At 48.0% G+C, this 70938-nt stretch overlaps 2 protein-coding genes and 1 non-coding gene across 4 annotated transcripts; 1 reads left to right on the forward strand and 2 right to left on the reverse strand.

Moving 5' to 3' along the window:
* Positions 1-5206: 5206 nt before the first annotated feature.
* Positions 5207-9412, forward strand: RAX (retina and anterior neural fold homeobox). Its single transcript, XM_032422689.1, has 3 exons — positions 5207-5495; positions 5803-6053; positions 8918-9412. Exons 1-3 carry the CDS (start codon positions 5207-5209, stop codon positions 9410-9412), a joined length of 1035 nt encoding a protein of 344 aa, XP_032278580.1.
* A 7477-nt stretch (positions 9413-16889) lies between these two features.
* On the reverse strand, positions 16890-17080 carry LOC116643859. Its single transcript, XR_004301643.1, has one exon. It is a non-coding gene; the product is annotated as a U2 spliceosomal RNA (small nuclear RNA).
* A 16515-nt stretch (positions 17081-33595) lies between these two features.
* On the reverse strand, positions 33596-45631 carry GRP (gastrin releasing peptide). Of its 2 annotated transcripts, none has more exons than XM_032422814.1 (3): positions 45415-45631; positions 40115-40336; positions 33596-33949 (listed from the first exon to the last, which is right to left on the reverse strand). In XM_032422814.1, the coding sequence occupies exons 1-3, from the start codon at positions 45551-45553 to the stop codon at positions 33891-33893; spliced, it is 420 nt and encodes a 139-aa protein (XP_032278705.1). In that variant the 5' UTR covers positions 45554-45631; the 3' UTR covers positions 33596-33890. The 2 variants fall into 2 exon arrangements, with proteins under 2 accessions (XP_032278705.1, XP_032278704.1); XM_032422813.1 differs by having other exon boundaries at positions 40101-40336.
* Positions 45632-70938: the final 25307 nt, after the last annotated feature.

Below are 70938 nucleotides of genomic sequence, written 5' to 3' on the forward strand. Positions count from 1 at the left end.
TGGGGTAAATAATAATTCACTGCAGTATCTTTTTATCAACATTTACCCCACCTCAGTCTGAAAATACTAGAAGATATTTAGATTGCCATAGGGAGTGGTAAACTGATGTATAGGAAGTGTTTTATCTCTTGTGCCAATCTGATGAAAGTGGCCAACAATATTCATTATTGGTTGTCTACTTGTAAAAATGGGTTTTCTAATAAGCATTTCTAAGAACATTTTCCTGATTTTCCTTCTGCTGTGCTTCAACTAGGAAAATATTTTATTGGTTAGGAAGATTTGGTAGTGAGAGACAAACAAGCACTGTGTGTTTTATCTCTGAACTCACTGTGTCCGAATTAAAGAGAGTTTAGTGATTTTTCTTTTTTTACAACGGTTAGCATCTTGTATATCGTGCCCATGACGTGACATGCAATGTACAGTATAGTATAGGGGAGAATTCATAGCATCAAAGGAAGACAAAATAAATGACACAGGGCTGATGCTTAAAAATATACTGGGTGGCTCAGTCAGTTAAGCCTCGGACTCTTGATCTCCATAGTATTCCTATATCCTTTGACTCCCAAATGTTCTTATTTCATCTGCTAGTTCTCTTAGAGTCACGGGAAGATTCACAGTGCCTATCATGTAAACACGCCGTATTGGGAGGCAGTGCACATAGTGGTTAGATGGACACATTACTGAAAAACACCTAGGTCCAGATTCCACCCCAAACCCTGAAACCTTGGCATGTGATTCAATCTGTGTTTCAGATTCCTCGTCTATAAGAGGAGATAATATTGACTATCTCACAGGGTTATTGTGAGGACTAATTAGGTAATCCACGTAAATTCACTCTCAGAAGAATGCCCACTGGCATAGCATTAGTATTCGATAAATTTATTTATATATTTCCCTGAAAGAACATGTATGAGCTAATAGGAGGAGTGTGAGACAAGAGGAGTTATTCCAGGATAAAAATACATCTACTGAAGGAAGAATCTACATGCAGATGATAGAGTTGGTTTTACACACATGAAGTGATATCATATAAGCCCTTAAATAAACATTTTTCGCCAAAACCTCAAACACCGCTTCAAGGTGAAATTACTAGACGCCACAGTCAGACGCCATTAGCTCAGTTTGTGAACGTGTCACCTGCTCACCCGGCGCACAGGGAAATCACCGTACAAAGGCCCATTTCCCGCAAGAGTGTTCTGGGGGAAGCAGTCCACCTAGAATGCTTCCAGAAATGGGACCTCCCGCATCCATCCAAGACAAAAGAGCCACTTTACGCTACAACTTCCCATAATTGCTGGTTACATTTAGATTTCATTTTCTTCATGCTAGCCTGTCCTTATTCCCTTTCTCCTCAAAATCTCCCCCTCTCATCCCACCCCACTTCAATTATTGTTCCATATTGTCCTTCCCACATCACACGGAACCTCCCACTCTAAAGACCTTCCCAAGCCCCGACCACCCCCACTCTCCTCACTTCTGGAAAGGTTTCTCTGAGCCATGCCAAGTTTAAAGGGGCTTTAGCTATGTCTAGGTTCAGCCCACATGTGAGGGCTGGCAGGACGGATTTTTCTTTGATCCACCTAATGAATTAATGAATTAAATAGAGGTGGAGTTCAGAAGGCAGGCTCCTTACTTTTGCTGAAGTTCGGCTGATTATGAGCTGGCGTAACTGCTGGAAAAATGCAGCGAGCTCCATGCTAGAATTAGGGACATGGCCGAGTCCATTCATCTTCCCTAATCGAGTTCTTGGGAAATACACATGTAGATTAGCCCCTAACAATGACCCCCGGCTGATTGCTTGGAGTACCCTCCACCGCGCCCACAATGCCATTGACTAGCTCTTTATGTCGCGCACAAAGAAAGCCCCAACCTCCCCTTGTCCTGCTTTGCCCTGTTTCCCCCGAAGTCCCTCGCCAGTGGCTGTTGAAGCCTTTTCTGCTTTTCTCTCAAGACTCTGAAATAAACAGTAAATAAAAGCTAACCTCACCTGGACCTATTAGGGAGAGCTGGGCAATCCCAGAGGGAATTAACTTTGGAAAACAAGGCTCTAAGCCCCTTAGCGTGTGGGCAGAAGCTTAAGAAAACACTGCCAATCTTTGTTGAGCAGTGATTATAGAGATCAATTTAATATTGGGGAAGTTTACATAAAAAGCATTCTTGGTCATAGGGGAAACAGCAAACACCAGTCAGCCACTCGGGCAGCCACCAGGTCTATGTAACTGGCATTTGGGACATTGTGGGGGTGCCACCAGACCCTTTGCAGGGACAGTTGCCTTCGACAGCCTAGAAAGCCCGAGGGCCCCAGGGACAGGCTTTGCCTGGACTGAGATGGGAAACTCCCAAGGATTTGTTCACTAGTGTGGGACACCAGCGCCCCAAAGGCCTCTGTCTACAGGCTCTGGCTTCACTTCTCCAGGAAGCTAAGCTGCCATTACTTCAGCCTCTTAGATTCGGTGGCCAGTCTCCGGGAAGGATTAAGGATGGACTGCGGGGTAAGATGGGCTTTTATTCTTTTCAAAAACATCCCACTCTACAACCTTTATTACAAATGAGCCATAGGCAGAAAACGCTGGACAGGAGTCCCGTGGTCTGAGTTCTAGTCCTGACCTCTCCCCTTAACAGCCTCAGTGTCCTCTTCTATAAAATGGGGACAAAGGCATTTGTCCTGCTCACCGCACAGGATTGTGAGCATCCTCTGATGGGAAGAGTGTGAAAGGATTCTGAAAGCTATAAGGTGCATATTGATTATCATTAACGTAGCTTTTTCTTAAAATAAAACGTCACTTCTGGGGCGCCTGGGTGGCTCAGTCGGTTAAGCATTTGACTCTTGATTTCGGCTCAGGTCATGATCTCAGGGTCCTGGGATGGAGCCTGCAACCAGCTCCTTGCTCAGCAAGGAGTCTGCTTGAGATTCTCTCTCTCCCCCTGACCCTCCTCCACTCTCTCTCTCTCAAATAAAAATAAATAAATCTTTAAAATAAAACATAATTTTTACTTGAACTAGTAGCTCAATATCTATCTACTGCAAACTCACCTGCTTGCTATTTTAATTTACCTTTTTATAGGTCTACTAAAAAATAGAGTGATTTGTGTAATGACCACTTGCATATGCCCATCATAGAGAATTAATCATTTCGTGATCCTTAATGTGGTCACATGTCCTTTTGAGTGCCCTTCTAACACCAATTTAAAGGATTGGGGGTGCCTGGCTGGCTCAGTCAGAAGAGCGTGCAGCTCTTGATCTCATGAGGTCCTGAATTCTAGCCCCGCGTTACGTATAGAGATTACTTAAATAAATAAACTTTTAAAAAATAAAATAGAAGTGAGGGTTGGAAGATAATGTGTTTTTCTCTTGTTTCTTCTGTTGTCTTGTCTCCCAGGCTGGCCGTTAAACTTCTGAAGGCCAGCACCCAGCCTTTCTTTTCTTCTGTGGTGCTGGCATGGCCCACCTGAGTGTGTGACCCTCAGAAGGGAGGCAGTAAACCCTTGTCTGAATCCAAGCAGAGAGAAACTAATGGTGGAGGTGCGGGAGACGTCCCTGTGTGGGGATCAGAGCTCCTACTGCAGAGGACATTTTAAGAATCTCTATTTTGTATCTGTATGAGATCATGAGGTGTTAACTTATCTTGGTAATCATTTCACTATACAGGTAAACCAAATCATTATACTGTACACCTTCAACTCACACAGCGCTGTATGTCAATTATATCGCAATAAAAGTGGGGAAAAGGAAAGGAATCTCTAGGTCCTCAGACCTTTAGGAAAGCATTTTGGTTCACGTTTCCCGCTAATAGTTTAGAGAAGAGGGACGGGGGGGGGGGGGGGGGGCTCGGGTCGGGCATCAAAGTTGAGAAGTGTCAGCCTTCAGAGCGCGGACCACAGCACCGGCACACGTGAAAAAACACTTGTCGGCAGTTAACCATCATTCCACCTGGCCTGCGACTCTCATTCTGGGCCAAGGAAGCCTCGTGGGGCTCCCAAAGTGCAAAGAAATGCAAGCAGATTACGCCTATAACCCCCCAGAGAAGTGCGAAGCCTTCACCCCAGACGAAGGTCCTTGCCCCGTCAGCCTGAGGCTGGGACATCTCCTGGGTCTGGAGACTGTTGGCGGGGAGAGGGGTCCCGCGGGACAGTCTACGAGAGTGAAGGCGGGTTCCCCCTACCCCACCCGCCCCGGGCCTGAGCCCGGCAGCAGGTCCGTCTCGGGGCCTCCCAGCCTCCTGCTGGGCGGTCGGGCACTCGAGGTCACCGGGCGCGCAGGGACAGATGGCCCTACCGCCTCCTGGGGCTGGCGCTGGGATGAGCGAGCCTACCGAGGGGACAGGAAGGAGCGGGTAAACATATATAGACAAATAAAATAAACCCGAAGGCTTCGGACTACGGAGCCGAAAGAGGAGTGCCCTTGGGGGTAAAAAGAGGGAGAGAGAAGGGAAATTTCAAAACTGGGAAGAAGCGTGCGTGGCCCGACGTCCTACGCTGTAGAGCAGGGCAGCCGCCCGTCCGCTCTGTCTTTCCAAAGGTCGCCCCGGGCGCTCAGCCCGGCCGAGGAAGTGAGCCCGAGGGCGGAGGCGACTCTGGGGTCGCGGGAGTGATGGTGGGGGCGGGGGGAGGGAAGCCCAAGAAGGGAGGCAAACCCACGGGGTACTGGGGGAAGGTGAGACCAAGGGCGTCGGCCCCATTGAGGCCAGACGGGGGAAGCGGGTCCCAGAGCGGGGTCCCCAGGTCTGTCACACATCCCACCGCCGGTTCCCCCCGAGACGTGCTTGGAGCGTTTGGAGCGGATCGAGAGGTGGAAGGTGGAAAGTTCGCAGTGCCGGCCCCGCCCGGAGTGGCAGCACTGGGACCCCGAGGGAAAGACCCGCCCCGCTGCCGAGGGAGGGGCCGAGGGAAGAGGCTGGGTCCGGGGCAGGAGGGGAGGAGCCGGGGCGAACGGGCTCGCAGCCTTTAGCCCCCGGAGCCCCAGCTACCCCGAGTCCGAACTTCAGACTCCTGCAGAGACCCAGGCCGCCGTGGGCCGAGCGCTCGCCCACCTCCGGCGCGCGCAGCCCGGGCCCGCGTCACCCGCCAAGCTTGACCTTGGTTCCGGACCCCGCGGGTGGGACGGCGGTACCCGGGCAGCGCCGACTTCGAGCCTCTTCTCTCGGTCTCCAAGGCAGGCGGCGCTGCGAGAGCGCGGGCCGCGCCCTCCGGCCTCCTGGCGCTCCCCATGCACCTGCCCGGCTGCGCCCCCGCCATGGCCGACGGCAGCTTCTCGCTTGCCGGCCACCTGCTCCGCAGCCCGGGAGGAAGCACCTCGCGGCTGCACAGCATCGAGGCTATCCTGGGATTTACCAAGGACGACGCGATCCTCGGTTCCTTCTCCGCGGAGCCGGGCGCCCGGGGCGCGAAGGAGCGGGATAGGAGGCCGGGAGCGCGGGCCGCCTGCCCCAAGGCGCCCGGGGGAGGCGGCGAGCCCTCCCCGCAGCCTGCCCCGGCGCCTGCTCCGGAGTACGAAGGTGAGTGTGCACCCCTGGCTGCTGCGGGGCCCTGAGGGGGTGCCCAAACTTAGGAGCTCCGCAAGACGAATAAGCCCCTGCCTTAACCTTTATTAAGGCATTTGGGCGCGGAGTCGGGCTGTGTAGAGCAGGGGGCTCCAATTTGCGTTCCGAGAAATCTTAGGGGCCCCTCACAGCCTTTCCCCGACCTCCTGGTCCCGCGCCCGGGGGGAGCCCGCGTCCCGCTGCCGGCGCGCAAGGGTAGGTGGAGTGGGCCCAGAGATAACTCCCGGAGTGTCTCTGACCGTCTGGGGCCTCTTCGTCCCAGCCCCTCGACCCTATTGCCCCAAGGAGCCTGGGGAGGCACGGCCGAGCCCAGGGCTGCCGGTCGGTCCCGCCACCGGGGACGCGAAGCTGGCGGAGGAGGAGCCCAAGAAGAAGCACCGGCGGAACCGCACGACCTTCACCACATACCAGCTGCACGAGCTGGAACGCGCGTTCGAGAAGTCGCACTACCCCGACGTGTACAGCCGCGAGGAGCTGGCCGGCAAAGTCAACCTACCCGAAGTCCGGGTCCAGGTAAAGCGCCCAGATCGGTCCCCGGGAGGGCCCCAGGCCCAGGCTGCAGCTAGTGCTCACCGAACCCCCGGGCGTCCACGCATGTATTGCGGCGCTCTTCCCATTGGTCCTCCTCGACGGGGCTCGCCCAGAGCCTCAGAGGCGCGTCACCGACCTTGTGGGTGACCCACCACCGCCCCTTGGACAGTCTGTTCCAGTTTGTAGTAGCATCTCCCTTTTGGGGGGTCTCCCTCTCCGAACCTAAAGAGAGCACTAAGACAGGGCTGGCAAGACGAAGAGCGACAGCTCGTTAGACGCAGCCAGGACTGGGGCGGGAGGCGGTGAGTAGAGAGGGGATGTAGGCAGCCTCCCGCACTGGGGCCCCAAATGCCACCCTCGTCGCTAGCGCTCACCCTGTCGAGAAACCCAAACCCAGTCTTCTTGCAAGGGCCCTGGCGCCCGCAGTTGAAACTTTTGGTGGATTTGTTTAAGAAACGGACTTTTGCTTCTTTGGTGCACATCCAACCAAACTTCCCGCTGCTGCAGAGGCCTTTTCTTTTCTTTTCTTTCTTTTTTCTCTCTTTCTTTTTCTTTTCTTTCTTTTTTTTTTTTTTTTGTAAAAGGGTTTTTGCTTTAATTAAAGCTGAATTATCTTTAATCCCTGATCATTAAAATATTTGAAAGCCTTAAATATTTGCTAGTCATCTGTGAAAAATCTGGGAGGATTTCCAAATTAGGAGAGTTTACAGAGGCCTGAAAGGGAGTCATTGGGAACAAATTTCACTACCTCTGAAAGGCAGTGGAACTAAGGTGGGATTTTTGTGTATGTCTAATGAATTAGATTTCCAGGAAGTGAAGATATTCAGATGTTAGGGGGCTTTTAGCCTTACCTTAAAGGTAAAAGGGGACAAGCTTTTGCCTTTTGTCTCTTCTGCTTATTATATTAGGAGTTTAAAGTAATGAGTAAATGCCGTGGTTTTAAAAAAATAGTTCCCTAATGTAATTTAGGATTAACTTGCAAGGACAGTTCAATTTCTCTTAATTTGGGGCGGTGGAACTGCAATGGTGTCGTTGAAGGTGTGGACATTTTAGTACCTGCTTTTCGGGGAGAGAGGCTGCCGTAGGGGGAAAGAAAGGAACACAAGTGAAAGACGGAGGAAGAGGAGAGACAAAGCCTCCCAGTGCCCCCACAGACCACAGACACAACCAGCGCAGGGCTGCCTTCCCACTTGATGCCCCCTCTGTCCTACCTTCCTTCCTCCCTCTTTATTTGTTCAGGGATTTTGGCTCCTCCTCTAAGTTGTCAGCTTCTTGAGAACAGTGTCTGTGACTTCTCTGTGACCACAGGGCCAGCACAGTGCCCAGCATATGGCGGGTTCTTAACACATGGCTCTGATGTAATCAGACAGAGGGGGAGGTCTACTGTGGGCCTCCAGCTGCGCGGAGGGCAACAGTACAGCCCTCTAAGGGTAGACTATCCCAGTCTTCAGCTCTCTGACTTTGAATACTGGGTGGAAGGCAGTAGCCGATATTTTGGGGGGCCAGAGTGGGACATGCATGGAATTGGAGGAAGCAGTGGGATGGGAGCCCTCCCCAAGCTGATGTTTCTCTTTTCTCTATTATCGGCAAATATCTAATGTTTCTGGGGGAAATTAGGGCCCCAGCTATGGAGATGAATCTTTTGTGGGAAGGGGACAAGGGTACTTAACTTTTCTGTTCTTTTTCTTCCTCCCCCTCCCCCCAAATCCTAGCATTACATACATTACCCTTCTAAGGTCTCAGCTATTCCCCTATTTCCTTCCATTAAAGGAAGCCACCACTTTGGCCAAAGTTCTTTCAGATTCTCTACCAAACTAGACCAGTTCTCTCTGTTCTGTTTCCAGGGGTAGGAACTAGGTAGTGAAACCCTAATTACACCTTTTCTTGGGCTTTTACCAAATCAGTAATGGACGTTTTATCATTAAGAAACCAGACTTCATTCTTGGTGCAGACTTTCTATATGTAAAGGGAAAAAGAAAGGAAGAAAGAAAAGTTGAATTCATTGAACTTATCTTAATGTCAAAATTGACTCAAAAAATTCAAGGTAAATCTAATAAACAAACGATTGTAATCATTGAAAGCCATTTATAAGAAATATCAGAAATACTAAAGGGATATCAGTTAAAGAAGAATGAAGATCTTATTAAAGCAGCAACTCAAATAAGCTTGGGATAAAATAAACCCACTTTTTTTCTACTAGTTATCATAACCAGTAATTCCTGGAAATAGCTGTATTTTAACATCCAGTGCTGCCAGTTAGGGTACTTGGAGTATTTGTTTATATATATGTTTATAATAGAGACAAAAGGTAGGCAAAGCAAAGAAACTGGGGGCGCCTGCCTTCCGCTCAGGTTATGATCCCGGGGTCCTGGGATGGAGCCCCGCGTTGGGCTCCCTGCTCAGCGGGGAGCCTGCTTCTCCCTCTGCCTCTGCCCGCCGCTCCCCCTGCTTGTGCTCTCTCTCTCCCAAATAAATGAATAAAATATTTTTTTTTAATTAAAAAAAAAAGAGAGAGAGTCCGAGCCCAAACACAGTCAGTGAGAGCAGGACCATAGAGAGAGGAAGCAACTGCTAAACCGAGGTGCCAGGAGGAGCTGACAATCAGCAGGTCCCCGAAATTTGGTGACATCTGCTTTCCAAAAACGAGAGGAGGGAAGAGGCAAAAAGGAGACAACGGGGTGGAAAAGAAAGGAGAAAGTAGGGGTGGGGAGGTGGTGCGAAACAGCCCAGCCCCCGTTTTCTCTGGGGGTGAGAGAGCCGTCCCGGCCGGGCTGCCCCGGGAGCAGGGCGGGGAAGCGGCCCGAGCCTCCGCCGCAGCCCGACGGCCGCTGTGCTGCCCTCCGCAGGTGTGGTTCCAGAACCGACGGGCCAAGTGGCGGCGGCAGGAGAAGCTCGAAGTGTCGTCCATGAAGCTGCAAGACTCGCCCCTCCTCTCCTTCAGCCGCTCCCCGCCCTCCGCGGCTCTGGCGCCCCTCGGGGCGGGCCCGGGCGGCGGCGGCGGGCCGGCGGGGGGCGCCCTGCCGCTCGAGTCGTGGCTGGGGTCGCCGCTGCCGGGCGGGGGCGCCACGGCGCTGCAGAGCCTGCCGGGCTTCGGGCCGCCGCCGCAGAGCCTGCCCGCCAGCTACACGCCGCCGCCGCCGCCGCCCTTCCTGAACTCTCCGCCGCTGGGCCCGGGCCTGCAGCCCCTCGGGCCGCCGCCGTCTGCCTACCCCTGCGCGCCGGGCTTCGGGGACAAGTTCCCCCTGGACGAGGCGGACCCGCGCAACAGCAGCATCGCGGCTCTGCGCCTGAAGGCCAAGGAGCACATCCAGGCCATCGGGAAGCCGTGGCAGGCCCTCTAGGGGCACCCGCGACCCGATCGGGCCGGACGGCCGTCCTGGGAACCGACCCGGACCCGCGGGCGCGCGCCCTTTCCCCCCGGGGTCCCCACACGGCCACCCTCCCGAGCCGCCTGATGCTGCAGCCAGGCTTGGGTCTCGGACGCGCGTCTGCTCCTGGCTCGGCCGGGAGGACTGACCTTCCGGCCCGCCGAGGCCCTTTGGCCTCTGGCCACCCCTCCACCCCCACGGACCCCCGGCCCTGCTGCTGGAGGCGGAGAGGCGGCCCGGCCCCCCGGAGTTCAGGGGACCCAAAGCGCCTGACCTCGGCTGTTCCCGGGCGGCGTGGCTACCCCGGAAAACGACAACTGGGAGGAAGGGGAGGCCGAGAAATAGAGTTTGATGGACTGTTTGTACGCGTAGTTTGAAATATTGGGGAGGAGAATTAAAGATTGCCTTGTTTTGGTTTGACTCCGGTTAAGGGCGCCCAGGACTGCGGTGGCGGGGAGGAAGGCGGATGGGGGTACGAGAGGGGCTGCGGTGACGGATGGGGTGGGTCAGGGAAAGCAGAGGACCGCGCAGGACCTGGGGCTCCCTCCTGCGTACCCTCCTGGGGGTGCTTTGCTGCTGCGGAGACTCCGAGCTCCCCACCACCCCCCCCCCCGAGCGCTCCTCTCCTGGCGCTTGCGGGAGCCGCGAGTGTGTGGGGTTCGGGGTGTTTGGAGCCCAAGGCTCAGCTGCCTGCGCGTTCCCAGGCCCTCTATACCCCAATAGCCAAGCTGCGGCTGCTACTTCGAAGGATTGACCCCAATAGGAAACGTCTACACCACCTTCCCCAGGGGGAGAGCTGAATGTCCGGAACCCCTGAGGGCCCCGCCTCCCTGCTTGCAGCGCGTCGCTGCCCAAGGGCCCTCTTGGATCACTGTCCGGGTCCTGGGCTCGGTGCCAGCCCCTGCTACCCAGGACTGATGACATTAGTCCTCCGGAGACTCGGGCAGAACAATTTTTCCTCTTCTGATCCCCACGCCTCTCTCTCGCTTCCCCAACTCGCTCCTCAACCCCCAACCCCGCGGTTCTGTTCAGTGTCCGTCAGGTTAGCTGCCGTGCTCTGGGACAGTGTTCTGGAGCGCTCTGCGCCGCGACCCCGGAGCGCACGTCCTTGCGGGCGCGTCGTGGACAGTATCCGCTGTTCTCTGGGGCGGGAGGGAATCCAGAGGTCTCCGCCGGCTTCCGAAGCTCCCGCGGCACTTGGGGAGTCACCCGAGAAGGAGAGCCCGGAACTCCCAGCCTGGGCAGCCGCGGTATCCGCCGTGGATCCTGGAAGCTGGGCAGACTGGGGAATAACCCGCTTTCCCACCGCGCAGGTCCTCTGGCCTCGTTGCTTTGAGTGCACTGGAAAAGATGCGGCCGGAGCCTTAGCATCATCCACCCACTACTGTTTTGTCGTTCGTTAGCACGTTAGTGAGCCACCCCAGCCCTCTTCCCTTGTCTAAATGAACCCTATGTCCCTGGGAGGTGGAAAAGATGCAGTAAGATCAACTGTGAGGGCTTTGTGTGAACTACCAAGCACCAAGCAAGGCAATACGTACTGTGATCCTGCTTCTCTGATCCCACGCTATCCCAGTCCTACTCTTGGGCTCCTGAAACCGACCTGGGCAAAGGATGACTGTCCTGAGGCTGGGGGTAGAGAAAGTCTCATCACAGGACTCAGGTCTTGCCATGAGGGTCCTGAGAGGCCACAGCATAATCAGGGGTGTGTACCCCTAGACCCTCATGTGGTGCCTTGCATATAGCAGGCTGGTCAGTAAGGATTTATTGGATCTGTTATTTCCCTCAAGAGGTAGGAAGTAATACCTGTACTTTCTCTCACAAGGATGTTCGTTGGGAAATGGATGGATTGGCCAAGTGATCCCAGCCATTGGCATGGAAAAAAAAAAAAAATAGGTAAACAGGATGAATGTGTAAGTAAATTTCTTTCAGTTTGGACTATCCTCTTTCATCCATCCTTTCATCCTTTAATGCCCTCCTTTTACTAGGAATGGTTTATTCAGAGAACTCCCAAGGTCACTGGTGAGTACCTGCTCAGCCTTCCCTCTCCTTCCTGCAGTCCTGGGCACCTCTGACCTTGCCCATCCTACCACCAGCGTCTTCTTTGCTTCCTTTAGATCATTTCCATGACTATTCATTTTGCCTCCTTGCACCACTTTTCTTCCTATGCTTTGTCACCTGCAGCTTTTCATCACTTCTTTCTCCTCTTTTACTACTTCGTCTGAGAATGAATATTCTAAACCGTCTCTTTAGACACCAGCAGAGTGAGTCATACCTGGATTTCAGGGACAAAGCCTTGGAAAATGATCAAAATACTAACAGCTAATGATCACTGAGAGGTTATTATGTGCCAGCACTCTTACAAGCAGCTTACATCTACTGATTCATTTAAGCCTCACAAGGTCCATGCCAGGAAGACACAGTTAGCCTCATTTTATAAATGAGGAAACTGAGGCACAGGGAGGTTGCCTCAAATAACACCTCTTACAAGCATTGGAGCTGGAGTAACCAGAAGCTCTGGTCAGTTCACAAGCATACTGCAGTGTTCCAGAAGCACTTGCTGAGTAAGTGCTCCTATTTCAACTCCCGGGAACAACTCATTAGGCCACATGGGAATTAAGATCCTGAGGGGTGGGTGCTAGCTTCCAACAGCCCCAGAGCCCCTCTCCCCCCACTCCTAGGGGCTGCCTAACAGAGCAGCTCTAAGGGCTCCAGGAGTAGAGGTGCAGGACAGGCCGGAAGCCAGGACTTAACTCAGGCTGGAGGTTAGAATGACTTGCGTTAAAGAGCCTTAAAGCGCCAGACGACCCTGAAACACCTGCGGATGCTGCTCAAGCTCATGGCTGCGAAAAGCCCTTTGCAGAGGCGCCGGCCTCGGAAACTAGATTGTGCTGGCTATGATTTGGGGTGTCTTTCAGGGACTCGGAGTGGGGGGAGGTCTCCCCAGTAAGCCTGCATCACTTGAAAAATGGTTCTTGAGTCTTCCATAATGAGACTGCGGGTTTGGCTCAGGCGACGCTTACAGCGTCCACCGAAGGGGAGCAAGAACCTGTTGGGACTGGTTCCACAGGGTTTGGGGAAGAAAGACACTGTTGTCCAAACACAGCGACTTAGGTCCCCAGGCAGGCGCTGCTTCAGGTTGACTGGATTCAGTCAGTCTAAGAGGGAGGCCTTGGGAGCCTCCTCCCCGGAAGACAGCACACGCTCTGACCTGCCGCGGGAGGAAGGCAGGTGAGTCCGTACCCGGATCGCTCCGTTTGGGCCCCTGGGTACCTGGCTAGGAGCCGCGCAGGGCCGGGCTCCAGGCCTGGGGGGCGGGGCGGGAAAGGACGCCTCGGATTGGACCACTCCGAGAGAAGGGCGGAGTCAGGCGCGGCCTGGGGACCTGGGGTGCTCGCTGGCGGGTGCCCAGCCGAGACCAAGGGCTAATCCAGAGATCGCGGACGCGCGGAGCTATGCCACCCCGGCCACGGCCCCCGCGTCGGGGGCGTTTCCGTTTTCGCGTTTTCCCCATTTTGGAGGAGTGTCTTCTTGCCCACGGGAGTGTCGTGATCACACCGCGCGCCACGGCTCTGGATTTACGGTGGCGATTTTTCTCTCCCGCAGGCACGCGGGGGACTGAGGGCCCCGCCTCTCCTGGTCACCCGTTTCTGGAGCCACGGGGTCCAGAGGCGGCCGCGGCCCCGCGGGGCCCTCCTTGCTCCGTGTCCTGGGGCCCCACGCTGTGGCCCCAGGCCCGTCCAGGCTGTTCATCAGGATTGGTTGTCCCGCTCTCGAAACCCAGTTCTGCGCCCTGCGGCTCTGAGCTCCCACCTCTGCTGCCTGGGAGGGTGACCGGGACTGGTGTGGATGACACGGGGAGGACCGGGAGAGACCCCTGGGGAGGGGCAGGCTTTGACCAGAGGTCAGCAACTGGCCTAGGGTGGCCCCTATGTAATTTTAAACAGAGAGTCCCTGTTTGGGAGATGGGAAATGTCCAAGCAGGGGAGACGATCCCTGCCCGTCCCCCACTCCCATCTCCAGTGAATCCAGAATCCAAAGAACGGAGACAGGGAATCCTAATCCTCCCCTCTCTGAGCCAAATTCATCGGTTAATCGAAAGTCTGCTGAGGGATTCTGGAAGCCGGGGCAGCCCAGGACTCCGCTCCCCGGGAGCCGCGTCAGCCCCGCAGGCGGTGTACAGTGGGGACATCAGGAGTGCGGACTCAGCCGCCCAGGCGACTTTAACATTTGCAGTCATGCCTCTCCTCTCCTGCCACCTTCCCTCCCCCTCCCCTGACCCTCAGCCTCGCCGCGGGCCCTTCTCTGTCTCCATCCAAGTGCTCCTTTTCACCCACAGAACCCTAACTACACGAAGAGAACTCAAGCCTCCAGGAGGCCAGCAGGAAAAGATTTCCGGGGGAGATAAAATTAATGAAAAAATTGGCGCTTCCTGTCTACACAGCCAGCGCGAGCTCCGCACCGGCCCTCGGGGCTCCGGCCGCGCCCTAACTCGCCTGGGAAAGGGGCGGCCCTGCAGCGGCCCGCGGGTGCGCGGGACCCTTCAAGAGGCGGATGGTGTGCTTTGTGGCCAATGTCGTCCCCTTAATTGGGAACTGGCTCTCATAATCTGGCCTCAGCTTGTTAACTGTACAATAGTGGGCAGAGTTAATGACTCATTAGTGATTAATTCTTTAACTGTGCCTTAACTGCTCACTGTAAACCCCCTTTCCTAAAACTGGATTAAATCGTCTAGATCCTTGGCCACGTCTCTCACAGCCCTGGAAGAGGCTTGGAGGAAGCCAACTTCCGGGTCGGCTTCTTAAAAGCAGGTGCAGCGGCGCCCCTCAGCCTGGAAGTGGGGAGACCTGTGGGGTGGCGGAGTTGTGACATTGCCTGGTCGTGACCTTCAACAGCCCCATTCCCCCCCCACACACCCAAGCTGGATCTCCAAGATCTCCCCTCCTCCCTCATTGTCCCACCAAAGACACCTGAAATGTAACACCCCATTTTCCAAGCAGCTTTCCTCTGCTCTGTACTTAACATGGGTGTGTGTTCACAGTAGATTCTGAATGAATTGTATAGGAGGGTGCCTTCCTGTCAAAAGTCACCTGCAGAAGTTATTTCCAGGGCTAACAATAGCTGGGTTCTATATATAGTCTCTCCATCTGTACTTTTAAAAAGTTAGCCCTTAGTGGTTTTTTTTCACCTTCTTAATTTTCCTACAATCGTTATCCATTCTGGAAATTTGTAAGATATAGTGGACATGTAATGATAAACAAGAATCTCCACCCTCAAGGAACATGGTCTAAGTAGAGGAAATGACCCATTTCTACATATGTTTTCAAATGCCTACTGGTTTTCTCCACTTAGTGTTCCACAGGCCACCCAAAATAGATATGCTCAAAACAAAACTTACTCATCTTTACTCTGTGGCTTCCTATAAACCTCCTTCAAACTCCTCCCTCTTTCTTCATTCAGAGCCGCCGAATGGATATGAGAATCAGTCTTGATGCGGACACAAGTTATTTTCCACTTCCTTTCTACCTCTTACCTCTCTCCCCGCCATATAGCTTCCAAATCTTAGCTGCCCAGAATGAAGACATCTCCCAACCTCCCTTTCAATTAGATATGATTAAATATCTACTAATGTCGTGGAAGGGAAAACACTTGTAGGAAGTAAGTTCTTACAAGTCACCAGCTTGCTCTGCTCTTGTCCCTTCCCTGCTGCCCACTGCCTCCGAGGTGGGTGTGAGGCCGGTGCTGGAGTACCCATCGGGGACCATGTCATGAAGCCATGTGTTGAGAATGTTGAATAACAGGATAGAAGGGACCGTATGTGGTAAGTCCCTGACACAAGAGCACTATACCAGCTCCAGATTGCTACCTGGGTTCTCTGTTTTAAGTCTATTTGTTGACTGCCAGCCAAACCTAGCCCTGATTCAGTCATTCCTTTAAACACCTATATGCAGTTCATTACTTAGCCACATTGCTTTTACTTCAGAACACCTAAGTTCACCTATCCTTGATTTTCTCTGCCAGTTCTCTAGTTCAGGGCTTTATTATCCCTCCCCCACGTTGCCTGGCTTCCCACGGCATACAGACTTTCTCATATGGCACTTAACACATATGCTCCTGCTTCATGGTTGTTTCTTCATTGATTCATTTACGACCATGTATTGAGTTCTCTCTCTCTCTCTCTCTCTCTCTCTCTCTCTCTCTCTCTCTCGGGAGCTGTGAAGATATGGCCTCCATATGGATCTGCTTGTCACTCAGTCCTCAATCTCTCCTTCACACTACAGCCAGAATTAGGTATCTCAAACAGTTCCTCTGCTTAAAATAATTCCTTATGGCCCTTGGGACCAAAGCCAGGCTCCTGGTGAGTATGGCATCTGAGGCTCTTTTGAACCAGACCCGACCCAGCTTTCCGGGCTTGTCTCTGGCATTCTTGCTCTTTCCTTACCTTCCTCTTTCCCTCTTCCTTTCCTTGCCCTCTGTTCAAGTGACACCAGCGTACTCTGCCTCTCACTGGTCCACCATATGCTTTTTCACTTTGTGGCTTTGAGCATAAATATTCCTTCTGCCTAGAAGGACTTCCCACCATCCTGCTCCTGGCAAACTCCTCCAGGACCTGGCCCAAGTGCCACTGTCCCTCTGCACGGCTGGCCTGCATTCCTGCAGGCGGTCAGTTCCTTGCCTCCCCCCACCCCTGTACCAACCCCCCCTAAGAGCACTTCGTTGTTGTCCACTCCAGGGCTATTCCAGCACATATCCCATAGTGTTGTCTGTGGCCCCCAGTGAAACTGTAGGATCCTTACAGGCAGCTGTCTGACCCTTCTGGGCATATTCAGTGCCTGACCCCATGGAAGCACCTAGTAACTGATGAGCAATAACTAACACAAAGGGCAAGTGATTCCCAGAGAAAGCACCACATTCAGTAACAGCTTATAACAAAGAAAGCTGCCTTAGCCTATGAAGTCACAAAGTCACCAAAGTCACCCTGAGGAAGTGACACTCATGAGCCCTGAAGGGAAAATGGAAGAAAACAAGGAAGAGGCGAGAAGGGGAGTTCACCACACCTGCAAAGGAAGAGAGAGCCGGGCTTGTCTCAGGCTCCCAAACTAGGCTGGGCTGGCAGGAGCCGAAGGACAACTTAAAGAAATAAGTCTGTATGTGGCTACAGACAATTCGGGAGCCAGGCTCAGCAGCCAACCAAGACACATAAGGAGAATTCTCCAGCACAGGAAGGGTGTTCTGGTGCTGGACAGCCAAAACTTAACTAATGTCACTACAGGTGGTGACATGATCATTTCAAATAGATTATCCTGCCCGTCATATGGAGAAGAGCTTGGAAGGAGGTAAGAGAGGGTTCTAGAAGACCAAATGGAAGGCTATTGCTGTAACTGAGGGAAAATGGAAGCTTGGCCTTGTGTAGTGACAAGGTGGCCGGGTTTGAGGTTGAATGAGGAGATTTGGGGGGAGCACCGTTCCTGGGAGTACTGCCATGCCAGGTCAATGCATAGAGTGGACGGAGCAAACTCCTTTTCCACCTCCCCACTCCAAAAATCCATTTAATATATTGTCTTCGGATCCAGGACATATCAGATATTAAACTGATCGGAACAGATACTACACTTGATCTTAGCCAAAAGACTGAGAAACAATTTTTTTTTAAAGTTCAGTTTTGATCAAGTGAGTTTGAGGGAAGATATTGAGTAGACAATTCCAAGTACTGGTTTGGAGCTCAGGGAAAGGATCTGAGCTCTGAGAGCAGTGTACAGAAGATAGTATAAACCATCGGCATACCATAGAGGAGGTTGCCTCGGGGGAGGGAGCGGAGAGAGAAGAGGATGCCTAATGTCGGAGCCTTGAGAAACGCCAGCATTTTGTGAACTTGCCCTGAGCTTTTCCACCCCTATGGCTTTACCCAAACTCTGGAATATCTTTCCCCACAGAAAATGCTTTAAGATGAAGGAGAATGCAACATACCCAAACTTCTGGGATACAGCTGAAGCAGTGCTTAGAAGGATTTTTAGCAGCAAATGCCTACATTAAAAAAGAAGAAAGATCTGAAATCTACAACCTCACCTTCCATCTTAAGACACTAGGAAAAGAAGATTAGACTAAACCTAGAGTGAGCAGAAGGAAGAAAATAGTTGAAATCAGAGTGGAAGGGGCACCTGGGTGGCTCAGTCAGTTAAGCGTCCGATTCTTGATTTCAGCTCAGGTCATGATCTCAGGGTAATGAGATCGAGCCCTGCATCTGCTCCCTGCTGAGCATGGAGCCTGCTTCAGATTTGCTCTCTCCCTCTGCCTCTGCCCAACCCCCACACCTCTAAAATAAATAAATAGATCTTTTTTTTTTTTTTTTTTTTTTTTAAGAAATCAGGGGCGCCTGGGTGACTCAGTGGTTAAGTGTCTGCTTTTGGCTCAGGTCATGGTCCCAGGGTCCTGGGCCCCGCATCAGGCTCCCTGCTCAGCGGGAAGCCTGCTTCTCCGTCTCCCACTCCCCCTGCTTGTGTTCCCTCTCTTGCTGTGTCTCTCTCTGTAAAATAAATAAATAAAATCTTTAAAATAAAATAAAACAAAGAAATCATAGTGGAAATCAATGAAATGGAGAAAAGAAAAACAATAGAGAAAATCATATGAAAAATATTTGATATAAGGAGTCATCAGAGAAGTGAAAGACAAAACCACAGTGAATCACCACTGCATACGTATTAGGATGGCTAGAATCAAAAAGTCAGTGGGAAAAAGTGTTGGTGAGAATGTGGAGAAATGAGAACCCTCGTACAATGATGGTGAAAATGTAAAATAGTACAGCCACTTTGGAGAGCAATCAGGCGGTCCTTCAAATGATTAAATACAGTTTCATATGACCCATCAATTCCGGGCAAGAGAAATGAAAACGGATGTCCACACAGAAACTTGTACGTGAATGTTTGTAACAGCATTCTTCATAATGGCCAAGAGATGGAAACAACCCAAATGTCCCTCAACGGATGAACTGACAAAGTGTGGCATATACATATGATGGGATTATTCAGCCAGGAAAATGTATGAAGTATGTATACGGGCTACAGCATGGGTGGACTTTGAAGACATTATGTTAAGTGAAAGAAGCCAGTCAGAATAGATCACATACCATACACACGGACATTCCTATGAAAGTCCAGAATAGGGAAATCTATAGAGACAGAAAATTGATTCACGGTTGCTTAGTGCTGGGGGACAGGGGGATGGGGACATAGAGGGTGATAGATAAAGGATATGGGATTTCTTCTTGAGGTGAGGAAAATGTTCTAAGATGGGCTGGATTATGGTTGATTGCATGTATCTTTGAATATACTAAACACTATTGAACGGCCCACCTTAAGTGGGTGAATCATATATCCCAAAAGTTGTTTTAAAAAAACACAAAATAGTCTTTCCACCAAGCTCTTGCTCCTTCCATCCATTTCAGGTACTTGTGCTGGAATAATTTTCCTAAATACCATTTTCATTATGCCGCTCTCTTGCCAGGTGAGCCTTTGCAGGGTCAATAAAGATGCAGCAGTTCAGCTAACACGTTCAGCGCCTACTGTCCTAGGCGCAGTGATGCATCCACCTGCTTCCAGCTCCAGATCTCAACTCTTCTTTCTGACCTTCAAGGCTCACCCTGCATGCCTCGCTCACCCATTTCCTTTCCCATTGACCTTCTCGGTGAGAGAGACTCTCCACTTTAAACAAGGGACCTGGACAGCATTTTGCTCCCCTCCAACTCCTTCTCTATATTGTTACTCAAGGTGGGCAATACCCTTTCATCCAAAATGACAGACCGGCCTAAAAGGCCAGTGCTCCCGGGAAAGAGAGCAATTGCTTAAATTCACTGTGTGATGTTGAAGCTTGGTGGGAGAAAACTTTCTCTGCCAGTGACAGTTCAGAGAGCTGGGCCTATGGAAAGAGGGGGGCCTGAAGCCCCAGGGAAGCTGGATTCGCATGCCATTTCAATAGGGCCAGCCCTGTGTCCATGTAGGATTGTTCCTGCTTTTTTTCACCTGGGTACGTACTAACCATCCTGTGTCTGTCGCCTTTTCTCCTCTCCTTGCGTCTAACCCAACTCAAAGCTCATCTCCTCCAGGGATCTCTCTTTGGTTTCTCTGGCCGCAGTCTCCTTACTTCCCCAGGATCAGTCTGTCTTGTATCTATGAATTCCCCTCCTCTGTCCTCCCCTACCTCTTTTTATTTTTTATTTATTTATTTTTATTTTTAAAATTCTTTATTTAAATTCAGTTTAGTTGACATATACTGTATCATTAGTTTCAGGAGTAGGACTTAGTGATTCATCAGTTGCATATAACACCCAGTGCTCATTACATCACGTGCCCTCCTTAATGTCCATCCCTCCATCCCCCCATCCCCGCACCCACTTGCCTTCCAGCAACCCTCAGTTTGTTTCCTAGAGTTCAGCATCTCTTATGCTTTGCCGTCCTCTCTGTTTTCTTATTTCATTTTTCCTTCCCTTTCCCTATGTTCATCTGTTCTGTTTCTTAAATTCCATATTTGAGTGAAATCATATGGTATTTGTCTTTCTCTGACTGACTTATTTTGCTTAGCACCATTTTTTTTTAAGATTTTATTTATTTATTTATTTATTTATTTGAGAGAGAGAGAGAGCACGAGCAGGGGGAGGGGCAGAGGGAGAAGCAGACCCCCCGCTGAGCAGGGAGCCAGACCAGACCCCAGACTCCAGGACTCGGCACCATGACTCGAGCCGAAGGCAGACGCCCAACCGACTGAGCCACCCAGGTGCCCCTTTGCTTAACATAATATGCTCTAGCTCTATCCACGTCATTGTAAATGGCAAGATTTCATTATTTTTGACAGCTGAGTAATATTCCTGTGTGTGTGTGTGTGTGTGTGTGTGTGTGTACACACATCTTTATCCATTCATCTGTCAATAGACATCTGGGCTCTTTCCATATTCTGGCTATTGTGGACATTGCTGCTATCAACATTAGGGTGCAAACAAAAGTAAAAATGAACTATTGGGACTTCATGGAGATAAAAAAAAAAAACCTTTTGCACAGCAAAGGAAACAGTCAACAAAACTAAAAGGCAACTTACCGAATGGGAGAAGATATTTGCAAATGACTTATCAGATAAAGGGCTAGTATCCTCCCCCACCTTTTTTAAAGCAAATAAGCCCATTTGACAAAAATCTGCTTGAGGCTCAAGGTTTAGCCTTCGAGGCTTTGTACCCAAACTCACAGGACTGTGTGAATATTCAAACAACCCTCCTCTGTCTTTTCTATATTTTGTTTTGAGGTGAGGAGCACTCCTTTCAGATTACCATTATAGAGAGATTTCTTGTCAGGAGGTCACAGGAACCCCAGTTCTGCCACGGATTTGATGCATGGCTTCCAGCAGAGTAGTCTCAGTCTGGCTGGAGTTCCTGGGCTGTGAAACCAAAGGGCTAGACCTCAGGGCCTCTACTAGTCTCCCAGTAGCAAAATTCTGTCCATCGAAAACACGCACTTCAGTAATTTGGCTGAGGCTGCCATCTGATGGCCCTTTTGAGAACTTCACCCGCTGATTGCGCACTAGAAGCTTTCCTACTGGAAAGCTGACTTCCCAGCATGGCCTGCAATGAGAAGGGCCTTCCCTCAGCCAGGTAATGGCTTTACGGTCTGACTCCTCCCATGTCCATGGGCTTCATGCTTCCCCTTGGGCGGAAAGACCCTCCTTCTCCACTCAGATTCCCACCCAGGCTAGGTCAACCCAGCCACGGGGATTCTTACATCATTAAAGCCACCCTAAGAGAAACCAGGATGCCAAGAAAGCTATGATTTCACGTTCTCGTGCCCCCACACCCAACACACTTCACATTAGGAACGAATTGGTTCTAAGGTAATTCGTTCAAAGCGGGAGTGACTTCTTAAAACTTTCATGAGGAAATATGTGCATTTTTAATACAATGAGCCCTGAAGTAGGGCAATTCTTTTTTTTTTTTTTTTTAAGATTTTGTTTATTTATTTGAGACAGAGAGAGCACGAGCAGGGGGAGCGGCAGGCAGAGGGAGAGGGAGAAGCAGGCTCCCCGCCGAGAAGGGAGCCCGATGCAGGACTTGATCCCAGGGCCCTGGGATCATGACCTGGGCCGAAGGCAGATGCTTAGCTGACTGAGCCACCCAGGTACCCAATTCAGTACCTTTTAGATATTCAAGAAAGGGTTTTGTGTCCAGATGGAATTTCCTTCAAGAATAGAGGCTATAGTGGGGCGCCTGGGTGGCTCAGGTGTTGAGCATCCGACTCGATTTCAGCTCAGGCCATGATCTCAGGGTTGTCAGATGGAGCCCCTTGTCTGGCTCCCCGCTCAGCAGGGAGTCCGCTTCTCCCTCTGTCCCTCCCCCTGCTCGCGGCCTCTCCCTCTTTCAAATAAATAAATAAATCTTTAAAAAACAATAAAGGCTATACACAAATAATTGTGAATAAGCAAGAATCCAAGGAATATCATTCCTTCTTAAGAGCCCGTTTTAAAATAACTATTAGAGGAGCACCTGGCTGGCTCGGTGGAGTTTGCAACTCTTGATCTCAGATTTGTAAGTTCGAGCCCCACACTGGGTGTAGAGATTACTTAAAAATAAAATCTTTAAAAACATAACTATTAGAGGATGGATTTCAGGTAATCAAGAGATAACTAAGGAACCCACAGCCAAAAAATCGTGGATGATCACTGAATATATGCAGTCTACGGAACTACAACGAAACAAATGGGGGGATGTGGTGTGGTTATCTGCACTCACATTATAGAACTGAGGCAACTGAGAAAAAAAAAGAAAAAGGAAAGAGATCAGAACTAGAGCAAATTTGCTAGTGCTGGAACGCAAATAATATTACTTAAAACTAATAAATAAAAGAAGTATATGTATATTTAATACAAAGCTAAATACAAAAAAGGTAACTTTATTGACTAACATTGGGTGATAGGGCAAAAGGAAGGAGGGAGAAGAAACAGTAGGATCATCATTTGGAGTAGGGAATGAATAGATACTGCCTATAAAAACAGATATCTGAAGATATGATATAGAAGAATAATTTTTTTTAAAGATTTTATTTATTTATTGGAGAGAGAGAATGAGAGAGAGAGCACACGAGAGGGGGGAGGGTCAGAGGGAGAAGCAGACTCCCTGCCGAGCAGGGAGCCCGATGCGGGACTCGATCCCGGGACTCCAGGATCATGACGTGAGTCAAAGGCAGTCGCTTAACCAACTGAGCCACCCAGGCCCTAGAAGAATAATTTTTAAAGGTAGCCCCCCCCAAACAAAGGTACAAACCTTCCTCAGTATCTGAAAATTATATACACACGCAAGGAAGCAACGAAGAAAAGAGATCAGGCAGTGAGAGGCTTTCAGAAGCAAAACTATAAAAACAAAAAGGGGATTTATACTGCTAAAGAGACAAATTCACCCCAAAGAGATAAAAGCTATGAATAGCAACGGACTATGTAACCTAGCAGTAACAGTCATACAGCAGGGATTACAGGAGGTTGAGGAGAAAGAGGAACAGTAGGAAGAACATTACAATAAACTCCCGGGCAGTCAGCACGACCCGCGGCGATCTCCATCCCAGTGCTGGTTACACAGGCATGTGTAGCAGTGAGCATTCACTATGCCTGAGATTCGGGCACTTTATTGTGTGTATATTATCAATCAATCACATTTTTTTAAATAAAAAAAAGAGTTTGCCTCGTTCAAAACTCAAAAGAACACCACTTCGGAAGTCATTCAATCTTGATACCCCGACACCATTACCCATAACGGAAGTGCTTTCAGATGGTATTGAATTATTTGTTATTTACATAGGGGGGTCAAAGTTACAAATTTTAAGGGCCCCTGGGTAGTTCAGTCTGTTAAGCGACAGACTCTTGATTTGGGCTCAGGTCATGATCTCAAGCGTCGTGAGATCAATTCCCGGTGTCCGGCTCCCCACGCAGGGCAGTCCGCTTGAGATTCTCTCTCTCCCTCTCCCTCTGCCCCTCTCCCTGATCTTGCTCTCTCTCTCTCTTCCTCAAATAAATAAATAAATAAAATCTTTTTTAAAAATTACAGATTTTAAATACTGATGTGCAAAAAGATTTTTTAAAGCACAATTCTTGATTTTATGAAATGAAACTAGCTATCTTCATGAGCAAAAGGCAGATTTGCCAGGGACTTTTCACTTGTTCAACCCTCCCCTGGGCCCCGAGAGAGGACCTGAATCAGTTTGCTAGGGCTGCTAGCACCACAAACCGGGTGGCTTAAACAACAGAAATTTATTCTCTCACATTTCTGGAGCTGGAAGTCTGAAATAAGATGCTCTCTGAAGGCTCTAGGGAAGGGTCCCTGCCAGGCCTCTTTTCTAGCTGCTGGTAAACTCCTTGGCTTGTGAGAACGTAACCCCAATCTTCAGATGGCATTCTCCGTGTGTGTGTGTGTGTGTGTGTGTGTGTGTCTTTGTGTGCCTGTAACCACATTTCCCCTTTTTATAAGGACACAGTCATATTGGATTAGTGACCAACCCTACTCTGGTAAGATTTCATCTTGAGTTTACTCATTAATAATTAACATTATTTCCAAACAAGGTCATATTCTGAGGCACTGGGCGGGGTGGGGGGGCGGTCAAGACTTCAATATATGAAAGGTATAGAGATAATAGCATTGGGGACTTGCTATAGTTTTCTCTATTTATACATCTGTGAGTATGGAGCAGTATGGAGACATGAGGCTGGGTAGTATCTAATAACCACCCCAAGATGATTTGACCCTGAATGGGATCCAATGGCACAAAAATCTGGGTTGTACTTGAGGAATGGGATATGGTACTGAGGGCTGCCATGTGAGTTGAGAGGCTCTAATTTGAAACTTAACATTCACACAAAAACCTGCACAAGAATGTACGTAGCAGCTCAAACCTGGAGTCTGCCCAGATATCCTCCCACAGGTGAGAGGCTAAACAGGACTGTGGCCCACAAGCCACAGAATACTATTTAGCAATAGGAAGAGTGGACTCTTGAGAGATGCAGCATGAATGCATTTCCAGGGAATCATGCTGCGGAAGGAAGCTAATTCCAAAAGAGGTGTGTTCTCTATGGTTCCATTTATTTACTTTTGAAATGACAAATTTGAGACATAGAGGACAGATTAGTGCTTGCCAGGTGGAGGGGTGATGGCAGGGCAGAGAGTGAGTTATAGAAAGGTAACAAGAGGGACCATGCAGGGGAGCCTGGGTGGTTCAGTTGGTTAAGCGACTGCCTTTGGCTCAGGTCATGATCCTGGAGTCCCGGGTTCGAGTCCCTCATCGGGCTCCCTGCTCAGCGGGGAGTCTGCTTCTCCCTCTGACCCTCACCCTCTCATCTCTCTCTCTCTCATTCTCTCTCTCTCTCTCTCTCAAATAAATGAATAAATAATCTTAAAAAAACAAAAAGAGGGACCATGCAATGTTGAAACTGCTCGGTATCTCCACTGTGGTGGTGGATATGCAAACCTACACGGGTGATAAAAGTGTATGAACCCAAAATACACACGCACAAATGGGTACAAGTGTAACTGGGAAATCTGAATAAAATCAGAGAATTATTTCAATGCCAACATCCTGGTTGTAACATTACACTACAGTTTTGCAATATGTTACCATTAAGAGAAACTGGGCAAAGTGTACAAAGTATCTCTCTGTATTATTTCTTTTTTTTTTAAGATTGTATTTATTTTTTTAAAGATATGTATTATTTGAGAGAGAGAAAGAGAAGGAGTGGTGGGGAGGCGCAGAGAGGGAGAGAGAGAGAGAGAGAGAGAGAGAAGCAGACTCCCTACTGAGCAGGAAGCCCAACATGGGGCTCGATCCCAGGACCCAGAGATCATGACCTGAGCTGAAGGCAGACGCCCACCTGACTGAGCCACCCAGGGCGCCCCTCTCTGTATTATTTCTTACAACTACAATGTGAATCTCTAATTATCTCAAGTTTTTCAGTTAAAAAAGGAAGAGTTTAACCTATTTGGGAGGGGTGGTGATGAAAGGGATGAGTTCTCTGAGGAAATGACATTTAAGCCAAGACATGAAGGTACAAAGGGGGCAGCAGAATGTGCAAAGGCCCTGAAGCAGCAAAGAGCTTGGTGAGTCCATGGAACTAAAAGAAGTCCAGTGAGACCCAAGTGGGGAGAGGTGAGGTCGGAGGCAGTAGCCAGACCAGGCAGGGCAACAGACTATTCTAGAGATTTGACCTTCTGCCTGAGGATAGAGACCATGTTTTAGGAAGCAGGGTTCCGTGATTTCTTATGAACTTGGAAAAGCCCACTCAGGGTATTGGAAGACCGCAAGGATACACGCAGAGAGACCATTCAGGTCATGTGACAATAGGAAAACTATTTCAACATCCATCGAGAAGGAGATTCAGGATGATGAGGTTCATTTTAGACCCACTGAGAGGGCACGACCAGAGGAATACTACGCATCACACTTGGACTTCTTAATAAACAAAGGGTTTGTTTTGAGTGTCAACCTTCTGGGTTCAGCAGGAAATATAAAACCAACTGAGGGATCCCAGTTGAGGTCTACTAGAAACTAAATCCATCAGTCACCTCAGCAACCACGTAATGCCATAGATTTCCTTCCCTTGATTACTCTCTGGAAACCACATGCTTACCCAGCAGTGCCAGACCCCAGGCAGGCTCAGGGTCACGCCAGTGATACCCCAGGGCCACCACTGGCATCTTACTGTCCCCTGAACAGGCTCGCATGCCTATAACACATGTCCTTTAACTTTAAACTAATAAATGGCTTCTTTTTTTTTTTTAAGATTTTATTTATCTATTTATTTGAGAGAGAGAGAGAAAGCAAGAGACAGAGCACAAGCAGAGGGCGAGGGGCAGAGGGAGAAGCAGACTCCCCGTGGAGCGGAGCCCCGATGCAGGACTCTATCCCAGGACCGGAGACCCCGCTGCCCCACCAGGGTCGAGATTGGACATAGACATTCACTGACATCTTCAAAATAAGACAGAGAGTTTCTTGCTTCACACGCCTCTCTCCCTCTTTTAACATTTCACCTGTCGCAGTCATCGGGAATCTCTGGAAGTCTTGGTGTGAGTTCAATCTCTCTCTCAATCTCATCATCCAGAGAACAGTAGAATGTTCTATGGGTGGCATCAAAATCTCTGTGTAATGATTGGTTGGTTCTAGGAGAGCCGTGTCCTCGCTCTCACAAATGCACGCAGGGCCACAAGATTTGGTGGAGCGGGGAGAGGTCAGGAGGGGTGTGTGCCGCACAGCCCACAGTTATTCCTCAAGATTCCATGGAGGGCCTGCTCTTTGGTTTGTTTCCGGACACAGCGAGGGCCTCAGCAAAAGAATCTCTGGAAAGAAATGGTCTGGTGCTGGGTTCTCACGAGATTCGATTCCAGCTCCATTTCTTTATCAAGGATGTCTGAGCAGTAGCCTTTCAGAGTGCACGGCCTTGCCTCGCGATCAGGCGTCCTAACTTGTTCCCGCCACCAGCTGGGAAGGGAGTGAATCTTCAGAATCAGTCGGGAGAGCAAATATTATTCGGTAAACACCCTTCCAAAACGTTGCCCGCTCAACTAGGAAATCAGAAGCACGGGCAGGAATTTAAACAATATTGTTGAACAAGCACGGAGTAGTCCCCTTACCCCCGACATACCTAACAGTTAAACCAGGAGCATAAACTTCATGCCTCGAGTGTGCAGGCAGGTAATGTAAACAAATAAGCAGGAATGGGCGGGCACCAGGGTGTGATGGGGACTGTGGCAAAGTGGACAAGGTGCACTGACTGTCTTCAGAGAGAGCAGCATTTTGCAAGAGCTCATAACCTGGATTGATATGTGAAATCCCTTGATTTTTTTTTTTTTTAATTTATTTGACAGAGAGAGAGACAGCGAGAGAGGGAACACAAGCAGGGGGAGTGGGAGAGGGAGAAGCAGGCCTCCCACCGAGCAGGGAGCCCGATGCGGGGCTCGATCCCAGGACCCTGGGATCATGACCTGAGCCAAAGGCAGACGCTTAAAGACTGAGCCACCCAGGCGCCCCAAAATCCCTTGATTTTTAAGCATGTGTGACACATTCTAATTTTTAAGACACTGTCCAGGCAAACAGCATGTCTATTGTAGCCTCCGACCAGCAGGCTGCCTGTTCCTGACTACTACTGAGATAAATTGTTTTTTACATCATTCATTTTCCTTTTCTCCATCCAACCCCAGGAGTTAAGTGGGAAGAAAGGGGCCCTCTCTACAATCTGGTCTGGGTATTTTTTTTTTTTTTTTAATTCAAGATCAACCCCCAGCCTGCGCATTCAGTCTGCTGCTAGCTGAGGCATCACGGGAAATTGCCCAGCGGAGGGACCACAATTTGAAGCTCCCGATTTCCTTTTTCATTTCTGTTTATTTCAGTGGTGGAGTCAAAGGAGCAATTATGTTGTTACAGTGATGGCCATTTGTCCTGCCAGGCAAAGTAAGCAGTTAAGGCGGAGGGAGGCCCAGACAAAAGCCAGGAGCAGCCTGTCAACTACGATCACAACATCCGAGCTCTGAGCAAGAGAGACGGACTATTGCTAGCTCTTCAGGACTCATGGTCTTAAAACTACTGGAAGGACTTTACATGAGTATCTGAGAAAGGACTAAAACCCAGCAAGTTTGTACTTACTGGCTGTGGCTAAGTTTTGAAATTGGTATACTGATCAAACCAGGGTTGGGTGAGGTCACGAGAAATGAAGCTCATGCTTGTTGCAGACGCTGTTGGAAGTCCATCCCAAATCACTTCCATCCTCCTTCCTCACTGAGAGAGTCTTGATTTTGTTTAGGTTCCTGCCACTCCCACCACATGACTCATGGGTAATTCCTACTCAGTGGTCAGATCCCCTTCACTAGCGGCAGAGTTAGGGCAAGCATGTGACCCAGCTGGTCACTGAGGTGAGGGATTAGAGACCTCTGGGGAAGGATTTATCTCTATTCATAAGGTGAAGCCTAAAAAGAGATGACCTCGCTTCTTCCCTTGAATGTCGTCATGTCTGGATATGACACCCGGAACACCAGCAACCATCCTGTGACCATGAGGGAAGGCATCTGAAGGACAAATCTGAACTGCTAGTGGCAGAAAGGCAAGATGGAAAAACCCACGTTCTTGGAATATATTTGAGTCACTAGATTAAACTGTACTAAACAACCTTGAATCCCACTTTCCTATGAGAAAATAAATTTTTTTATCTTTTATGCAAATTTGAATTAAGGGTTTTCTGTTACTAACAGCCAAGATATCGTAACCGGTACAATGTTCATTCCTGAAGATCTACAGTAAATTTCTTTTCCATCTAGAGTCAGATGGAATCCTTCACTCATCATCCATTAATGAGCTTAATGAGTCGGCTCACAGGGCAAAGGAAAGCAGGTCCACAGGTAGAACTCCTGAGTGTCCCAGCAATCCCACTTCTGGCTACCCAAACAAAACGGAATCCGTATCTTGACGAGATTATCTGCATTTCCATGTTGGTAGCGGCATTACTCACGATAGCCAAGTTATGCAAACAACTTAAATGTCCGTCAGTGGATAAATGGAGAAAGAAAACGCAGTGGGCAGAGGAAATGGAATATTACTCAGCCTTTTTTTTTAAGATTTTATTTATTTATTTGAGAGGGTGAGAGAGAGATCGCTCATGAGAGGGAGAAGCAGAATCCCCACTGAGCAGGGAGCCTGTCAAGGGGCTCAATCCCAGGACCCGGGGATCATGACCTGAGCCGAAGGCAGACGCTTAACTGACTGAGCCACCCAGGTGCCCCAATATGACTCAGACTTAGAAAGAAGGAAACCCTGTCCTTGGTGATGACATGGATGAAACTGGAGGTCTGTGTGCTAAGTGAAATAAGCCAGACACAGAAAGACAAAAACTGCATGGTGTCATTTATGAGTAGAATCTAAAAAAGTTGAACTCTAGGGGCGCCTGGGAGGCTCAGTCAGTTAAGCATCTGCCCTCTGCTCAGGTCATGATCCCAGGGCCCTGGGATCAAGCCCCACATCAGGCTCCCTGCTCAGCGGGGAGCCTGCTTCTCCCTCTCTCTCTGCTGCTCACCCTGCTTGTGTTCTCTCTCTCTCTCTATCAAATAAATAAAGTCTTTAAGAAAAAAGAAGAAGAAAAAGTTGAACTCTAAAGAAGCAGAGTAGAATGGTGGTTGTCGGGGTGGGGGAGGGACGGGGAAATATTGGTCCAAGTTTCAGTTATGCAGGATGAACAAATTCTGGGGATCTAAGCATGGTGACTATAGTTAACAATACTGGATTGTATACTTGAAATTTGCTAAGAGGAGATCTTAACTCTTTGCATGAAAAAAAGAAAAGAAAAAAAGAAAAGGTAACATGCAAAGTGATGGATTTATTAACTAGCTTGATTGTGGTAAGCATTTCACAAGGCATGTGTATATCAAAACATCATGGTGTACACCTTAAATATACACAATTTTTATTTGTCAATTATACCTTTGTAAAGCTGAAAAAAAAACAAAAAACAAAAAACCGAACAGACAAAAGCAAGGCTGTAGGTTCCTTTCTTCCAGTTGGTTTACCAAGTCCCTCTGTTCCTGAAGGAATGTGGGCGGAAGAGAGCAAATATACCTCCCACACGTCCACATAAACACACGCATCCATACATAAAGACAGGTGTGACAACGGCACAAGGGGGCCCTCCTATGCCAATGGGTATTTGGAAAGTATCACATCTTGTGTTTACTTTTAGCAATAAAGATGACATCCAATCAACAAAACATGGTGTTTATTGCAGTCCCTTGTTTTCAGAGATGAAGGATGGGTGGGGCCACAGAGAAAGCATACGTACGGTCTGGAAACAATGGTTTTCTGGCACTTAATGTTCAGGAGAGTCACAGGGCAGGGCACCTTCATATTAAACCCGGTGACCTGCTGTCTAGGAGTCTTCCAGTCGTGTCAGTGTCAAGACCCACTATTTCCAGTGTGGTCCCTTCCCGGGATTCAATCTTGTAATAGCCGACATGGCTACCCAACATCCATCCTCTTCTTTTCCTTATTAATAGTAAAAGAAATGTGGCTATTGGGGGTGGGGGAAGGGCAGGTGGCAGCCCGTTCCGACCAAAAGACAAAGGCGGAAGATTTCAAAGAGCAGGGAGTCTGTGTTTTGTGCGCTCACATCACGGCCTCGGCAAAAGTGTGGAAGAGTGGCATCTGTTCCTCCAAGGGAGGAGAGCCCAGCCTTCTCCAGAGAGGAGAGGCCACCCCCAGGGGGGCTCTCTGGAGACAGAGCTGGGGGAGAGCCACCAGAATCTTCTCTGGTGAAGAAGTGGGGCACGAGCAGGGCATGATTACAGCAGCCAAGTGGAAGGACCAAGAACATTCTCATTCTCTCCTTGGAGACTCTCAATCCCGCCGTGGTTAAAGCCGCCTCTGTGGTCAGTCAGGTGATATGTTCTATAACTTCTGTGGGCCGGGGAGAATGGAAGGAAAACCGGAGGGGAAACAGAGAGATGTTTCTGTGTTTTATCTGGGTCTAATTAAGGAAGTGATTAATCGGAAAACACAGAGCCCCAAGAGGTGAAGCAAGGAGGCCTTTCAGTGCACGTGATGACTACCGTCTTGCTGCTTTGGAAATGGTAATAGTTCATCATTGAGGGTTTCCCTGGAAGAGCTATTTCACAGCGTCTGATTGAAGCAGCCTGTGGCTGAGGAAATGAATAATGTAAATCCCACAATTTACTTGGATTACTCCCTTCGCATCTGAGCTGGGTTAAAATGCTTTGTGATGATCAAATGTCCCCAGTAGGAACCGAAAGGTGGGCATTGTGGGGCTAGAGAAATTGTACTGCTCTGCTTGAAATGCCTGCTTCGTGTGTTACTGAACCTCTGATCATAAGCACAGATTGCCAAATTACCCTGAGCAATTCACCCTGTAGCACTTAAAAAAAAAAAAAGACTTTTTAAAAGAACAAATTTGAAGATTATTGCTTTCTTCCCTTCTGGATTCTTCCTACTGGTTATCCTGCTTTGCTGCAAGGACTTCTGAATACTGTCACCTCTTAAAAGCGATCTCTCTTCTTGCTCTTTGCACACATGTCTGGCCTGCGCGCTGTGGAAAACAGCCACCAGGCTCCTGCTTTCCCAGAATCCCAGACTGGATGTTAAGTATCCTCTAGAAGAGGAATGGGTAGAGATCAAAGAGGAAATTCTTTTTTTTTTTTTTTTTTTTGAAAAAAAGAGAAGGGGACATGTTATCTGTCTCTGACCATATTATTTGAACACCAGCTCCTTTTTTTTTTTTTTTAATAAGGTCCCACAGTTTAAGTCCCATAGGCCCAAAAATAGAATCCTTAAAACTACGTTTCCCAGTTTCCCTTGAGGCTAGATCCAGACATGTGATCTAGGTTCCACCAATCAGACACAGACGTTCAAAACTCTGATTTGGAAGTAAGCCAAGGCTGAAGAAGTTTGGGGGAGGAGGGACATACCACTTCAAGCACACGTGTTGGCAGAGGCAGGAGAAGAGAGTGCCAAGTTCCTTCTGGCAGTTCTTCGGAATGCTTTAGGGCTAGCAGGGCGGGCGCTAACCACCTCATCACCCCGATCAGGGGCGTGGCTTTGATCACTGAACTTGCTAGTGTGTCTCGAGCCCATTTCTCTGGTCTTCCCTGCCTACCATCTCCTCATAAAATTTCCTTTCCTACTAAAACCAGCCAAGGAGGATGCTGTTCTTTGCAGCTAAAAATTGCCCTACCCAAGCGGCACACACTTTGATAATGCGATAAGCCTGCACTTGCAAAGGAGGGTTCGAGAAAGCTCTTCTAGTAGGGAACAGTGTATCTCTTCAATAAATGGATTCTAATGCTGACTTGTCCTTGGTACAGAGGAGCCCTGCCAAGGTCAGGAGATTTGAGGGAGCTGTTCTTGTCTCTCAGAACACACAGAGGAAAAATAATTGCAGCGAAAACACAGGATCACATCTACTCTTAGGACATAAGCAATAAGCAAAGAAGTGACAGTCTAAGCGGGGTGGTTCTGAGAGTATCGCCTTTCCCTCCCTGCCTGAAATGACACCATTCGAGAAAGTTTCCCCTGGGTCGGGAAGACTGTTCTCATCTTCACGAGTGTCCCTTCCGAGGGTGAATCCTGGTGATAGGGCTTACCCCTTGATCCTTAGCTGCCGGGCTGACTTCAGCTGACACAGCTCAGGATCCAGTTCTTTGGACAGATACCAGGAGGGCCCCGGGAAGAGGACGGTGGTAGGATACTGATGACACATTTCGTGTCTCTCCCCAGGGCTGGCTCTGTGTACGTTGTGAGTCAACACGGTTTTAAAAGAAATTAGAAAGAAAACATCACATCTTTGTGGTTCTTTGACAATCAAAACAAGAGCAAGATAATCTCTTTACTGTTTCAAATGTGATTTCCCCAAATGAAGGAAATCTAAACATATGGCAAGAAGCTTTAAAATCTGTTCATGTGTGAATGTCATGATAAATTTGGAACCGGTGAGTGATACCAACCACCAGGCCACGTTCTCTGGAAATGGAAGGGAATCTCTCGAATTCAGTTTCTCCTTTTGTTGTGGAGCTGACTAAATCTGCCTGTGGGGGCCCCTTTCCTCCCAGATTGGCAATGAGATTTTGAAGAAAGAGCGCTACTTGCTAGGCTTAAATATACTGAAAGGGAGGTTAAAAACGAGGTAATGTGGACAACGTTAAATGCTACAGAACATCTCGTGACATGGGATGTCTGAATTCCAGTTCCATCTACTATATGACCTTGGCCAAGTCACTTGACCTCTCTAATGCTGTTTCCTCATCTATTAAGTGAGAAGGCTCATTCTCAGCTTATAAAACTGTTATTGATAACATTAGCAAAATATCTATGGTAAGGGCTAAAGAAATGGGAATTATTAAGTGAAAAGTAAGCCTCTACCTTCAGCCTGGCCCATGCAATGGTAAGGATAAGGGAATATGAGCTTCTAGTTGAAGCCTCTAGAAAGGCTGTAAGTCACTACAAGGATTCAGTAAGTGGCCTTCGGGAGGGAGAGTTAAAATTCCAGTCTGCCTTCACCAGTGAGCACACAAGCTCATTATCAAGCTGTTTGTTAATCTCTGCCACATCCTTTCACTTGGAATTGAAATAAGAGAACTACCTGCCCTTTGGACAATGTGCTTAAGTTTTTTATTGTGAATGGTAACAGGGTGGGGACTAGAATGTAATTGACAAATAGCTTATAGATGTAAAGAGCATTAATTGGAAGACTCGTTATGGACAGTTATTCACAGCAAACAAATTCAAAACAGAAGATGCTGCTTGAAAATCGTGAATTTAGTTAAGGTTGAAAGATACAAGAATAGTTAAGTGTTTTGCACAAAGGAAATCTTGTTGATGATCCAGTAGAATTGATGCCGGTAGAACATAGTCTCTTAAGGGTTTTGCTTTGCTTCGTTGAGAGAGGCCTATTGTCCTGGTTAGTTCACCTGGGGGTTCCTTCCCTCTCGTTGAGAACCTGGAGCAGAGAGTCCACCAACTTAAAAAATATTAAAAAGACGGAAGCAAACATAGTTAGCGATCCTGAGGTCTACTGCTAGAGGCAAATACATTCCCCACAAACCATCAGCATCACTTGGGAGCTTGTTAGAAAAGCAAATTCCTAGATCTACCCCAGACCTAGCGAATTGGAAACTCTGGGGGGTGGAGCGCTTTCAAAAATCCTCCAGGAGATTCTGAGCATGTCCATGCCGGAGAACCACAGCTGTCCCCCCAGGAGAGAGAGAGAAACTGACTTCCTCTTTCCGGAGCCAGTATATGTTTGGCTCTTTCTGATCTATTAGCCTACCTTGTATCCGGAGATGACTATTCAGGTCTATTTTGACCAAAGTTGGAAATTAAATGTATGATCGCCAGGAATTTGTTACTAAAGTGTCAGCGGGGTAGGAGGACTATTAGCGAATATGGAATCTTAATTCTTACTTTGCTTACTTTGGCTCATTGCACAAATCAAAGCCAGTTTATGAATCACATGATTGCACATTACGAAGCCACGACTGCAAGGGGTGGAACTGTGCAACTTGGGAACAGGAGCTAATTTGGATTTCTGCCAATTCTAAATTTATTGTGGTTTGCTCGTTGTGGCTTCTGTTCAAATTCAGACTGAAGAAAGAATGAGTAGTTGTAATGTTAAAATACGTCTTTGTTCCCGTACAGCACCCTTTATATGCTGAGATGAGAAAATGCCCTTCAACCAGACTGAGCTTATTATGCCTTCCAGGATTCTCTGGCCGTTCAGGTTCCCCATCGGCCAGACCCATTTGTTTCTAATAAAGGAATTACTGATAGTCTCAGGCCAGTTATTACCTGCTCTGTGTGGCTCAACTATTTTGACCAGGTGCTAATGAGGCCAGGGCCTGGGGTTCAATTCCCACACAGACCAATTAGTTTTGCTTTTCTCCATGTGCCCAGGGCTGCACTATTAAGGGTCACCAGCCTGCCTGAAGATGCCTCTATCCATCTTGCAATATGAGCCACTGGTTATAGAAGGGGCCGGCAGAGGAGGTGGGTGAGGATCCATGAAGCCCCCACATTGGCTCAAAATATTGAATCTGAGCTGTTTGGTTCAAGGAAATGGAGGTAAAGCTACAAGGACAAGAGGAGTTGGTAATCTAGGAAGATCAAGGACCTAGAGGCAGGAGGGAGGGGTCCATTATTAGGGCGGGGCTATATTTGAGGTGGGGGTGACTTCACTCTGCTCCTTCATAGCAACTGTCAAGGTAATCGGGGAATTTTTAGTTATTCTCGAGTACATGTTGCTGCTTTTCCTATACTTGGAACTTCCTTTGGAGCGTTTCACATATTAAGAAAGAAAACCTTTCTATTCTCTGTGCTGATTTGATGGGACAATGGGAGCCATCCCTTAAAAGTGAGGCAAACTCGTACATTTACTTCCTTTCCATAACATCCTCTCCAGTGCACTCCCTGGGCCCCTTTCTTCCTATCCACCAAATAAGAAAAAAACAAAGGCTGTAAAGAACCATGGTCTAGGTCCAAAACAAAAGGAACCCGAAGGCCAACTTCAACCTTCATTGAAACTCAAGACAATCCACAGCCACATCTAGAATTACGGATTAGGCCATGGGGCTGACTTGAACACTGTTTCATGTGATAGAAACCATTGGGTAAAAGTTCCATTAATTTTTTGTGATAAAGGTACAGTTAAAAGATGAAGGTTAACCTTGAAAATGATTGGCCATAATTGCTAATAATGTTTCAGAGCTCATTTGCTACAATATAGTAGTCTAGATTCAGTGCACATTTACACAAATCTTTTCTGAATTAAATAAATATCTTTGCCACCAAAACATAGGAAGATGCTCAGAGTTTCTGACTACAGCTCTGGAAGATTTGGCAACAGGGCTTCATGTTTTATTACTAAAATGGGAGAGGAGAGCATATGTGGATAGTTTTTAATTTTAAGAAATCCTTCAGCCTTTGAAAATTCCTGCTGGTACTTCTGGCAATGCTCGGCTAAGTTATTAAACTTCTTTCTAATGCTGAGCAATATATGGATTTCTAATAGAACCATTCTCTTGGTACTCCCTCTTTGTGAATAAGAGAACTGTAAGATGTTTTCAATTTGCATATCAACATTCTTTCACTAAGACGGAATTTCCAAAGCAAGAAGAGTGATAAACTCTTTTGGTCTATGCAACAACTACACTAACTGTTGAATTTTTTCATATCGCTGAGAAATATATCCAAAAGAACAGTACCAATGTGTGCAATAGTTCATTATTCAACTTAAGGTGGAATGAAATGCAGGGTGCCTGGGTGACTCAGTCAGCTGGGTGTGACTCAGTCAGCTGGGCGTCCAACTCTCTTGGTTTTGGCTCCGGTTGTGATCTTAGGGTCATGGGATTGAGACCCACAACAGGCTCTGTGCTCAGCGGGGAGGCTCCTTCCCAGTCTTGCTCCCCCCCCCCATGCAAACTCTCTCAAATAAATAAAATCTAAAAAAAAAAAAGGTGGAATGAAATGGGATGGGCCTCCTAAACTTATAAAAAGAAGAAAAACAAAACATAAAAAAAATAGTAGAAAATCGAGGCCTGATTATAAAAAGATGACTTGGTTTCTCCTGCGTCACATGAATACTGATAAATATTGTCACCTTGAAACACTCTCTGTGACTGCCCACTCAGTCCACCCCACACTACGACCACTCAGAGGTCTTTTTGGAGCTATTTCATAATTGGCTTCGCAGCTCACAGAATATTCTTCTAAATATGACAGGAAAACTTTGATTTTTAAGGAAGGAGCTGAATTTTTATTTTTAAAAAAAGATTTAGGGGCACCTGGGTGGCTCAGTCGGTTAAGCATCTGCCTTCAGCTCGGGTCATGATCCCAGAATCCTGCTCTCTCACTCACTCTCTCTCAAATAAATAAATAAAAACTAAAAAAAAAAAAAATTATTTATTTATTTGAGAGAGAGACAGACAGAGGGAGAGGGAATCTCAAGCATAATCCCCACTGAGCCCAGAGCCCGATGGGGAGCTCGATGGGGAGCTCGATCCCAGGACCCTGAGATCATGACCTGAGCCAAAATCAAGAGTCAGCCGCTTAACCAACTGAGCCACCCATGCGCCGCAGGAGCTGAATTTAAAAAAACAAAAAACAAAAACATTCCAAAGTTATACAGAGCAAGGGTTGAGAGAATAAAGCAACTCAAAGTGGATATTGGGGTTTCACTCAAAAAGGAAATGAGCTGGGAGTGTAAGTCCATTTCAGTGTTTGTAAAATTGCTTTTGGGGGTTTTGTGCTGGTGATCATCGTTACTCCTCAGACAAAGGAGAAGGCGCTGCTCTTGGATATCTACCCCCAGGAAGTCCATCAAGTCACCTGACAAAGAAAAGACCTCAGCCAGGGGCTGAGAAGTCCATCCCAAATTCCCGGAGCCCTCAGAGCCCTGTAATCCACCCACAAAGAAGGGAGCTGACCCCAATAATACAGGTGTGGGCAAGAGAATCACTCGGGGCTTTGTACGAAGTTGCTACTTATTTCTGTATTGGTGGGTTTAATCCAGATTTTCTTTCTGAATAATGGCTACTAGAGATTTTCTCCCTAGGTGCTTAATGCAACAAATGAACGTTCCATTTGTGTTTAGCATCGAGAATCCACAGTAGGCCAAAGCGCAGTGAAACATAGAGCCTCCCTCCAGAGAAGCCGGCTGAGGCTTGGGAAAGCCAGCCCTGAACCTCTGCAAAGGGGCCATCAATCAAAGAGTTAATCACCATGAAGGAGTGAAGGCGGCAGTTCCCCAAGCTCTGCGAGTGAAACACAATATTATTGTCAGAAACAGTGAGAAGTAAGGCCACTACTGGATCCTGCATCCTTCATATTTAAGATCCATGAGGACCCATCATTGCCCAGCAGACACTTCACATGTCCACGGAGCCCGCGTGGGCTCCTGCCCTTGCTCTCACCAGTGAAAAGCTATGTGAGAGAGAGGAATAAAATGTTCTTGAATCTTCCTCCTAAGACTGCTGTGAGCATGAACAGAGTGGAGGCAAACTGCTTTGCCCAGGACTTGGATTATGGTAATCACTCAATAGAAGTAGCTATCCTTAGTATTACTAGAGTTGTGATTATTATTTTTGCTTTTTATACAAATTTCATGGAAACTTCTTAAAGGTTAATGAGAATCACTTCATTTTCAGTTGCCTTGCTTTCCTCCTACAAATTTTATTCTCTCTTTCATCCCATTTACTGTCTTTGTATCTAAGCAGTGCCAGTTTGGAATAATTCTTTCTCCCTCTCTTCTACAAGACCATAGACAGGGCAGATCAGTTGATTAGATATGTTCACCAAATTTCAAAATACTAGTGTGAGACCCAAACTAGGTAATCTCAGAACAAATATAAAGAAGTGCTCTTTTGCATAAAAAGTAGCAAACCAGAGTGTTATCTCTCTCTCTCTTTTTTTAAGATTTTATTTATTTATTTGACAGAGAGAGAGAGCACAAGCAGGGGGAGCAGCAGAGGGAGAGGGAGAAGCGGGCTCCCGGCTGAGCAGGGAGCCTGATCCCAGGACGCTGGGATCATGACCCGAGCTGAAGGCAGACACTTAACCAACTGAGCCATCCAGGTGTCCCCACAGTGTTCTCTTCTAAAAGCATATGTGAATAATCCCTTCCACTAGTACTCATCAAAAACAAATGTAGAGTATGTTGCTGGAGGCAAGGGAAACAAAAGCATAAATGAACTATTAGGACTTCATCCACATAAAAAGCTTCTGCACAGTGAAGGAAACAATCAAGACAACTAAAAGGCAGGCTACAAATGGGAGATGATATTTGCAAATGGCATATCTGATAAAGGGCTAGTATCCAAAATCTATAAAGAATTTATCAAATTCAACACCCAAAAACAAATAATCCAGTTAAGAAATGGGCAGAAGGCATGAATAGATACTTTTCCAAAGAAGACATCCAGATGGCTGACAGACACATGAAAAGATGTTCAACATCACTCATCATCAGGGAAACACAAATCAAAACCACGATGAGATATCACTTCATACCTGTCAGAATGGCTAAAATTAACAACACAAGAAACAACAGGTATTGGTAAGGATATGAAGAAAGGGGAACCCTCTTGCATTGTTGGTGGGAATGCAAACTGGTGTAACCACTCCAGAAAACTATATGGAGATTCCTCAGAAAGTTAAAAATAGAGCTACCCTGCAATCCAGCAATTGCAGTACTAGGTATTTACTCAAAGGATACAAAAATATAGATTTGAAGGGACACATGCACCACGATGTTTATAGCAACATTATCAACAATGGCCAACTATGGAAAGAGCCCAAATGTCCATCAACAGATGAATGGCTGAAGAAGATGTGGTGTATATACATATATACACACAATGGAATATTACTCAGCCATCAAAAAGAATGAAATCTTGCCATTTGCAACAACGTGGATGGAGCTAGAGTGTATGATGCTAAGTGAAATAAATTAGTCAGGGAAAGACAAATACCATATGATTTCACTCATATGTGGAATTTAAGAAACAAAACAGATGAACACATGGGAAGGGAGGAAAAAGGAGAGAAACAAACCATAAGAGACTCTTAATGATAGAGAACAAACTGAGGGTTGCTGGAGGGAGGTGGGTGGGGGAGGGGCTAAATGGGGGATGGGGATTAAGGAGGGCATTTGTTGTGAGCGCTGGTGTTGTATGTAAGTGATGAATTACTGAGTTCTACTCCTGAAAGCAATATGGCACTGTATGTTAACTAACTAAAATTAAAACAAATAAACATAGGGATTGACTCAAATAATCTCTGGCCTCCCTTTCAAAATATTCTGGGAGGGCCTGTTGGATTAAAAAAAATCCCATCAATGCACAATCGCTAATCAGCATGACCACTGATTATACTCCTAAACTGGAGTTTGGAACCAATACCCCTTCAATTTGTTAAGAGGAAAAATCATCTATTATGTTGAAAGGAAATTACACAGGAAGTGTCTACTCATTTCTCAGCATGTATTGGTGTCAGCTTAATTAAGTGGTTCTGAAGGCTTGCACCGTAAACAATTTTATTCTTCTCTGCTCAAACCTAACCTCCTTCCAACTCTCCCCAAACACCCCACCCCCCACCCCACCCCACTCGCCCTCTCCCACCTGGTACGTTATACCTTTAGGTTTTGAACCTAGGATTTTAAAGTTGCTGTCATCCTGGTAATCCCAAGCAGATGGGGGAGATGACTGATGGCTTCTGGTCCCCTTTGCTTCTAGGAGGCTTAGCAAATTCCTTGCAGCTTCTTCCCACCGCACGTAGTCTTGCAGCTGCTGCAGCAGGCTCCTTCCCTCATAAACATATGGGGACTCTCCTGTGCTCTTTTTCCCCATTAAGTGCCCTGTGAAAACAAAACCAAAAACAGACTACCACCAACTGAACCCAGGGGAAGGAAAAAACAAGAAATTGCAAAGGACACCAATTAGGTTTGCCCTGCTTCCTCCGAAGTGCAGTATAAACAGCATTTTAGTATCAGACGTTAGTTCATAAATGACTCCCTGTTCAGAATGTGCAACCAGCTGGACACGACCTACAACCACAGCTCAGGAGCCCTAGGTTGGGTCCCTGCACCTCCGCTAACCAGCTAGGTGCCCTCTGCCAAGTGTTGAGCATCCCCAGTCCTCAATTTTCTCAACTCTACATTGAACCGGTTGGACTAGATGAAACCTAAGGAACCTTCCATATCTACAATGCTGCCACCAATTCTACTCCCAGCTGAATGATGGAGGTTAAACATCTAGGAGGTTGCTTCTAAATTGCTGCCGAAAAGAAGAGTCTTGATGCTTTTCTTCGTGTGATTAAAAAAGACGTTGGTTTCCTCTGGGCTCTAATACAAATGTACCAATGGAATTTTTCATTTAAACTTTCTTAGAATTTTAGCTGAGACTGAATCTAGGAACTGTCACCTAGAAATTCATTTGTTGAGTATGTAATGAAAAACAAGGTGAAAACAAGTTCTGAGCAATGCTTCTCAGCCACAGAAACGCAGAATTTTCTCCTAGATGTCTGAGAGGGTCAGTGAAAGACTACCCGTGGCTCCAGGGATGTGCACTTGCCATATAAATGAAGAAAAGTTGCCGTGTGGGAGGCCAGGCCACTAAAAATGCAGAAATTCATGTATGCAAGTGGGGATAGCCATGGTGTCAGAGTGGGTAGGGAGTCCAAGGTCTGCATTCTTAACACCTTAGCCCCTTGCTAAGAATATCCACAGTATCTTACTTTCTTCAGTGCTTTTTTCCCATCTCTCTGCAACTGGATTTTATAGTTCTTTTAAAATCCTAATACTAAAACTATGTTTGTTTGTTTTTTTAAATTTATTTATTTATTTGACACAGAGAGAGAAAGCGCGCATAAGCAGGGGGAGCGGCGGGCAGGAGAAGCAGGCTTCCCCGCGGAGCAAGGAGCCTGATGCGGGGATCGATCCCAGGACCCTGGGACCATGACCTGAGCGGAAGGCAGACGCTTAACCGACTGAGCCACCCAGGCGCCTCAAAGCTATGAGGCTTTTGATTTAAAGCTCACAAGGAAAACTCTCTGTGGCTCCAATGTTGTCTGGCATTAGATGTATTTAAGGCAAACTTCGTGGGAATAAGTTTCAACAGACCTCAGCCACTTAAAATGGCAAGAGCTCCGTCCACCAACAGAGAAACCCTCCCCCTGACTTTATTGTTGGTGTGTCTTTACGGGACATTTCATTTGATCTATTCCACAAGAAGTTCAATGCAAGTGCGACTTGCCAAAGGTAACCCACGTATAAGCAAAGATTCTAGGATTAAAATCAGCTCACAGACCAGACTCTACTATGTTATATTGCTTGGAAGTGTCTTTGAACGTCCTAAAAATATAAGGCAGGTAGAAATCACTCTGGGGTCTGGAAATAAGGGTAAGGTCTACAAACGGCTTCCTAATGTTATCAAAAGGAATAGGGATCATGTATCAGTGTATCATGACTCATTATGTGACTCAGAAAAGTTAATTCTGTGAGTATCGGGGTGCCTTAAAATGAGGTCTTACTGCACTGCAGTGTGAGCACCTGTCATTTATGACATGACACCTCACACAATTTCAAGACCTGACTGAGGACACGGTCCCACCTGAAGGATTGGAATCTTGAAGGATTGGCTCCTCCATTATCTGCTTGGTCAGGTTGGTACCCAGATATCCATGAAATCACCTGGCTTTTAGTCATAACAGTGATTATGGGGCGCAACTTCCCAGGAAGCAATGAAGCATTTGGCTTTATTTGTGTGGAGGAAATTGAATCATGATAATGGGAAAGCAGGATTAGAACCTGATGCTCCAGGAATGACCTTGGTCACTCTTATCCCCCCTCACTGCTCTCATCTAGTTAGGATGCTAGAAATGAGGAAGGTGCTATGGCCAACGAAGCAGAGGGACAATGGAGATGTTTTTACAAATAAGAACTCCATTTTTGTCATGCCTGAATAATTTGGTGGACTTTTGTAGAACGGGGAGATAAAGTAATCCACCATTCTATGATTGATTTAATATAGTTCCTCGTGACAGCGTACAGATCTGCATATTTGGTGGGTGGGTGGTGTTCAGACTCCCACCCCCAGATCCAGAGACTGGTCATTAAGGGAAGGAAGTGCACCATCTCTAACATCCCAGAGAACCCACTGCCTGGGTCCTATTTCACTTTGGAGCTGGTACTACCAACCAAATAATCGTCTCCATGGCAACACGGATGCTCTGCCCACTTCCACTTCTCCCATCATTTGTTATGTGTCTGTATCATAGCAATAGAGATCTCAGCCTAGACAAAAGACAGGCCCTTGAAAAAAATAAAACCTTGCCCCGAAGTAAAATAAATAAATAAATAAAAGCTTTTGTCCCTTTTAATCACGTAAAAATACCACTACCACAGCAGGCTTGAAACATAAATGAATTTTCTTAACTCAAAATTTGAAGATCGCTCCAACTTAGGAAAATCTCCATTAAGACACAGAGTGTTGAGCACTTCTGAGAGCTAGTTTTTCTGGAGTGATCCTTAAACTACATTTCACAGTCTCTGGGGCAGCACTCCCACAGAGAGCCATTCTGCCGCTGAACAGTGGTGTTTCAGAATTCAACCTTCCAGGACATTCGTGACCTCAGTGTGAGAGCCACGACCAGGAGCATTTCATGGGAACAGAGGGGACAGTTAGCACTAGTAGTGCTGACCTGTATTCTCATACTTATATTTTGCACAAACAAAACATTTCCAGAAACATCAAGCCAGATAAGAATTTAAGTTTTCCATCTGTTAACTTGCTTTCCATTGCCACACCATGCTTCTCTCAGCTGCAAGAAGCAATTCCCTTAACAAACCTGCAAATTTGTGCTGACAGCTTCCTCATGGACAGCAATATGTAGCTTTAGTTTGATATAATTAAAACTAAACTGCACGTCTTCAGTGATTGAGGAGGACAGGCATTTCCTTAGGAGAGTGGAAAGCTAAATTTAAAATCTAACAACATCGTTCCTGCTTATGAGCGCTCAGATTCCCAGAGAGCACATCTCTCCAAAGCAAACTTTGTCTAGATCACATGTTATTTTAGACCCAACTGTGATTTTCTACTTCACCTCCCTCTGTCTCTTGTTCTCCATCAACTCTGCAAAGCTGGCCAAGAGAGGAAAAGGGAAAAGAGTGCTTCCAAGAACACATAGGAAAATAAGAAAATTGGGGGGTGCCACCGGTTAGTGTGCTCTTGGATTAGGAATGCCCGAGTGCCACCATGCAGGGTGTTTCGAGGCCAGACCCCCTAAGCACCCGGGGGACAGGTGCACTGGGGAACTATAGCAACCAGCGTGGGCTTGCATCAGAACAACGTGATTCTAGGGGCCCAGATGACTCTCTCGTCCTGCTTTTGGCCTCTAAGGGTTGCCTCATAATAAGCCTTTTAGTCCAAAAATATGAATGAGCGAAATGAAGTTGGAAATCTGGGACTTTCATTCTACTTTTCCAGCCCCCTGGCTGGTGGCCGGACTGGACAATGGCCACTAGGTCTAAATTCCCAGAAATCCTTTTAAAGCATGAATTCTAGGTTCGGCTTTGGAATACCTTCCAAATACCCTTCTCTCTTTGAGGGTGGGGTTTTTCATCTTCACCCATCCCAGCCTCTCCTCTATGTGTTCCCGGTGTCCCCTCAGAAATCACAAATACCTTCATCCCTGGGACCTCAGGGACTCGGCAAAGGGTTCTTTTAGCCACAATGAAGACTACCCTGGTGGCAGCCCCGAGTTCTGGATTTCTCTGACAGAGGATATGCAACACAGAGGAGCTGAGGACGTGACCGGTCAGCCTCACCTCTTCCCATAAATGCGTCCCTATCCTCACACCATCTGTGACTCGGCTGGTGTTTGGATTAGCATCTTTTTCCAACACACCCTCCCCGACTATGAGTAGATGGCTAAGGAAATAGTGGAACGCACACCACCCGCACCACCACCCCTTAAATCTCTCTGGGATCGACCAGCTTCTGGGGAAGAGTTGGGGCCGTGGTAGCAGCTACCTGGGGAAGCTTCGGAGGAAGCTGGAAGCTTTGCGTTGGCCAGACAGAGGCTATGCTGGGCGCTGGGGAGAGCCCCGGAGTGACGCTGGGTGGGCGCGAGGTGGCGGGGCCGCTACCCTCCCGCCAGTTGCGGGAAAGCTGTGGGGTCTCGCCCGGCTGCCCGCCCCCCGGAGGGCGCCCTCCCCACCGCCGCTGGGGTTCCGGGGCCCGGCCGGCGCGCCTCCCAGCCCGGGCATGGAGGCCAGGACGTGTGGACAGAGGGAAGGGGGAAGGAGCTAGGGGAGGCCGCAGATCCAGAGAGCCGGAGGACGGCGGGGGCTCGGGGACGGAGAGGCCGGGATCTGCGTGGGGAGCGGGCGCCCGGAGCCTGCGAGAGGGAAGGAGGGCGGGCAGGGGAGAGGGAAGGCGGGGGAGAGGAAATCGCCGCAGTGGCGGAAGGACCGAGGGAGCTCAGGGGAGCCCCAGACAAGGGGCGGCATTCCGGGCGCGCTCGCTGAGCAGCCGGGACCCCAGGACGGGCTCCCACACCTGTGGCTTTGCGCGGCGCTCGGGGCGCAGCCCGCGTCCGGCTCCCGGCGGTCGGAATCCCGGGGCTCCGGGACGCGCTCGGGGACCCGGCTCCGCACGTCGTTCAAGGACAGAACCGTGCGAGACAAGGCTACCATCAGGCAGATGAAAGGAGTGTGGGGTAGGTGAGAGGGCAGGTTGGCTTGTCGGGAGAGCCGCCTGGGGGGCCGGGGGAAGAGGGAGGGGAGCGGGAAAGGGCCACCCGCGCAGCCTGAGGCTGCTCGGGGACCGACGGCTTCCCAGGACGGGCAAGGGGGTGGGGAGGGCTGCGGCGTGGAGCCGGGGCGAGCGGAGCGGAAAGGGTCCCGCCGAGGACTGGAGCGCGCGGGACACTCACCCACCGCCCAGTGGTTGCCGCGCGGGTACATCTTGTCCAGCACGGTCCCTGCGGCCGCGGACACCGGGGCGGCCGGCCCCCGGGGCGCCTGGCAGAGGACCAGCGCCAGCAGGACGAGAGGGAGCTCGCGGCCGCGCATGGTCCCGGCGGGAAGCCCCTGGAGCGCGCGGCGAGGCGGGCGGGGTGCGCTCTCCCCACGGAGCGGTGGCGCGAGGACCCGGACTCGGAGAGCGCCGCCGCCGCCGCCTCCACGGGGCCCCGACTTTATACGGCAGCCCGGGCGGGGGGGCGGGGAGGGCGGGGGGCTCTTCTCCCGCGGCCCCGAGCGCTCTGACGTCTCCCTGCAGCGAGCCGGGGCGTTGGGACAGCAGTCCCCGAAAATCATCCATCTTCCGGCCGAGGGAGGGACAGGCTGCGCACACTGCCCCTCTCGACCTGCCCGCGTAATCCTGTCCGCCCGGGCCGCCCACGTTGGATTAATTCTGCCCATCCTCGACGCCTCCGCTCCAGCACGACTTCACCCCGGGGTTCTGCAGGGCGAGCTGCCTTCGGATCCTGCAAGGGGCAGCCGAGACCCCGCGGCCGGATCCCAGGGGTGGGCCAGCGGGGGGGGCGGCGGGGGGAGCACAGAGGAAGGACGCTTTCAGGCGGGGCTTTGCTGGAGGGGGTTGGAACCAGGAACGCCCTCCGTGGACCACACTCCCCCCTCGAGGTCCCAGTCCACAGAACCCCAGACCCTCGCCTCCCTCTTGCAGAGCCCCCTTCTCACCACCACCACCAGTAATACCCACATCCCTCCTCTGAAAGGGCATCTCAGAGATGCCCTTGCCCACTTGTATGATGAGATGTAGATCGCAGCAGGAAGGATATGTTATGTGAACAGAGCTAACAATAACTTTATTATACACCTGGCCCCTTTCATAAGCATATTGCTTCCATGGAGAAGCTGCTTTGATGCCCATTTCTCTAGGCTGCGTCTACCAGAAAGCTCAAACTGTCCCTAAACCGTTACTCACACACCTGTCTAGAGTAGCTTAACTTCCCTCTGCTCCTTCTGTTCTCAGATGTGAAGAACGGTCAAGCGCCCAACTCCCGAGGTTCCTGGTGCCATGAATACAAAGGGGATGAACACCATAGCAAAGCAACAATAAACAGAAGCTGGAGGATGCTGTTGCCCACGTGTAGGCTGGCAGCACTGGGGGCACATTTGTGTGCTCCTGCAGGGTGATTCCTCCCCAGGCCTGGTGACTTGTCTTGCTGGTGGGTCCCTGGTGGATCCCTGGTGTTCCTTGTCAGCTCTGGTGTCGATACTGTAGAATCTGAAGTCGTACATTTTTGTGCACATATCTGGTGATTCACTATATTTGTGCCATTCTGAGATTATTACATGGGCACATTGCATGACTGACTGTCCTTGGGCTTAGAAGAGTATTTCCATGCATGTATTTGGCTATAAGGTACACACAAAAAAGCTAATTTCAAGATCACGTTATTAGTCACAGAAATACAGTACTACTGTCCTGAAGGCATGACCCAAATGACAATCAGGAGGAAAAGTCCACACTTGGCCTGGACTCCATCTGTCCTGGGTTCCCAGCTTCTGTCTGCATCCATCCCATCAGTAAGCGGATGTTTCACTGTCAGGTGATCATCCATAGATTTACTCCCTCCCACTTGGCTATGAACTTCTGTTGGTCTTGTCCCCCCGTGTTCCTGCAGAGAACCTGGATCACAGCGGTGTTTAATATGTATCTGATACACGAACACCTGACCTGAGAAATGGTCAGGTCTAAATGTCTTCTACAACCTTGGGTCTTCGGAGGAGCATTCAAACTTTATCTTTCCAGATTAAGTTGTCGAAAAATGTTCCTTCCCTTTGTTTAATCAAGATTATTTTAGGGGGCACCTGGGTGGCTCAGTCGGTTAAGCGTCTGCCTTCGGCTCAGGTCATGATCCCAGGGTCCTGGGATCGAGCCCTGCATCGGGCTCCCTGCTCGGCAGGAAGCCTGCTTCTCCCTCTCCCACCCCCCTGCTTGTGCTCCCTCTCTCGCTGTGTCTGTCTCTGTCAAATAAATAAAAAAAAAATCTAAAAAAAAAAGATTATTTTAGGATCGGGTGCCTGGGTGGCTCAGTTGGTTAAGCAACTGCCTTCGGCTCAGGTCATGATCCTGGAGCCCCAGGATCGAGTCCCGCATCGGGCTCCCTGCTCAGCGAGGAGCCTGCTTCTCCCTCTGACCCTCCCCCCTCTCATGTACTCTCTCATTCTCGCTCTCTCAAATAAATAAATAAATCTTTAAAAAAAAAAAAAAAAGATTATTTTAGGATCTTTATTTTTTTTTTAAAGATTTTATTTATTTATTTGACAGAGAGAGACACAGCAAGAGAGGGAACACAAGCAGGGGGAGTGGGAGAGGGAGAAGCAGGCTTCCTGCTAGCAGGGAGCCCGATGCGGGGCTCGATCCCAGGACCCTGGGATCATGACCTGAGCTAAAGGCAGACGCTTAACGACTGAGCCACCCTGGTGCCCCTATTTTAGGATCTTTAAATGATGCTTTGCCCCTATGAGACCATGGAAAAACCACTGTAAGTACATCAAAGTGTAGGAACAATTGTGCAGAAAATGCAACTCTTTGCTAATTCAGGCAAACCACTGTTTCTGGGGGCTCTTGCAGGCCAGGAAATACCTGGGTCCCTCCATCCACTCCTGGTCTTCCTCTAAGCATCCCGGCACACAGGCTGTCTGCACCCAGTCTTGGGCTTGGACATGTGACTTTCTTTGGCACCCCTTAAGGGCGAGTCAGTCTTGCTCAAGGCTGCATTCACAGTGCCTGGCCCAGTCCTAGGCACAAAGAAGAGACTCCCTAGATGGGAACAGATGCATCGTCCTGCAGATATAGGAGCCTGAGTCCAACCCCCTAACCAGAAAAGACAATGGCTTGTAACAGCTAGAGAAAGAAACCATAGCATGTTTGATTCAGCCATTCAATACGAATGAGCCCGAACAGATCCTAGCTGGGTAACCTCTTCTATGTCTTTTATTTTTTATTTATTCTTAAAGATTTTTAAAATTTACTTGTCAGACAGACAGAGAGCAAGAGAGAGCACAAGCAGGGGGAGTGGCAGGCAGAGGGAAAAGCAGACTCCCCGCTGAGCGGGGATCCCGATGCCGGGCTCCATCCCAGGACCCCACGATCACGACCTGAGCTGAAGGCAGACACTTAACCAAGTGAGCCACCCAGGCGTCCCTCTTCTATGCCTTTTAAAATCTTCGCCACAGCCCTGCCAGGTAGGGATGATTAACCCCACTGACTTCGTTAGGGGAAAGCTAAACTGCTATGAGAAAGAAATCTCACACTGCAATGCCACATTCAAAAGACAGGTCTGGGTGCCTGGGTGGCTCAGTCGTTAAGCGTCTGCCTTCGGCTCAGGTCATGGTCCCAGGGTCCTGGGATCGAGCCCCGCATCGGGCTCCCTGCTCGGCGAGAAGCCTGCTTCTCCCTCTCCCACTCCCCCTGCTTGTGTTCCCCCTCTCACTGTGTCTCTCTCTGTCAAATAAATAAAATCTTTAAAAAAACCCCAAAAAACAAAAGACAGGTCTTGTTCTCTTTCTCGTTACAGTCCAGGGCGGATGTTCCCAGTTGGAAAGTAGCTATGTTCCACATGGATATTCAGGAACCCAGGTTCATTCCATCTTGTGCCTCTACCATTCCCTAGTGTGCCTCTCCTCAGAGGGCTGTTCTACAGGGAGAGAAGGAGCTTGTACCGAAATGTAAATCAATGAACTGCTTCCTTCATCGAGAACATCTTACTATGTCCAGTCAACCCTTGTCAGGGGTTAGGAACACACAGGGTTAGGAACACATGGGTTAGGAGCAGTGTCCACTCCACGGCAGTGTTCCCTGAAAAGAAGGCATGAGCAGATGGGCACCTGGTGTCTCATACACCACAACCTTTCTCCCCAGATCCTCAGGTACACATTGTCTTGTGCCTGATATTCCATGATTTGTGCTTTTCCTTTTAGCTCAGTGACTCCCAGACATTTCATTGCTACAGGCATTTAAAAAAGTAATTTCTCCCATAGAACTCAGGTTTTGATGGGCTTTTTATTGCAACACAGACCATATTGCTTAGATTTCCCATTTTCACTCAACAAAGACCTAAGGAACTGTCCATCAGAATTTCTAATCATGTTGAAATAAGTAGTATTACCACAGAGGATCAATGTAATTCCAGCTTAAATCAGTGGAACATTGACTTTTAGTTAATCTCTTTTCAGCTTCCTCAAGTGTGAATGTATATTTTTAAGGCGACTTCTCGAAATATGGAAACAGAGCCCATCTCTATCATTGCCCATCATTATCCAGGCAGGGAGTCTCTGCTTAAGGTTGAGGCGCTACGCTGGCTGTAAGTGGTCATTTACACATCGGTGTCTGTGAAGGCTTCGAGGGCGGGTCCCGCTGCAATGAGGTGCCCCGAGATTTCTAGGCCTAGGACAGAGCAAAAGAAGAAGACTGAGAAGGAAAACGGCTGGGAACAGGGCAGTTGTGTGCGGCCTGTGTGTGGGCTCTAACGTGGCCTCTGCCACGCAGGAACAACTGTGTGACCCTAGGCCGGCCACGTAGCATCCGCATCCTCGTCTCTTCATCTATAAATTGAGTTGGTGTCAAGAGGATTAAATAAGGTCATGTTGTATTTATCGACTGGCAGTGGCTTATTTATTCTAATTAATGATGGAGAAATATAATTAGGGCAAGTTAATTTTTTTTAAAGATTCTATTTATTTATTTGAGAGAGAGAGAGAGAGAGTGCACCCAGGCTGCGGTGAGGGGGGTGGGGGGGAGAAGCAGACTCCCCGCTGAGCAGGGAGCGCAATGTGGGGCTGGATCCTAGGACTCCAGGATCATGACCTGAGCCGAAGGCAGACACCCAACCGACTGAGCCACCCGGGCGCCCCAGGGCAAGCTAATTTTTATCTTACATTGTGAGCTTCAAGATAGCATAATTCCCTGGTTCCGTGCCAACCCAACGCCCCAGGCTATTTAGCTCCCCGGAGGAGCTAACTTAGGGAGCAGCTACTATGTACCTACCAGGCATTGTGCCTGGTCGTCTGTACATTCACTCGTGTGATCTTCCCAGCTGTCCGAGGGCATGGATGTTATTTACCCCATTTCATAAATGTGGACACTGAGGCCCAGAAGAATTAAATGACTTGTCCAACACCCAGACGGTAATGGGCAGAGCCAAGAGTCGACCTCAGATCCATCTGATTCCCAAGCTCAAAGTGTGGTAAGTCTGGTAAAACTGGACTTCTTTGTAGCTCCTGGACTTTTCTGGGGTTTGATAAATTTCATCTCCCAGAAGGCATAAAAAGTATACTAAAAATAATTTTAGAATGGGTATTGGGGATAATTTTTAGAGGCTTTTGGGCGAAATCTCACTGCAGACCTCTCTGCTTGCCTGTTTGCAGCTGTTGCCCACTCCGCATCCCATCGTGCCTCCAGGTGTTTGCACATCGCCTTCCTACTCGCTCGTGGAAGTGGGCAGACGTGCTGGGAATGTATCAATTTGCTTTCCGGAGAGGCTCATAGTTTTGGCTACAGCAGGGATGGCCAGAGTCCCAAAATATAGCCCACAATGTCTGAAATTGAAAATGTATTTCCGAGATCTGTCTACTTGAACATCTTACTGTGGGATCCTCCTCAAAATCCGAATATTCCTGGCATTTCACTGATTACTTCCATGGTCTTCTGAGTGACTGGAGAGATTCCAGACTTATAGTTTATTTACTCCAGGGCTTCTCAGCCTCAGCACTGTTCAGATTTGGGGCCAGATAACTCTTTGTTGTGGGGGCTGCCCGGGGCATTGTAAGATATATTTAGCAGGAGCCCTGGCCTCTTCCTGTTAGATGTTAGTAGCACCCCTCAGTGTCACAACCAAAATGTCTGCAGACATTGCAAATATCCCCTTGGTAGGGGATAATCACCCCAGCTGAGAACCTCTGGTCCATCTTAACTCTCATCCTCCTTAACTACTTTCCCACCTGGTGCTGCTTGTGCTCCCACTTGAACACCCCAGTGCGGGAGAACTCATCTGTTCTCCTCTTTAGAGAATGCTGAGATTGGAAAACTCTTCCTTATAGTGAGCATTTCTAGCGTCCCCCATCATGTGGTCCTATTCTGCCCTGTCCAGTCCCTCAAGTGCTTACAAACCCTATATCATGCCTAAGACACTAATTCTTCTCTACATTAGATTTTCCCTGTGCCATCAATACTTTCTCAAACGTAATGATTGCTCCTCCTCTCCCAATCCTGACTGATCTGGACATCCTCCAGTGTGACTATGTCCCCTCTAAGCTCAAGAAAGTGAGAGACAGAGGTGGTGCTGAGAGTGTCCACAAAGGAATCCCTTGCTTGGATCCTCCCCCAGAGGGAGCTGAGCATGGGTCAAGGGATGTGGTGGGCAAGAGGCACTATTTTCTAGAACTTTCCACAGATATATGCTTGTCTCATTTGGCCTCCTAAGGAATGAAAGCCACTGTATGAGCTGCTGCCTGTTTTGGGTCAACCCTGGCTGGAAGGCTAGGAGGCTTCAGACGTTGTCCCCACCCCTCAGACTGCAGAGAGGTGAGCCCTGAGCTGTAGGAGGGCCAGAGGAGAGTGGGTGATGGTGCAGCGTGGGAAAGTTCTGGTTCTGAGCAACTCTGGCTCTTTCTCCTAAGGACCTATCCACAGAGGCTGTGGTCCTCATCCTGCCTCTCTCCTGGGATATTTGTAAGGACAACAATAAAAAAGGCCACGAACGTGAAAGCACTTTCTAGACTCTGTGAGAAGCCGACGGCACCAACGTGAAGCATGGTTATCTCCAAATCATCATCCCTCTCTGCTGGTGGGCTTCTCCGGGCCATGGCCTCTCAACTCTAGCCAGGCAAATTTGCAACGAGTTTAGTAATGCGTTCCTAAGGAAAATATTATTCAGGAAGGTCTCTGAAATGCTATTAGTTTAATCTGATTTGGTTTATCAAATCAAGGTACATCTATTCATCTCTCTTATGCTCCTTCCGAATGGCGCCTAGCACTGTGGCACCCAGGTATTCAGACCAATATATCACATTACGACGGGAACAAGGGTGCCTGGTGGGTCAAGTGCACACATGGAGCTCCCAGCATGGCCTCTTGGGAGTGCTGGGGAAGGGGTGGGTCCTGCCGTAGAGTAGTGCCTGCGGCATGCACGGCATTTCTGGAAGCCTGCTGGCCACAGTGATGAGGAGAATAACGTCAGCTGAAATGAATTAGGTGGAAGCGGCTTAAAATGATCGATCGTAGCACCTGATTTAATAATGTGATGATCCTTTCCGCCAAAATCGGAATTCTAATTCAAGTTCAAACCAGTGTTCGTCCTCTTAAGGTTCAAAGTGGGGTCACTTTGGCTGTCATCTAAGACAAAGGAGGGGACACTTCCATATGTATCCAGAGGCAGTGAAAAGAGTAGTGCTCCAGAAGTCAGGAGGCTTAACTCTATGTGACCCTCTCGTAGTCATAGTATTTATGATAAAGTGAGAATTGCTTTGTATCGATATCTCATTTCACCCTTATTAACAAGTACATGATTTTATTTTTCCCTTTATTGGGGAGGGAGAGTCTTAGAAAATGTAGACACGTGCCCATGGTCAAGCAGCTGGAGCTATGGGGCAGGCCCTCCCTGTTAATCACAACTCTTCATTGCTGGACCTGGTGCGGCAACTGGTATACTGGGCCTAGAGTTTTACCTAATTCACATCTCATTTCTACCTGTCTGCATCAGTCATGGTTCTCCAAAGAGAGAACCAACGGGATGCGTGTATGTATGAATACATACAGATCGATCGATTGATCGATCGATCTATCCATCTACCTATCGAGAGATTTTAAAGAATTAACTCAAGCAATAGTGGAGGCTTCCAAGTCCAAAATCTGATGGGCTAGGCCAGCAGGCTGGAGACAGGGCTGAGTTGCAGAATCCAAATGCAGACTGCAGGCAGAATTCCTTCTTGCTTGGGGGAAGTCAGTTTTTTTCTATAAGGCCTTCAACTGGTTGGGTAAGGCCCATCCATATTATGGAGGGCAATCTGTTTTCCCCCAAGTCTACTGATTTAAATGTTAATCTTATCTAAAAAGTACTTTCACAGAAATATCTAGAATAATGTTTTACCAAATATCCAGGTATTGAGGCCCAGCCAAGTTGACACATAAAATTAACCATCACACTCTCTCTCTTGTCAAATTTGGGCAACTGTCATGAATGCCACAGTAATCTCGAAGGCACTCTGCATTTCCTGTAGGCATTGGGTAAATACTGCTTTTCCTGGAGTCCCACCAAAGTTGGAAATTTCCAAAGGAACTTGGCTAGAAACAAAGGAAACAAAAAGAAAAAGAAACCATGAAAATGGAGACATGGATAGGATTTTTCAAAATACAAACCAACTTTATTGACTTATCATTGACATATTACAAGGCACCTGTTTTGAGGATACACTTTGTTGAACTTTGACAAATGTGTACAACCACCCCAATCACTAACTTTCCCATCACCCCCAAACGTACCCCCCCAGCTTCAGTAAATCACTGATACGCTTTCTGTTACTACAGATCATTTGTCTTTTCTGGAATTTCATATAAATGACATTCGACAGTCTGTAGTCTTTTGTGATGGGTGTCTTTCATTTACAGTAATGCTTTGGAGATTGAAACACACTGTTGCATGTATCAGATGTTTGTTCCTTTCTTCTGATAAATAGTCTTCTATCTTGTGACTGTGTTTCAATTTGTTTCCTTACTCACCAGTTGACAGACATTTGGTCTGTTTCTAATTGGAGGATGAGGGTGTTGTTTTGTTTTGCTTTGTGCTTTGTTTTTGGCTATAATAAATGAAGCTGCTATGAACATTTATATCTTTGTGTAACATATGTCTTCATTTCTCTGGGGTAAGTACCTGGGAGTGGAGTTGCTTGATCATATGGTAACTATGTGTTTAACACTCTAAAAAGCTGCCCAGCATCATCTCCTGATGCAAAAGCCAATCCTCCCTGTTTGAGTGATCCATCAAGTTATAACTCCATGTTTGGAATGCCTCTGATTCTATTTACTGCCCAGAAATAAATGCCTGCCAGAGCTTCACCCCAGTGAACATTTAAACTCCCCCATCGATGTTTGCCCCTGCAAAGGGATGGCTTTCCAGAATCCTTTTCTACAAATTTGTGATTTAAGTTCCTTTGAAGACACCCTATTGAAAATGAACTACTGTGAACTATTGTGAACAGGCCCATCTTAGCTCCCTAGTGACTCACACTTTAGCTAGAGCATGTGGGCTACTCAGATCAACGCACTGTAGGAACCCAGCTGCTTGGTTGAAGGGAAGAGAGGAGAGAAGGAGGATGTTGTAGATACACTAAGTCACTTCCAACGGCCATTTCTCTTTTCTTTCTTGCTACCCCCAGGGCCCAGCCTCCCATGGCTGCTTTAACTCAATCATATCATCCTGTTTCCTATATTCCTAGTCTCCTCGGGGCAGGAGCAGGTATGTGACCTATTTTGGCCAATGGGACCTAAGTGGAAGTCAGCCAGTGGCCATGGGAAAGCTTTTGCCTTCCTGATAAAGGGAACGGGTATGGATGGCACCGACCTTCCAGCTTCTTCCTGCCCTGAACATAGACATTCCACCCAGCTCTAACAGCCATCTTGCAGCCATGACAGAAACGCTCAGAAATACAGAGAGACGTCAGCCCTGACATTGTCAATATGGGAAAGCATCACTAGCATCTGTCCACCTCTGTTTTCTTGTTACATGTGACAAATAAACCCCTATTTGTTTAAGCTACTGTGAATCAGGTTTTTCTTACAGACCAATAAATCTGTCAGCAATACAGGCAGATTCTGAAAAAGGAGGTAGGAGCGCATTGAAGGCAAATGTCGTGTTTCTTTGACTAGCGCCAACAAATAGAATTTGCCTACAAATAGAATCAAATTCTTTTCTCAAGTTTGCTGGGAATCTTCTAGGTTTTCTCACCGATTTCTTCTTGCTGCAGTTTTTTCCCCAAGGAATATGGGTTGCAAATCCCTCCCCCACCACTCACTGTGTGACCTTGGCCAAAACATTTAAACTGCATCTCAGTTTCCTCATTCGTAATGATTGTTGTGAGGATTAAAAAAAAAAAAAAAACTAAAAAAGTGACTTAAGTATTTCATTTTTCTTTACTGAAGTAGAATTAACATGCAGTCAACAATATGAGTCAACAATTCTATACATTTCTCAGTGCTCATCACGATAAGTGTCCTCTATAAACATTTTAAAGTGCTTTTTATATTATTCCTTGTTATCAGGAAAAGAAATCTTTTCCATTATGCCGATCTTTAGCTTCCCGGTATATATTCTGCTGAGTGTTCTTTTCTTCAGTATAAGCGTGTTAAAGCATGTGTTCAAGTAACAATAGATGTTCACCAGGCTTTGTTATAGATTTTTTTTTTAAAAGCTAAATAAAGTTCTTCTAACAGAGTCTGGGCTCTCTGTAGGAGCTCAATAGGTGTTGCTGGTGGTGCTGGTGATGATGATGGAGACAGGAGGATGGCTTGAAAGCACCGAATCACCTTGTAGCCAGATGAGGGTCTGCCCTCCACCAGAGTTCCGTTTGCCTTTAGCAAAACTCTATACCCCTGAACTAGGATTGCAGGGACAGCGGGTGGGTATCTGCCACTTCCTAGTTCCCCTGCTGCAAAACAAATCCCCTTCAAACACAATATGCTAAGTTATTAAGCCAACCTTCCAAGGTATGTTGGAGGAAGGTCACGTTTTCTTCAGCTTCTCCAGCAACCCTCTACCTCTCCCCGGTTCCCGTTGATGACTCAGACCGTCAAATGTAATCAAACCCAACAGTGAAATGCTTTCCCTTTTCTCATTCAATGCCATCTTATTTAGCTCTGACCAGGGTTCTCAAATGTCCAGTCCTTTGGTAATTTTGACTTTAATTTATCTTCTGCATTTGCCATTTGTCACGCATTTTGCATTATCTGCAAATTTAATCTAACTCTAAAGTCGGATTGACTTTCTCCTCCGGGTTGTTAATGAGCACTGTATATTGGATAATACAGTTTCCTGTACTGAGACCTATGGGATCCTTGATTCTTATTCACGTTTAGATCTAATTTAAGATGCCACTAATTATTACTGGTACTGACCATTTGCCAGCAAAACTCAAAACTATGTTCCGTCAAATCTTCCAGGCCCTCCTCCTTTAATTGTTCTATGAATTGCCTGGGTCAGAGGTTTCACATCAAATAAATATTTAAATGATTTCCACTGAATTCCCCTGCGGGGTTTCAAGTCCATAATTATGTTCAAAAATGGCTGTGCCGGTATTAGAGAGAAGAATTTGAGGCTTTTGAATCTGCCTGGCTTGTTGCTCATTAGATTCTCTTTCACCATGTGCGGACAGATCAATTTTCTTATTAAATTTCTTGAATTCTTACCTGGAATGGCCGGCAGAGCATGAGAACATTCATTTCCTGAGTCATCATGTTGATGAATATTCCTCTGCTTCTGGAGTTTGGAACCATACCAGATCCCAAGATGTGGGTTCTCTTCACAGCGTGTGCAATGGCTTCAAGGCCCCCCCCAAAAGCCTGAAGTGTCCCCCGCTTCCTAAACGGAAGCACTAGAGTTTAATTACCCCTTCTCACCTTGTTAAGTAGCCAGTCATTACATTACCTTCTAATCCAGTGGTTCCGACCGGGGCCAATTTTGCCCCTCACCCCCATCCCCACCTTCCCTCGCCCCTGCCCCAGGATATTTGGCAACGCCTAGAGACTTTCGTGGCTGTCACAACTCAGAGGTGGGGGTGGGGGGCAGTGTTACCTGCAGCAAGTGGGTGGAGAATTTTTAAACACTGGGTTGTGCTAAAGGAAAACTACTAAAGGACATGTTGGGAGTGGGGGTCAGTGTGATTAGGCCATCTGTGTTTGCTATTCGGTGCTTATCCAGAGGAGACACAGGCTTCTCATATCTTTAGGACAGGAGATAGTTTGCGAATTGGAACAAGGCACCCACCAAAGTGGGGCTCCTACTTTCCCACCAGACTGGGAGCCAGGGAGCCATCACCCTAGGTGTCTGCATTCCACAGAGGCAGCTCCCAGATCCTTGAGGAAACATTTCTGGGTGGTAGAAGATTTCCATCTCAAAGGGGCAGAGAAAGGATTTATAATTGCAATTTTTCTAAAGTAACTGCTTTAAGAAAACAGACATCTGGGACCCGTAGTCGGGGTGTTAGATGGAACAAACAGTAAATTCTTCGGACAGTGTTGAGCTTTCTTGGATAGGCATTTTCAGAAGGCGAGGGTCATCCTAGGAACACGGTTTTGGGCTGATAGAAACCATGCTAGAGTTTGGTCAAGCCTCAGGCTGGACAGAGTCATTTGTGCTGAGAATTTTATGCTGTTCAATGGGCCTGGCTTTCCCGTGATAAACATCCCGGTGCATGATCTTCGTATGCGTGTGTGAATATTTCTGCACCGTAGAGTCCTGAGGATGGAATTGTCCTATCTGAATATGTGCACATTTGGAATTTTCTGGTTACTTCCAAATTCCCAGAGGACACCTGTAAATAGTGCTATATCCCTGGGACCCTTACTTCCGTCATTTCTGCCTGAAATATTTAGCCTGTCACCATTTAGGAACTTCTCGGTAAAACAGGTGACTGCCAGGAAATCAGTGTGCTAGCTCCAGGCTGCTGGGCGAGGCTCTCTGGAGGGCCCGCTTGCACAGAGTTTGAATTAAAATTAACTGTTAATCCTGATGAATGGAGTGGGGGTTATAAACCTGGCTTCGGCTTGGCTGGAGGGGCTCCCAGGTACCTTCTATAATTTTTGAATCGAGGCGTAAATTTAATCACAGCTCAGACTCTAAGTCTCCTTGGGGGTTGACTTTTTATTTCTCATTGGAGGCTTTAAATCTCCTAAAGAAACAGGTTGAATTAACAGTAGAGTTGGTCATGGGGAAATTCTTTAATTGGAGCCAAGAAAAATCATGACCTTTTAACTTTCCTATAGTCTAAAGAAGCCAGATAAACCAATTTTAATTGACTTAGGAGTATGAATACCAAAGCATATCCCCCCCACCCCCAACCCCGAGTTAGAAGGAAGATGCTTTACTGTTGTTTCCAGCCTCGGGCAAAATGATCCAGGAATGAGCCTGGGGACAGGAAGACATTAATGGGTTTCAAGCTGGCAATTTCATTGCTCTGCCATTCAAGTTGTTGGAATGGAAATGATAAAAACCAAAAATAAAAACTGCCATTTATTTGTCATTATTCAACTTAGAGCATCGAAGCTACACTTACTTCTAAAGGCCAGGGCTGGGACGCCTGGGTGGCTCAGTCGTTAAGCGTCTGTCTTCAGCTCAGGTCATGATCCCAGGGTCCTGGGATCGAGCCCCGCATCGGGCTCCCTGCTCTGCAGGAAGCCTGCTTCTCCCTCTCCCACTCCCCCTGCTTGTGTTCCCTCTCTCGCTGTCTCTCTCTCTGTCAAATAAATAAATAAAATCTTTAAAATAAAATAAAATAAAATAAAGTCCAGGGCTGATATGAACCGAATATTCAACTAAGGGACGCAGTTGTCTACACATGCTTGATGCAAGGGAGGGAAATAGCTAGAAAACAGAGTCAGACAACACACCAGCTCAAAGTCTTTTTTTTTTTTTTTTCCATGGGTAGACTTACTGTCTGATTTCCTGGAAGTTTGTAATCTTTATGGGGAGTTGATTAAATTATATTTTTTATTACCAATAGGATTTGTTATTAAAGAGCCCTCAGCAAACCTCCCACTCCACTTGGTCCTTCTCCAATGTCACCTTCCCTCGCTCCAGCGCCAACTTTCCCCTGACAAGACCCCTGCCACAGCCTGCCTGCTCCCCAAGCATGTCCTGCTCGTCTGTCCTTGCGGTTTCTGAGGTGGTATCGCAGTCCTGGGGAACCGTGCCTTGATCTTCCTGCCCTTCGGTTCTCTCAATTCCTTTCCTCACCCTTCGGGAGATCAACGTGTCTCCCCCGACCCCGGAGCCTGACTCTGAGCTGCACCTTGTCAGAACGTTACCCAGGTTCAGCTGGGACCCACGTGTCCCTAGTACCCCCCGGGGAGAAGGTCTCCCCACTTTGTTAGTTTTGTTGTCCTGCCCAGCAGGGATGCCCTTTCCATTTGCTCTGGTTACACTGACCCTACTCTTCAAGGCTCAGTGGGAAATGCCACTCCTCCTGGTGGTTGCTGGCTGTCCCAGCCCCCTGGGTGGGGGGATGCTGCTTTCAACACACAGCGAGTGCACCACCTCTTCCCAGTTCAACCTGCCAGGTACTTGATCTCCCCACTCAGACTATATGGCTTGAGGGCAGAGACCAAGTCTCAACCTATTTAATTAGCACTTGCCCTGGAATGAGTTTCCTCTACACAAGTGAAATATCCCCAGAAATGATCGGATGCCGAGCCACCTGCTTCACGAACTGATAACAGGATAGTAATTCCTCACTAAGTGTGCTCAAGGGAACCCGAAGTGCCTCTGGGCAGGGTGGGGGACCTGTGCCTCTCCCTACCTTCAGTTGCCAGGCTTGGTGGTCTTTGCTAATTTCCCCATTCTTCCTCTGTAAGTCCCTCAGCATCCTCTGAGTTCTCTTTGCTTGTCCCCTTATATAAAGAGAGACCCTATCACTTATGTGCTGATCAATGAACCTTTTCCACTCGATTGCATGGGTGGGCTCATAACAGTTGCTATTTGTTGGTGGTTGACAAATATGACTGCACAAAAAATGCATCGGCTCCTTTAATCCCTACAAGAATCCTGTAAGGAAAGTGTCAATTGTAGACCCCAGTTTGCAGACGAAGAAGATGAGGCCCAGAGAGTGATAGAAATCACCTAAGAAGCGAATGTCAGAGCTGGGAGGAATCCCAGGCCTCAGTGGAATCCACAGCCTGTCCTTCTAAACTCCACGCGGGGTTGTCCCTGTCCATAGCACCTGTTGCATTTTAGGTCTTACCCCAAATTCTAGTACAAAAAGTATTTATCTTTGCTACAGACATTTTAGGCATTGACCAAAAGAGATATTACCTTCCATGGGGAAGAAAAGGGGGCCATAGAGAGGTTTGTTTCTGAAACTGTGATTGGCTGAGCTTTGGGGGCTGCTTCGAAATCCCATGCATTGCCAGGCCCTCTTACAGATAGGCCCCTGACCCACTAGGAAGCCTGTCTGTGACTAGGAACCCCTTGTCCTGGGATTATGGGGAGAACCTGTGGCCTTTTCCATGATCTCTTTCAGCACCCGGGGGGGGGCCCCCATGCCCCCCACACTCCCTCTTCACGGCCACACCCCTCCATCCCAGCTCCTCCAGCAGCTGGTTCAGAAATCAGGCGCCTCCCTCATCTTCACCCCAAACCTCCCTCCCTTGCACCTCAGATTCCTGGCAGCCAAATGTACACATGCACGTGCATGGGCATGTGATTCCACATTTACGGATCGTTCCTGTTGTCCCCGGAAGCACACACCAACTCCCTGCCCGCCCCACTCCATCTCTGCCTCCTATCTTACTTTTACCTTCTCCCAGGACGTTTCTCAAAGGGCAGGCCGCCCTGGCAGCACAGCTTGCTCGTCAGTCCAAGAGCCCCGGCATTTCTCTGGGGCCCCCACAGCCACACGCAGAGAGTTCGGGAATCGAGCAGGAGCTCAATAAATACCTCCTAGCGGCGGGACGGACCACAGCTCGGGGGAGGTGGCGGGGAAGCAGGTCTCTGTTTGTGCGCGACTGTAAAACCTGCACACACACAGCCCTGAAGTCCGAAGAAGAAAGAGCTGCAGGGAACACATCCATTTATGCCCCCTAGTCAGTGACGCACAATAGATTGTCAGCCTGTCCCCGGACACAGCCCAGGCCAGGCTGGGGATGCGGTGGCGGGGGCGGGGGGGGGGGTCTCTCTCAGCTCCTTCAGTGGCTGCGTCCGGGAGAACCCCTCCTCTCACTGGCGTCAATAGAGGGTGGGTTTTGGGGTATTGATTACCAGCCTTGCAGCTCAATAACTTCCATGTCTTTCCTGTCTATGAACACCATCTGTTTGTGAGAAACGGTACCGGAAAAGGAGGGTGTGCTAAGCGGTTAGAGAGGGGCAAGCTGTGGGTGAGAGGGGGTCTCCTGCAGTTGAGGGGAAGCTCCAGAGGCAGGCAGCTGCGATGGGGTTTTTCCAAACTGGAATCCCACCAATGAGGCAGAGGTGGGGGAAGGCAATGGCATTGAATAACCTTCACTGGGATGTTGAGCAGGTCCGTCATTAGTTAGAATGGCTTCCTGTTAGGAGGATGTGGGGAGGGTCTCCATGTGTGTCTCATTCCTCCCAAACCCATCAATTTCTCTAACCACCACCCCGCCCCTGCCTGCCCACTGTATAGAGGGACTATGTCCCCAGGGGGCTGGTGCTCATGCTGTCCCAGTCATGGTGCAGGGAGGCATCTGAACCCACATTGACTTCCCTCCTCCGCCATCATCTTTGCCCGGGACACTGTGCTGGGAACCCACATCCTCAGGCTCTGCGCTTAGCCTTGTGTTTTCCCCACTGGCGTCAAGAACTCCACGATGAGAGCAAACAGGTACTTGTCAAGGGGCTTGTCACCTGGTGCTAACAGGAGTCGCTACGACATGGGATGACAGGGTGGGAGTTCAAAACACCCTCCAAGGCTAGAGCTTGGGACTGGGTTCAGTGGGATGGAGGGAAGAGGAAGGTTTACAAGGAGCAATGTAAACTCAATTGTGCAGAGAGACTATGACGTCACAGGTGTATCTGTAAAACAGACAAAGAGATTTGGGGGGCCACCCACTAACAGAACCCATCTCAGACACTACAGAATAGTGACATGTGGCTGCTAAAGAAGCTAAGGCCATTTTGGGCTATATATTAACAATTACGATACTTAAGTCCAGATTAATTAGGGTGGAACATGTTCTTTTTTTTTTAAAGGTTTTATTTATTTGTTAGAGAGAGAGAGAGAGCACAAGTGGAAGAGGGGCAGAGGGAGAAGCAGGCTCCCCGCTAAGCAAGGAGCCCAATGCGGGGCTTGATCCCAGGACCCCGGGATCACAACCTGAGCCGAAAGCAGACGCCCAACCGACTGAACCACCCAGGCACCCCAGGGTGGGACCTCTTCTTAATGCTGATGGGATTCTGGATCATGGAGAGGCATCTGGGCACAACTGAAAGAACTGACATTGAATGTGAGGGTTTGGGTTTGCACCTCAATTCTCCTGTTCAAGGGTTGGTTGATTTCTTTGCACCACCCATCTTGCTGAGCCTGTTTCCTGATCTGCAGTACATGAGTTCTGATGCCTTTCTCACATATTCACAGGGTTGGAGAGAGGATCAAATAAGCCAAAATATTACAAAGGGGCTATAGGCTCATTATGTCATGTCCGGTTCTCGGCATCCCATCTCAGGAGCTGTGTGTTAGAGCAGGAGAAGCAGGGAGGGCTGCAGTGTCCTCCGAGGACCCCGCGTCTCACAAAGAGTGTGCTTAGTCAGACTGACTAGCTCTGCAGCTTTATGAGCTTTGTGATCATAGGCTAAGTTACTTCAGTTCCCTGAGCCTCAGTTTCCCTATCTGTGATGTGGAGAATCACAGGGAGTTTGAAGATGATATAAAACCCTGGATATAAACCACTTGGCATAGAAACAGATATTCAAGAATTGCTAGATTCCTCGCTTTCTGAAGGAATTGAGGATGCATTACCAGGAGGAGAGAAGTCTGAAGAGGGACCAGGTTGTTGTTTTCAAACACTCGAAGGGTGGTCATGTGGAAGGGAGTAAACTTTCCATGTGTTGCTCTAGAAGCTAAAAGCAGTGGGTGAGAGTCAGGGGCTTCTGTTCAATAGGAATTGAGCACTTTCTATGCTATTCCACAGAACACACTGCTCCAGGAAGGAATGAGTATCTGTCACCATTAGGTATAGAAGCAGGGCTTGATTCACTAGCTGTCAGGGACATTGTAAAAGATCTCCCTGCCACGGCAGACAGGGTGAACGCGAGTTCCCTTTCTACCTTAAAACTCTATGATCCATAACGCTATGTTCCTTTAATTCCCTCATATATGTTCTCACTCACAGAGACAAAACCTATAAAAGCAATCCCTTAGAGGGTTATGAACAGCTAACTCCGCGTACATGTAGCTTTAGAAAATAAACTCCCTCGGCTCTACTTAGAGGAGGATTGCCAGAGTAATTTGGGGACATTCTTCTGCCACATTCTCCATGGCAAGCAGAGCAATCTTGACGTCTCTGATGAAAATCTAAAGACCAGACAGATCAAGTAAAGAACCAATGGCCAAAACCAGACTCTGCCATTGAGAATTTGGAGTATAATCAACCTTAGCAAATCGTGATCTAGGCAAAAGTATATTTTACACCCTCACCCTCAGTATTTTAATTTACATTTTTTAAGCATATAGAAAAGTACAGAATAATATAAAATATACTTTATGTATACATCAGGCAGATTTAACATATCTTAACATGTGCCATATTTGCTTTAGATCTTTTCTTAAAAACTAAAATATCACTGATACTTCTGAAGCTTACTTTGCACTCCCCTTCAGTCCCATTTCCTTTTTCTACCCCCAGAAGTAACAACTCTCCTGAAATAGCAACCACAGCCATGCATGTCATTCTCTGTTTTTATTACATATGTATGTATCCATCAGCAATGCATATGTATTAGTTACCCATTTCTGTGTAAGAAATTGCCCTAAAACATAGTGGCTTAAAATGACGATAATCATTTATTGTCTTGAAATAAATTCCATGGGTTGGGAATTCAAGAGTGGCTTGATAGGGCCGTTCTGGTTTGGGTTCTCCTATGGTTGTAATCAGATGTTGGCTGGGGCGGCAATCATCTGAAGGCTGGAATGAGGCTAGAGGAACCACTTCCCAGAATTAGAATGTTGTTAGCTATTGGCAGAAAGCTTAAGTTCCTCCTTATAGGACCTCTTCACAGGGCTAATTGAGTATCCTTATGGCATGGGAACTGGCTTCCCCAGAGCAAGTGATGAGAGAGAGAAGGAGGTGGGGGAGAGATCATACTCCTTTTTTACTTAGCCTTAAAGTCTCATAACTTATTTCAACCACTTGGCATAGAAACGCCATTATACATTATTTCCATTATACTCCATTGGCCAGGGTAGCTCCATGTCCCCAGCCAGATTCAAGGGAGGAAACACAGACCCGAGCTTTTGGTGGGATTAGTTCTGCTGCAATGTGGTTAGATAGGAATGTGGGACTGGGTTTGTCATGTGAAATCTGTACCCCTCCCCCACTCTCCCCCAACGACTTTCCCCAAGAAGGGCCAGAAGACCCTCTCAACTGAAGCACTGAGAAATACATAAGCGAGGGGAGAACCTGAACCCATGAAAAGTGTGTGGTTGCTCTCCTTGTGGACTAGGTATGACAGTACTGGAAAACACCACTGAGATGGGCTCCACCATTTCAATGGGGGATACGGGAACCCTAGAGGAGCAGCAAACAAACGGCTGCATTCAACTACCAAAGTCAAAGTGGGCATATCTCCTGGAAAGGGCAGCACGGACGTACCAGTAATAAGAATGCCTGGAGCTTCAAAGATCTTTAGTGGTGGTGAATTGATCTTGGTGTCCCTAGGAAGACAATAGATAGACAGCTTACTAGAGTATTGCTGGTTTAATGTGACAAGGAAAACTCTAGGTCTGATAGCCCAAAACCTGACTTTAGTACCGTCATGACCACTCACTGAATCTCCAGATATAAATCAACTACCAGACCCAAAGTCCTTAATTGCAGGGAACCTGGGTCTTCTTGATAAAATGTACATAAAATACATATTATAAACATACAAAGAACTGACGTACATGTTCTAAATCTTCCTCAAAGCTTTCTCCAAAAGGCCCTGAAACCATTGACTAGAGAGAATGGTGCACTGGGGAAATGGAAATGTCTAGACCTTTGGGGACTTACTAGACACTGGCTCTGAATTGACTTTAATTTCTAGGGACTTAAATGGACTGTTCTCGAACATCAAGGTGAGGGCTTCTAGTGGTCAAGTGAATGATTGAGTCTTAGCCCATATTTGAGTCACAGTGGGATTAATTGATCTACAGACCCATCCAGTGGTTACTTCCCAGTTCCTAGATGTATATTCGGAACAGATGTACTTGGCCCCTTCAGACTCTCCAAATTCTCTCTGACCTGTAGAGTAAGGGTCATTAGGGTGGGAAGGGCTAAACAGAAGCCTATTAAATGTCCCCTCCCTACCAAGATAGGGAAAGTGTAGAGATCGAGGCCATCACCAAAAGATTAAAAGATATGGGGGTGGTGATATTCATCACCATGTAATTCACTTGTTTGGCCTGTGTGGAAGTTGGGTAGATCTTGGAGAATGTCTACAGACTCTTGTAAGTTTAAGCAGCTGGTGATTCCAATTACAGCCCCTCTCCCAGGTGTAGTATCTTTACTTGAACAAATCAGCAGAACCCCTGGCACTTGGTACACATCTGTTGACCTAGATAAAGCCTTTTTCTCCATCCCAGTGTGCAAGGACCAGCAACCAAAAAGCAATTTGCTGCTACCTGGCAGAACCAACAGTTCACCCTGATGTTCTCGCCTCAGGCCTTTGTCACTTCTCCTGCCCTCTGCCGTAATATGGTCCAGACGGAGCTTGGCAGTCCACACAACGTCACACTGGTGTAGCACACGGACATACTGATTGAATCTGATGAGTAAGAAATAGGAAGTTACTCTAGATGCCCTTACTAAAGGCACGTGCTCTTTAGAGGCTGAGAATAAATCTCACATAATTCAGGCGTCCACCACTTAATTGATGATTCTGGGGGTTCGGTGGTCTGGGACACGTCAAGCTTTTCCCCCTAAGGTGAAAGATAAATCCCTGCACCTTGCACCATCTACTAGGAAAAAGGAGGTGCAATGTTTGATTGGCCTTTTTGGATTTCAGAAGCAACACATACCGCGTGTGAGTGTGCTGCTTTGACCAACCCACAGTCTCCAATTCGGCTGGCGGCTTTGAGTGGAGACCAGAGAGAACTAACATTCTACAGCATATTTGACCACAGTGCAAGGTCCCCCACCATATATATATAATACGCTGACCTATCATAATCAAAGAATTCTGAAACAGCCAGTTGAAGCCTAACACACTTTTGCAAATTCCAAGGGAATTGAGTTTCAAGCAGCCTTCAAATATGGTTTCATAATCTGCAACTTACTGCTATGCTCTGGCCTCTGTTACTTTTTCTTAACGTTCCATTTTTTCTCCCGGTACAGGAATTTCAGTGTCATTCTTAATATTTCTCCTTTAGTTGGGGCTGTCAGTAGTTATTTCCTTGTGATTAGAGATGCAAATAGGCTCAGCCTTCCTCAGAAGGTGGCCGAGGCCCTGTCTTGTTCCTCTGCCGGGGACAGGCTTACCTTAGAAACTGAGAGCTCACAGCGAAGAAAGCCAGTGTTTGGAGAAGAAATGACATCAAAGAAGCCCCCTGAGTGGTAGCTAGCGTGTGTGCGACAGGGGGCCCCACTTAATATTTCCTGTTCAATGGCGCCTCTGTGTCCTGATGCTGATGCTGCGGAGATACGGAGTGGAATATTCAAGCCAATTATCTTATTCACATTCACTCAACAAATGTATTTATTGAGCACCCACTCTCAGCTCAAGACTTTTACATGTGTTGCTTCTTGCGATCTCTCCTGGAGCACTAAGGAAGCAGGACAGGAACAGGCACTTGGGGGAAGGACGGGTGACAGCAGGTGATCGCAGTACAAGCAGGAACGTGAGCACAGATGGGAGCCTTACATGGGCAGTCACAGAGGGCACGGACGGGAGAGGGACTATCCTTCCTTGCTGCCTGGAGGTCATGGTTGGTTCTCTGCGGATAAGCCTCCCTGCTCAGCTAGCTGGCGAGGAGAAGACACCCCTCTCACCAGGGCTCTTGTCTCAGTGTTACATCCAACCCACGACCTTGTCTGAGTCAAATCAGGACAGTCACATCCTACTCTACCCAGGCAAGGATCCCAGGTCCCCCTCCATCCCGCTACCCTCACCTATGAAACCACATAACACAGTGGGTCCAAATTTAACCCGAAAAATTTCCAAGGAAGGGGTGGAGGGAAGTGGCATCCTAAGGCCTGGCTCTTCCAAGTGGGCCCCGGGACGGGCACCGCGAGCAGCACCTGTAAGTGTGTTAGGAATGCAGACTCTCAGGCCCCACCCCCGGCCTCCTGAGTCAGAATCCACATTCTGACAAGACCCCCCAGGCGATTCCTACGCACAGTCAAGGTTTGAAAGCGCTGACCTGGGGACACCTACATGGGTGGGGAGCAAAGTGCTGACCTCCCTTCCCTCCCCAACTTCTTCATCCACCCCCCCCCTTAGATACTGTACTGCTGTGGGAAGACAGGGATTTGCTATAGGGCCTGAGGAGGAGGCGAGTGAAGAAGCACCCTCCCGGAGAGGCATTTGCCCCAAAGTAAAGGCCAGGTGGGGAGATCAGGTTCCAGAAATTCTGGCGAATTGAGGGGGTTGGGGATGCACGGCTCTCTTGCCCTGGAAATATCCTCTGAAAGAGGAATTTCTGACCCGCTTACTGGACACACTCGTCACGCACAGAGGTGAGAAAGCTGCTCGCAAACCCACGAACAGCAACCCTGGCCGCCTGTGACGGTCGCCTGGACGGGCCACAGAAGGCCGCGTCTGGTCCCCCTCTGCAAAGAGCCTCTTTCAAACGTGTGGGCGGGGCCCAGAAACTCGGATTGCTCCAAGTGCCCAGGAGATTCTCCTGGGTGGCCAGGCCTGCAAACCACTGATGATGAGAAACTTCGAACATGAAATATAGAAACTTAAGTTAGAAAAGCCCTAGGCCTACCCCAGCTGCTCCCTTCCCACCACTGGGCTCTTCCCTCCTCTCCCCAACTGCCTCCCCACTTGGCAAGAAATAGTAAAAGACAGAGAGGGGGTGGGGCTCCACAGCGCAATGGGGGCTCTAAGACTCAGGACCGAGCAGCACGAGGCTGGGCTGCAAGTTGCAAGTGAGAGCCACTTCTGACGGGAAAAGCCATCAGATCCCGGGGGGTGGGGTGGGGGGTGGGGGGCGGACAGTCCGGCTCTCTCCCTGCTGCGTCCCCGGGCGAGGTCCAGTCTGGAGCTGGGAAGAATTACAGGTGCTGTCTGGAGCCCCACTACTGTGCAGTTTCGTACTTATCTTTTTATCTGAGACTGTTTGTTTTTCAAATTTCCTCTTAAACCCCTTAATCTCCATTTTACATCTTACCTGTCAGAGTCCCCATTGGGATTCTCAGTTTGCAAGTTCCTATCAGTTGCTGGAATGATACAAATTTGTTATTTATTTATTACCAATTTGGACCACAACTTTAAACCGGCCAATCCATCAAAAACCATTTCAAGCACACGTGGGGTATGTGTGGAGAGGGTGGGTCTGCATGTGCTGAGGGAGAAGTTGTGGGTGGGAGCTTGGTGCAGGGCACCTCATAACAACCCCTGTTGTTTAATCAAAGCAAATGTGATCCCATAGGCCCAGGAAATCAACACCCCCAGTGTTTCTCCCTCACCTACCAAGGCATCTGCAATGACCCCATTTGTATTCACTCTCTGGATGTAGAAGGCCCTCTTGTCTAAATTTTCCACCTCTAGGATCTCAGTCTGGGAGGAAGTCTACAAATGTCTAAGAGAGACCTTTCTCATGGGAAGAATATGGTCAGACCAGGCTTCTATGAAGCAACAGATTCAAGAGATTCTTTGAAAATAAAATTCAAAACCTCAGAGGAGAGTATTTTCCATGGGAATATTTATTCCCCTTAGTTCCTGAGTAGCCAAGACTACTCACGATGACCTTTAAGGTAGCACCTGACCTCACTCCCAACAGGCCAGAGGGCAAGTGACAAGCAAGCGCTTGGAAAACACCAACTTTCTACATACATGTAAGGAAGCTCTTTTATGGGTCTTTGCTCCGCTTTAAAATGTTTCACAGTGGTTCGTTCACTTTCTATTAAAAATTGGAAAGTAGAGGGGCACCTGGGTGGCTCAGTTACACGTCCAACTCTTGCTTTCAGTTCAGGTCATGATCTCAGGGTGGTGAGATCGAGCCCGCATCGGGCTCCGTGCCAAGCATGGAACCCATTTAAGATTCTCCCTCCCCCTCTCCCTTTACCTCTCCCCCTCTCCCTTTACCCCTACCCTTCTCCCTTTACCCCTCCCCTTCCTTTCTCTCTCTCTCAAAAAAAAAATTGGAAAGTAGAAAATATAACATTGTAAGCATAAAAATGTGAAAAATTATCTTTTACTGCTATTTTCCATTTTTGGTTCCCATGTTGACTTGAAAAGGCATCTGGCCTATGTACAATGCATGAAGTGGGACCATGAAGCATAGCTTTGCACTCACAGGGATTACATTACCCCATCTTAAGGATGATTTGTTAACTCTGAGAGTGAATCACCAGGCTCCGTTTGGGTCTCTCATCCACTATTGAGCTCCCGTCGAATGCTCCCAGAGCTACCAGGTAGGAGTTCTAAATGGCAGCCTGATTCTGTTATGATGCGTTTTTTCCTTAGTGAGAAGCCACAGTCAATCTGCCTTTAAATCCACTGATCTAATCAAGAACTCTTGAAATTGATAACCAAGAGGGAGGGGGATATATACGGAGCCACAGAGACAAACAGATCTGTGGAGGATATCAGACATGTCGCAGCAAAACAGAAAAATAACCAAGGAAGCTCCCAGGGAATCTCAGGGGAAGAAGAGGCCCAGCTATTTCTATACCAATGCACGAATCAAGGAAGGTAGATAAAAATCAACTTGAGATTTTAAAGAAGGCAGGAATTCTTCTTCACAGTTGGGTTTGAGGAATGAAACGTACAAAGGAATAAAGCAGTGGGGGACTGTGTGTTTTTTCCAAGTATAAATACCTAGTAAAAATCCTGCAGTCTGGACATTGACAAACTGATTCTAAACCTTACATGCAGAGGCAAAAAAGACCCAGAAGAGCCACTCAGTCCTGAAAGAGAAGAACAAAGTTGGAGGGCTGATACCGTCTGACTTCAAGACTTACTATAAAGCTAGAGTAATTAGTGTGGTATCAGTGAGAGAATGGACACATGGATCAGTGGAACAGAGTAGAGAGCCCAGAAATAGACCCACATAAATACAGTCAACTGATCTTTGACAAATGAGCAAAAGCAATACAATGGAGCAAAGACAGTCTTTTCAAAACAAATGGTGCTAGGATAACTGCACATCCACATGCAAAACAATGAATCTAGACACAGACCTTACACCCTCTATAAAAATCAACTCAAAATGGGTCATAGACCTAAATGTAAAATACAAAACTGTCAGATACCTAGAGGATAACAGGAGAAATATCTAGCTGATTTTGGGTATGGCAATGTCTTTTTAGATACAACACCAAAGCCATCATCCATGAA

Source organism: Phoca vitulina, unplaced genomic scaffold (genome assembly GCF_004348235.1).
Source record: "Phoca vitulina isolate PV1807 unplaced genomic scaffold, GSC_HSeal_1.0 scaffold27, whole genome shotgun sequence".
Lineage (NCBI taxonomy): Eukaryota > Metazoa > Chordata > Mammalia > Carnivora > Phocidae > Phoca > Phoca vitulina.

Coding starts and splice junctions, on each gene's coding strand:
- RAX (XM_032422689.1), top strand. CDS start 5,207: ATGCACCTGCCCGGCTGCGCCCCCGCCATGGCCGACGGCAGCTTCTCG. Junction 5,496..5,802: donor GCCTGCTCCGGAGTACGAAG/GTGAGTGTGCAC, acceptor TCTTCGTCCCAG/CCCCTCGACCCTATTGCCCC. Junction 6,054..8,917: donor TACCCGAAGTCCGGGTCCAG/GTAAAGCGCCCA, acceptor TGCCCTCCGCAG/GTGTGGTTCCAGAACCGACG.
- GRP (XM_032422813.1), bottom strand. CDS start 45,553: ATGCGCGGCCGCGAGCTCCCTCTCGTCCTGCTGGCGCTGGTCCTCTGC. Junction 40,337..45,414: donor CGGCAACCACTGGGCGGTGG/GTGAGTGTCCCG, acceptor TTGTTTTCACAG/GGCACTTAATGGGGAAAAAG. Junction 33,950..40,100: donor CTAAAGGTATAACGTACCAG/GTGGGAGAGGGC, acceptor ATATTTTTTAAG/TTGGTGGACTCTCTGCTCCA.